Source organism: Microcaecilia unicolor, chromosome 2 (assembly GCF_901765095.1).
Source record: "Microcaecilia unicolor chromosome 2, aMicUni1.1, whole genome shotgun sequence".
NCBI lineage: Eukaryota > Metazoa > Chordata > Amphibia > Gymnophiona > Siphonopidae > Microcaecilia > Microcaecilia unicolor.
Window position 1 is genome coordinate 223,637,623 of NC_044032.1, and position 72,089 is coordinate 223,709,711.

The following is a 72,089-nucleotide window of genomic DNA, read 5'->3' on the forward strand; positions in this document are numbered from 1 at the left end:
CTGCATTGATTTATCGAATTTGATAACACGGCGTGGCCAGCCACAACAGGGCTCGAAGGTACATTGCCTTATAGTGTGTAACTGTCGGCCAAGTATTATTAGCCGGCCATCACTGCATCTTAACATGTGGTGTGCCACTGAGGCAGGAGAAGAGCAAAAATGACGTACCATTAAAGGTGTTTTCGTCTCCCTGAGATCATTTGCGTTTAGGTTCAGTGCTGTGCACAAGGTCTTCCGAGTCGTGCCTCAGTGCCGTGCTATGCACTAGGTCTGCCGGATCAACCGAAATGGGCCTAGACATGTGTGCCTGTAGAACAATCAATGGCCATAACGGGTTTTAAGGTCCGTCGCCGTATTGGCATGGACGGCTTATAACGCATTAATTTTTCGAATTAGATAACACGGCGTGCGGTGTGCTGCTGAGGCAATGACGTACCATTAAAGGTGTTTTCATCTCCCTGAGATCGTTTGCGCCTCTGTTCAGTGCAGTGGCGTAGCCAGAAGTCAATTTTTGGGTGGGCCAACAGGTTGGATGGGTGGGCACTAGACAGTGGTTTGCTGGTAAATGTTTAACAACAGGCTCTCTCCCCGGTCCACCTCTGCGCCCCCCCACCTCCCCTCAAATTTGCAGAGCTGGCTATAGCCGGGGAGAGAGCCTTGGGGGGGGGGGGGGGGAGCCAATGCATTACTCTTGCCAGGAAAAATAAAATTAAATGATCCCAGGTTCCAATCTAATTCATGTTTAATGTGGGATAAAATGCCATAAATAAGTAAATAAATAAATATAAACTTTTAATGTTGAGCACCTGATTCTCAAAGTGGACATATTCCAAACACTATAATGAAAATAAAATGATTTTTTTCTACCTTTGTTGTCTGGTGACTTTGTTTTTCTTATCATGCTGGCCCAGTATCTGATTCTGCTGCTATCTGTCCTCTTAACTCCGTTTCCAGGGCTTCCTTTCCATTTATTTCTTTACTTTCCTCCTTTCTTCTTCATTTCTTGCTCTACATCCGTAAGTAAAAGCTGGGTCCTCCGCAGACTTGACTGTCCAGTGGATCCAGCTTCTGCCTATTTTCTCCATCCATGTACATTTTTTCCTTTCTCTTCCTTTTCCCTCATATCATCTCCTTTCTCTCTCTTCCCTCCCCTCCATCCATGTCAGCATTTCTTCTTTCTCCCTTCCCCGCCATCCATGTGCATCTCCTTCCTGTCTTCCCTTCCTTCACCTCCATCCATGTCCAACAATTCTTTCCCTGCCCTTCCCTCCATCCACCCATGTCCAGCAACCCTCCTCTCTCCACTGCCATCCCCTCCATCCACGTCCAGCAACTCTCCTCTCCCCTGCCATCCCCTCTATCCACCCATGTCCAGCAACTCCCCTGCCCTCCCTCCATCCATCTATCCATCCATGCCCAGCAATTTCTCCTCTCTCCCCTTTGACCATCTCCCTCTCATTCCCTCTCCAGCACTCCCATTCCCCCCTCTGTCTCTCCCTTACCCAGTCTCCTAAATTCCTCCCCCATCTTTCACCCACTTCATTTGTCCCCCATTCCCCATGCTCTGTACTCACCATCCCTCCCAGACCCATCCTTCCCTCTGCTCACCAACCCTCCCAGTCCCATCCTTCCCTCTGCTTACCAACAATAAAGAACGACAACGTGGATGCAGGCAGCAGCTCGGGTTGCTTGCTGTGTTTTGAGTAAACGGCGACGGCTGCGCAGGGGAGTAGAAACAGAGATTTTGTAAATGGCTTCCTTCCTTCTCTACTCGCAGCGGCGAACTGTCAGCGGCAGCAGTAAAAGCATAAAGCAGCCAGACTCCTCGACTCCGTCCTTCGCTTCCCTGACCTGCCCCTTTCAGCGGCCCGCCGGAAAGGAAATGACATCAGAGGAAGGTGGGCCGCTGAGAGGGCAGGGCAGGGAAGCGAAGGACGGAGTCGAGGAGCCTGGCTGCTTTATGCTTTTACTGCCGCCGCCGCCAGTTCGCCGCTGCGAGTCTGGAGAGATCATCATCAGCTGAGCCAGAGCGGGTGCCGTTTCTGCCCTGGACCCGTGGTCGCTAAGCTGCTGCAGTGTGTGTGCGCTTTGGTGGGCGGGCCTGAGGTGAAATTGGGTGGGCCTGGGCCCACCCAGGCCACCCGTAGCTACGCCCCTGGTTCAGTGCTGTGCACAAGGTCTTCCAAGTCGTGCCTCAGTGCTGTGCTATGCACTGCGGATTGTGAGCACTGCATGGCCAGCCAAAAATGGCAACCGCGCTGTGGCAAACCCATCTGCCATGCGCCATGGGCGGCGTATGTGGGACTCTAGCCTAGTGCGCGTAATCCCGTGAGATAGGCGGCTAACCCGAGATGGCCAGCCATCCTGGAAAAGCTAAACGGGGGTCGGCAGGAGAAAGCAAAAATGCCTTGCAGCCACTCAAAATTTTAAATGTCTACATACCGTAAAAATTGTTCTCAATTCGCTGGAATATCGTGCTCTGCTGTAAGAGCTTCTTTGGCTGTACTCTGCACGAGCTCTGCCCAGGGCAGACACAAAACATGTACCTGTAAAAATTTCAGGAGCTGCTGCCCAGGGTTGCTCTTCTCCTGCTTCCAAATTCAAAAGGACTTCCTGTGCAGTTCAAATTCCTCTCTCCTCCTCCCTTGCTCCTCCCCTTCTTTCCTGCCCCCTCCCCTTGCTACCCCTTGTTTCCCTCCCACTACTACCTCTGCTCTCTAGCTGGCCCTCCCTGTACCCTCCCCCACACTTCTGTCTTCGCTGGCCTTCAGCCCGGTTGTGGTCGGCCCCCCTTTAATGGATGTGCCTGGTTCTTTCTGGTGCCTATCTTTGGGTGCCATTTACTGAATCCAGCCCTTATCGCCTTGGAAGCAGTAAGTGCACCCACATACTGAATACACTTAACCTACCAAATAAAAAAAGGGGGTATCACAGAAATGTGGTTTTTTTTCAGTTTTGGTTTCACTTAACTATATTTGTTTATTGTTTTTAGGGTCCATTTTGCCCCTTTTGTCGTCATTTGCTATACTGCCCTGACCCTCATCAGGTCACCTAGTTTCTATGAAACTCCTGAAACAGGCATAGCACTAAAACATGTCAACCACCTGATACAAGTGGAAACAATTACATTGAACTGACAGTGGGACAGTGATAGTACTGTTCTTGTTCTTTAGCAATCCATTGTTTTGCATCATTTAAAATATTTATATTTTTATAAAATGTATTTGATATTATTAAAGACTATTAAAAAAATTTTTTTCCAGATTGCTCTGAATATTGTATATACACAACTTCTCTGGGCCTTAACTATGTGGGAACAGCTGGGAACACCCCTAATAGTTAGCACACAGGCTTTGCACTTACCACATGAAACTTCTGCATCTAAATTTATTTATTTATTGGGATTTATTAACCGTTTTTATGAAGAGATTCACTTAATGCATGGTAAGTGCAAAACTTAGGGCCCTTTTTTTTTTTTTTTTTTTTTTACAAAGGTGCACTAAACATTAACATGCGCTAAACACGAAGGTGCCCATTATATTCCTGTGGGTGTCTTAGCGTTTAGCGCACACAAAGCTTCAGTGCCTGCTAAAAATGCTAGCATGCCTTTGTAAAAGACCTCCTTAATATCACGGATAACACTCTCCTCTATAAATTATTATCTAATTTATACCCCACATTTTCCCAACTGCGTCAGGCTCAATGTGGCTTACATCGCACCGCAGAGGCGGACGCCAATGCAGTAAATTAAGCTAATACAGCATTAAACCTACATAAGAAATAATGGAGAGGATGGGGAAGGGACGAAAAGAACAGGGAAACCAGGGGAGAGGGGGGGGGGGAAGGGTGGATGTGTCCAAAATTGTCATCAGATTGATGTGTATCAAGCAGTGGAGACACATGCTGAGTCCTTGGGGTAGGCTTTTCCAAATAACATAGTCTTTAGAGATTTCCTGAAATTTAGATGGTTGTGGATGGTTTTTATAGCTTTTGGCAAAAAATTCCATAGTTGTGAGCTGATGAAGGAGAAGGTTGAAGCATATGTGAATTTATACTTAAGCCTGTTGCAGTTTGGGGAATGAAGGTTTAGATATGAACGGGATAGTCTTAATCCATTCCTGGGTGGTAGGATGATTAGATTAATCATATAACCAGGGACTTCACCACAGAGAATTTTGTGTACTAGGGAGCAGATTTTAAAGGTGATACGATCCTTGACAGGAAGCCAATGCAATTTCTCTCGGAGGGGTTTTGCACTTTAAAATTTGTGTCAGTTTCTACCTTTGGCAGGCTCAGTAATGCCCATTTACTAAGCCACGCTAGTGGCTGTCACACGGCAATGCTGACAGACCATCAATGTTACACTTATGAAGCAAATCAATGTGTAAAAAAGATGGCATTTCAGATTGTGTGGTGAAGAAAGGGTGCCATTGAAATATTCAGAAGAAAAACACGAAAAATAAAATGCAACGGGACAAGGTATTTGAGCAACCACAAAAGTTTAACTTTCTAATCACATCCCTACTTTGAACCCAAATAAAAACTGGCTGCTGAAACATTTTCATTTTCTGAAAAGGAAGGTTAGAAGAAAAAAAAAATCCAGCAAATACAGTTTTAAAAAATAAAAAAATAAATAAAGTTTTTAGGTAAAGAGAATTGTTTTATAACTGAACCAGGGTTTCAAGTACAGTGTGTGTAGGCACAGTCCTAATTAATGTAAATACAAAATATTATGGAAAATAGTCTCAAGCAAAAATAAATGGGAGAATGAGGAACAAGACCACCAGAGGGAGAAAGAGAACCAAGGAACGGGACAAGCTGATATTTTGAAAGAAACATCTAATACAGCAGCTTTTATTACATTTGCTGTAGATAAGCCTTCTTGGGGTTTTAATCACTTGAAAGTTGCTGGAGTTGTGCAAATTCATTTCAGACCCAGAGTAGAAATTATTGCAAGGCACAACGTGCAATACATCCCATTATTTTGACAGATCAGGAAAAGGTAATGTAATGACTCCTTTTGTTTTGATCTAATACTTTTGGTGTAGGAACCCAAATTTCACAAGCTTGAGAGACCTTGCAATCTGCTTAAGACGACCTTTAGTGCACAAAACGATGTCTCTTGAAATGAGGAACAAATTGAATCTAGTAAGAATGCCTGGAAGAGCTGCAAATGTTCTGAGCAATCATTTTGAACAATTTGCATCAATCCTGTCTTGAAAGGTTTTCCCACATTCCAGGCAAAAGCTTTTATTTACATGCATCTCTTTACAGTAAATAGCTTCCCAACAGCAAAGGCAACCTCTGAGCTAGTCAGTGGCATCCCACAGAAGAGACTGATCAGAGTTCCTTGGGAAAAGGCGCGAGATAAATGCATATATATAAATAAATAAAATGCTGTGATAACTAGTGCTATTACTGGTAAGTTTCAGATTTGTGCTAAATTCAACTATGTTTCTCTCAGGGCCAAATGTCTCCAAATAGGTTAGTTTTGCACATACCATTGTTGTATGATCTCTGTCTCACAAATTTACTGTGAACACTCGCCATAGTGCTTGCATTATGCCACAGAGAATCTCTCTCTCTAGGGTTCCTGAGATGTAATATGTAACCGGGTGTGCTTGGAAATACTTTAAACTTATCCAGTCAGATATCTTATACTGGCATCAGTTGAAAATTGCAGCTTTTCCTTCGTTACTTTACCTCTTTCCTCCATTTTTCAGTGAGCTCTCTTTCTTTCTGAAACCTCTGTAATCAAATACAGGGTTTATAGCAAAATAGCCATAGTATATTATCTCCAGTTTATCATCAGGAGTCTGTCTAACAGTTTTTTGTCCTTTCAGCTTTTTCCATTAGTTCTGTAGTTTAACCAGGTAAAACTGAATATCACCACTAACCCTGCATTCCCTAAGGGCAGTCTGGGTGGAGGTCCGCCCGCCCCACCCAGCGGTGGCACAGTAGCAATCTGGCTGGTGGGGATCCCCAAGCCCTGCCTACTTGAAGACTCCCAGCATCTCTCCCTCCCTCCCTCCAGGAGATCGGGGGGGGGGGGGGGGAGGTCACTTAATGCCACTCCCTTGATCTCCCCCCTCCCTGGTACCTTTATATTTTTTAGCTCTTCACTGGCAGTGAGCAGCAACACATTCCCCCTGCTCACACTGGCCCAAGTCTTCCCTCTGACAAAAATTCCTTTTGTTGGACCAGGAAATTGTGTAAGAGAGAAGACAGAGAGGAAGGAGTTGATGCTTGCTGCTGGTGAAAACCTAAAGAATTTCAAGAAACCCCCAGGGGGGGGGGATGTGGGGGTGGTATTAAGTGACCCCAAATGCCAGGGAGGAGAAGAAATGCTGGGGGGGAGGGCAGTATGAGCTGGGGTTGTCGTGCCCACCCACTTTGGGCTCAGGCCCGCCAAATTTAGGTGTCTGGCTACACCCCTGGGCTAAGCAAGCACATAAAGTTAGGACAGCATAAATCTATCCTGACTTTATGTGCTGAGTTAACTGAGCACCAGTCTGAATATCAGATGGTGCCCAATTAACTTCCAGGTGACTGCACATACCCAGATATTCAATGCCGCGAGACTTACATGCCCAGCACTTAGTTCAGCCCACTTACAAGCCACCCACGTACCAATGAGCCCAACATGATCAATTGAAAAATCAAGTCTAATCATTACCAATTGAAACTAGAGAGGACCTCAATATTAAATCTAAGATCTGCTTAACTCTTCCATGCATATGTTATCCACAATAATAAATCATCAGTAGATCAACTAGTAGTGTATTCCACAATAAAGGACAGGCCACAGAAAGCATTTGTTCATGAGATTCTGGTAAGTGAACTAATCACATAGATGGTACAGCTAATATAAACCACCCTTCTGCACTCTAGGCAGAAAATAAAATCCAGAATCTCAACCCATCAATGGGCCAGCACCCCAAGGCTGGACCTCCCATCACTCCAGAATAAGCGATACTATTTTGGAGAGCTGTTTTTCTTCCTTCTCAGTGAAGCTCACAAGAACCCTCTTGCTGGCAGCACTCACCAATAAAAATGTTCTGATTGCTGCTAGTGAAGATCAGAACCCTCCAGAACTCACTCAGGAAGGCTAGAAAGGAGATTGGGAGACTGAGGTGGGTCCCACCTATGTAAAGTCATCCTGTGTTTGAAGAGGGCCCTTGAGAAGTTTCAGGTGGGTGCTGTTTGGCATTATTGGGAGCAAGTGGCCTTAAAGAGGGCATTGGATGGAGATGAATGCCTCCTACTAACTAGCCTTTCAATCCATGCTAGTCAGTAAGGGGAATTTCATGAATAGAATGTGTGCACTGAAGGAACATATTTTGTTTTGTTTTTGTTACATTTGTACCCCATGCTTTCCCACTCATGGCAGGCTCAATGCAGCTTACATGGGGCAATGGAGGGTTAAGTGACTTGCCCAGAGACACAAGGAGCTGCCTGTGCCTGAAATGGGAATCGAACTCAGTTCCTCAGGACCAAAGTCCACCACCCTAACCACTAGGCCACTCCTCCAGGTTTGAGTTAAAGTTTACTACATCCCCTATTAAAAGCAGCAATTTAGCTTGCACGTTAAAATTTTCACTTATGAGAGTTAAAAATGTTAGCACAAACTTCAGTGTATATAGATCACTTTATCACACCAGCTTTGTCTTAGTTGTAGAATCAAGAGAGAATCAAAATGTCATGCAGTATGCTTCAGGCAAACTAAAATGTCAAACTCTTGGAGTAGCTATATTCACTTAGTAGTGCTTTCCAAACACTATGATGATTAGAAGACACAAAGATTATACTGTTTTGTATTTTGAACATCTACCTCTAATAATGATATCTGCTGGCTACTCAATGTATTAAAAAAAAAAAACAACAACAGCATTGCAGTTGTACTTATTTTTGATTACAAAAAAATCTTTTGGAAGAAAATAAAAAAAAAGTGAGAAGACCATACTGCTTGTACAATTTGGGACTACGTTTTCAAAAGTAACTACAAAGTTTGTGGGTATTTTTGCCTACAAGCTTTACATCAATTTTCTAGAGAGAAAGTTATGATTATACTTTTCCTTTGAAAATTGTGTCATGAGGTAGCAGCTGAAACATTTGTGGCAGCTGTTTTTGTTTTATTTTTGCTAATTGTTTTTCTGAGGAAAATCGTGACATTTTGAAAATGCAATATTTTGTACATGGCTCTCAACAAATAATAACCACATACTAGAAAATCATAACTGGGAAGAAGTGATATGGTCAGACCATAACAAACTCACATTCACTCTCCAATGGAAAGAAAACGGTAAGAAGAGGGAACAAAGGACACCACACAACTTCATAACCAGAGGGAAGGTGGGTAACAGTAATTTCTGGCTAACAGCACAGAATGAACAAACAGACATAATACTAAATACCATTCACTTCATGAGAAACTGGGATGAATTATGCAAAAACACACTGAACAGAATAGCACCACTCAAGGCCGGTGCAAGGGGCTCTGGCGTCCTCTGCAAACTATCAGTCGATGCCCCCCCCCCCCCCCCCCCCGCCAGCAACCCCTTTCTCTCTTCTCCCTCCCGGCTTCTCCCACCTCGTCTCCTTTTTCAGACCAGTGACTTAAAAGTTTGAGAAAAAAGGATTTTGTCTTGTTTTTTTATTTATTTGACATCTTTTTCATTTATTTGAAAGCTTCCCATATGTGCAGGTATAAATATCATGCTCAATTTGAAAAGGAAGTTGTGTACACGTCTCAATATTTTCATGGGGTTATTAGGTGGTTTAGGTATATTGATGTTATACTATTGATATGGGGGGGGGGGGGGGGTACTGATGAACATCTTCAGCACTTTATACAATATCTTAACTCCGTTAGTTTGCATATTAAATTTGTACATCATGTTGGTCATCATCAGGTAACTTTTTTAGATGTTAATGTAGCATGGATAAATGGTAAGTTCAGCACCAAGCTGTTTTGTAAAGAGACGGACCATAATACAGTGTTGCATTATCGTAGCCACCATCCCAATTTGCTGAAAAACAGCATTCCAGCCAGACAGCTACTTCGCATTCGTCGATTGTGTAGTTCCAAAGATGAACACTGTGTGCAAGTTGATAGTATGATAACTAGATTCCAACAGAGGGGCTATCCGTTTACTATATTAAAGAGGGCCGCTAAACGAGCCTTTAATTTTCATCGGGGGTGGCAACCAGGTGAAAGATATAATAAGAACATCGATCAACCTCTTACCTGCATGTTACCTTACACACGGTCGTCTCATAAGATTATACAGATATTACAACGATATTGGCCGATACTCACCATACATGACGCATTTAAATTTACACCCCGTTTTGCTTTTACTTGTGGTATTAATCTAGGTGAACATTTAGGAGGATTAGGGTACGTCATGATTCAGCCAGTGAGTCCGGCCATTATAGATGCAATCATTGCATTTACTGTCAGTATTCGTTAGAAGTTCATGAAGTCCCTATTCCTCATACAGATAAGAAGTACCGTTTAAAACATATACTGACTGTGACACCATGGGATTTGTGTATGGGGTGAGATGCCCGTGCAGACTGTGGTATATTGGGTTAACTACACGTAAAATCAAATGTCGCATAGCCCAGCATTTAAGTAATATTCGCACACAACGCACGGAAGCCCCCCTCATTTCCCATTGGCTTGCAGCTAATCACTTAGTACAAGATCTTAGATTTGTTGTATCATGTACAGTTAGAAAGAGGCGGTAATCTTCCTTTGATGTTATTAAGGAAGGAACAACTGTTGATTTTTCTATGGAAAACAGTTGCCCCAGGTGGGCTGAATAAAGAGATCGATTGGCTGAGCATTTAGGAGTACATTTAAACCCCTGAGAGTCCCGACCAGCCAGTGCGCATGTGTGGGCATCCTTTTTGACGGTTCCACCGGCTGCTTGTTGGTGCGAATTACTGACTACTGTTAGTAGCTAGTAAGTAATTTTAATGGTATGTTTGGTTCAAGTTTGTCTAATTTCTAATTTAGGGTGGATTAGATATGTTGGTTATTTATACACTGTGTCTCTATCTAGAGTGAAAGACCCTTGAAGACGCTTCAGTTATCGAAACATGATCATGTCGGGTTCTTCCAAAACATCATGATCAGTTAACTCAAGTTGAAATTATACTGGAGGCTACAATTTAAGAAGAGTGCTTTCAAGCTCATTTTGCACTACTTTAAAAGTTTGCAGCCATCCCATTGTTTGACCTGCGCTGGCTCTGTGATTGTCCTTTACTAGAGACTGCTGATTCTTCAACATTGGATAAAGACTGATGAGCAGGTTAAGATCGGACACACTGATATTTTGATGGACTAAGATCATTGAATTGAATAGAATTCAGTGAATATGCAGTGGTGAGCTCACAACAGACTTGACAAGTTGAGCATACCGGCTTTGCATATTATGAGGAAAGTGCTGTATAATTTTGTATAGTAGTTTTATAGCGTTAATATATATATATTGTTTATATGATTTATGTAGAGTGATTTCATGTAGTGTAGATGTGGGATGAATGTGAGTATGTGATAGGATGATAGAGTGTATTGTAATATGATTAAGATATTTAATAAAGATTCATGAGTTTGCTAATATTTAAACGGTTGCTTAATAATTTACATTACATTAAATAAAATTGAATATCACTAAAGCTGCTTAAAAATTATTATAGCTGGTAAAAACAACACTAATAAAGTCTGTATTTTGTGCTCATTTTTCTACACTGTTCTATACAATACAGTAATACATGGCCAAATTTCAGTGAGGATATCCTGTTTACTGATGGGTTAATCTTAACTGTTGTAATCTGCCTTGACAAAGGAATATACTGTGAAATTAAATTCAATTAAAATTAAACTCTCCTTTCACTGGGCACATGGAATCACATCTTCACCTAATCTCTTTTGTACAAATGGATTATTCTGTTTTGAGCATGTTTCAGGGACAAGTTTTTCATAAGTCAAAATAATAAAAATAAATATGTCCTCTGGGACGACCTATTGCATCAACAAATAATTCAATTTTGGAAGCTCTGTCATTTTTGTTAGATCAATATTTGAAACCAAAGGTGAAAGAGGTGAAGTTGTATCTGCAAGATACAACACAGATGTTACAGTTTTTACGGGATACGGCAGGAATGGATGATAACATCATTATGGCTACCCTTGATATGGTGGCTCTATATACTAATATACCAGAAAAAGCTGCTCTGGACATTATTGAAATGGTTTTAAATGAGAGACACACACCCAGGATTCCCATAGAGATACTGACGGAGATGGCGGCATTAGTTATTCAACAATTATTTTTGGTTTGAGGGAGAATACTATGAACAGGTCCAAGGCATTGCTATGGGAGCTACTTTGACACCATCTGTTGCTACCTTATATATGGTGAAAATTGAGGCGGAAAAACTATATAAGACAGTATATTTTCATAAAGCAGCAATGTGGAAAAGATATCTGGATGATATTTTCTTTTTGTGGACTGACAAAGAGCAATTGGTATGATTTGTGGGACGGCTCAACCAATTAGATCCAAATGTAAAGTTTGAGTTACATTACAATAAGAGAATGACTAATTTTTTGGATCTCAAGATTATCTCAAAATTATTAAAAATAATGGTCATTTCATAACATTATACAGGAAATAAGTAGATCGAAGTAACTATCTAAAATTTCATAGTTTGCATCCTTACAGACTCAAAACGAGCCTCCCGGCGAGTCATAAGTACATAAGTACATAAGTAGTGCCATACTGGGAAAGACCAAAGGTCCATCTAGCCCAGCATCCTGTCACCGACAGTGGCCAATCCAGGTCAAGGGCACCTGGCACGCTCCCCAAACGTAAAAACATTCCAGACAAGTTGTACCTAAAATGAGGAATTTTTCCAGTCCATTTAATAGCGGTCTATGGACTTGTCCTTTAGGAATCTATCTAACCCCTTTTTAAACTCCGTCAAGCTAACCGCCCGTACCACGTTCTCCGGCAATGAATTCCAGAGTCTAATTACACGTTGGGTGAAGAAAAATTTTCTCCGATTCGTTTTAAATTTACCACACTGTAGCTTCAACTCATGCCCTCTAGTCCTAGTATTTTTGGATAGCGTGAACAGTCGCTTCACATCCACCCGATCCATTCCACTCATTATTTTATACACTTCTATCATATCTCCCCTCAGCCGTCTCTTCTCCAAGCTGAAAAGCCCTAGCCTTCTCAGCCTCTCTTCATAGGAAAGTCGTCCCATCCCCACTATCATTTTCGTCGCCCTTCGCTGTACCTTTTCCAATTCTACTATATCTTTTTTGAGATACGGAGACCAGTACTGAACACAATACTCCAGGTGCGGTCGCACCATGGAGCGATACAACGGCATTATAACATCCGCACACCTGGACTCCATACCCTTCTTAATAACACCCAACATTCTATTCGCTTTCCTAGCCGCAGCAGCACACTGAGCAGAAGGTTTCAGCGTATCATCGACGACGACACCCAGATCCCTTTCTTGATCCGTAACTCCTAACGCGGAACCTTGCAAGACGTAGCTATAATTCGGGTTCCTCTTACCCACATGCATCACTTTGCACTTGTCAACATTGAACTTCATCTGCCACTTGCACGCCCATTCTCCCAGTCTCGCAAGGTCCTCCTGTAATCGTTCACATTCCTCCTGCGACTTGACGACCCTGAATAATTTTGTGTCATCGGCGAAATTCTAAGATTACGTCAAATTTGCACCAACAAAGATGATTTTAAAAGACAGGTGCAAGACTTGAAGATGCATTTTGCACAATGTGGATATCCAGAAAGAGTAATTAGAAATGCATTATTTAAGGGCATGTTATGCTCAAAGGTCCTTGTTACTGCAATATCAAAGGATGAATGAGGAAGAAAAATTAATGTATTATCATACTCACAAATATCTGGTTTCTTAGCTCAGTCCATTCATAAACATTGACATATTTTGCAGTTGCATTCTTATTTTCAGAATCATCCCATAGTGGCCCTAAGACAGGTGAGAACTATAAGAGAGAAGATTTGACACCGTACAAGTGGCCACTGATAATCATTGTAATTCAAGTCAATGGTGTGCTACTACACTTGAAGGACCGGAGTGGATTGATCTTCAGACTAATATAAAAATAATAGTAGAAGTTGTGTAATTTATATGATACAATGTCAATATATATCAGTCGTAGTAGCAGGCCGGTGAAAATTTGACCTAATGAACATAACTCAAAGTTAACAACAAGGATGGAAGAAGCACTGCGAATCACACCATCACAAATATACAATGGAGAATTATTGATTCTGGGGTCCTTATACTAAAGCTGCAGGAAAAAGAGCCCTGAAGTAGTGGCAGGGGCCATTTTTCCCCGCACGCCAGGGCCCTTTCTTCCGCAGCCAGAAAAAGCCCCCCCCCCCAAAAAAATGGCTATGCAGCGAAAGAACTCAACATGTGGCCATGCGGCGGGGAGTCCTTACCGCCACCCACTGAGGTGGCAATAAGGCCTCCCGCACTAACCCAGCAGAAAACGGAAATGGCACATGCTTGGGGGCGGGACTACCACCTTGGATTGGTGGAGATAGATCACATCACCGCATGACTGTTATAAGAGAGAAAAGACGCCATGGCCATGTTGATTAAGGGGAAGCAGATGATCTGTAGTTGGATGACAACTAAACAGCCTCTTATCAAGCCGCACCAGCGGTTCCTGCGCAACAATGCCAACGAAACCCATTCAAAGTTAATGGACTTTATTGGCATTACCGCACCGGGAACCGGTAGCGTGGTTTGATAAAAGAGGCCCAAAGGTATCTGGAACTGAAGAGGTTGATTTTATCATGACTGTACAAGAATAATATCATTTCACTTGATTTCAGGGGAGCAGCCTTGAAACAGCATGAGGCAAGACACGTGTCAGCACAGAGTCCCCTTAAATATAAATGAAGGGAATCCGTGGCACCACAGATGGTGTTATCAACTATATGCTAAACAGTGAGTATTTCCCCGACCAAACTACAAGCAGCGCGATCTTCACAGCTTGCACTTTCTGGAATTTTAAATCTAAACAGGAGATAAGTGAAAAAATTGTGTGTACATCATTGGACTGGGGTGTTTTCTTTAAAGATTTTGATGTACATAATATTTGGATGTGGAGCAGAAATGTTAGAAATGTTCAAGATTGAGGTTTGACGTAGGTTTATAGGTATGAGGGATTTTTGAGTTGTTCCGAGTTTATTTCCGGTATGGTGGTTTTGAGGTAAGGAGAAGTGGAGTTTTTTATACCATTCGGTTTTCTCATATACTTATGAGTTTTTTCATATGTTTTTTTTTCTCTCTTCTCCTCACTGGAACCTATGATATTATTCTACTCCTTAATATAATAGTGGATCTAACAATATTTGCAGTGTTTTCCCTATTTGGAGCGTTTGAGGTTCCTTGTTTGTTAAATATAATGACAAGGATCGTATATGTTTGATCCTGGAGGTACAAGGTGTGACTTCTGAAAAACCTTATTTTCAAACCTTTTTCAAGATTTGGAATTAAATTAATTGTTTATGCCATTATTTGCCAACTATGATATGTGAATGCCAACTTTGTATTGGGAATCTAAGGTGGAAAAGGGACCTCAAGTTGGGCTGTAAAACATATTGTTCAAAAGGCTCACCAAACACAGAGCCTTGTACGTGCAGGACGTGCAGAATGATTCTGTTTCTGAGTCTGACGTCCTGCACGTACAACGTGCAGCGACGTAAGACTCAGAAGAAACTTTCGGCACCAGCTTTGCAGATTGCAGTGGAAGAAATGAAAGGACCTCGGCTTGGCTGGCGGGGGTTGGGGTCCCCCGCCAGCGAAGGTAGGCGACAGCAATGGCGGGGGAGGGTTGGCGGCGGTAGGGGGGTCCAGGGCGAAATCTGCGAGGGCCCAGGCCCCTGTGGCCCCACGCAGATATGCCCCTGCTATCTAGAAAATACTGTAAGTCACATGTTAAAATACATTTCCGCACTCACACTTGCCTTTTGCTTGGTATAAGCGACAGCACCTAAAATGCTGGCACCCAAATGCGAACTTGCGCTCTATTCTATAACACAGTCTGGGTGCCCAGATGCCATTACAGAATTTGCACTGAGCGCCAGGGCTGTGGAGACAGTACACCAAACCTTTGGTGCCTCTATTTCTCTACTGTCCAACTCAGACTCCAGCGCCAACTCTGACTTATATTTGCCAGTATTTTATATCCAGGACAAAGATACTATAAACTTTACCCTATACTGTAACGTTGTAAATTTTTGTTTTCAAGTATGGAGTCAGAGTCAGCACATTGTTACTGACTTTGATTTCACGCACAACTGCTTCCAAATCTGCCTCACACTCCACAGCCCTGCTCAGCACTCAGTATTTTGCTGCCCACATTGGTCGACCTTTACAGAGTTGACCACACTGTCTCTGTGGGAAAAAAGCACAGGGCCCGTTTTACCAAGATGCAGCAAAAGGGGGCCCGCACTGGCATCAGTGTGTTTTTTAACACGTGCTGAGGCCCCCTTTTACCACAGCGGGTAAAAGGTAGGCCTTTCTTATTTTCAGGAAATTGGTGGGAGCACCTACAACCACCCACTGAGGTGGCAGTAAGGGCTCCTGCACTAACCCAGAGGTAACCAGGCAGTGATTACTGCCGGGTACACACTGAAGCTACAAAAAAAAATTTTAGTAGTGCCGGATATGATGCTCACTGGGCGTAGGAACTACCACCGGGCTGCTGCAGTAGCCCAGCAGTACTTCCTTTTTAGTGCGCAGTAAGCCCTTAGTAAATAAGATCCTTACATTTCTCGCTATTAGATATTGTGCAACTAATGAAGGAGAGACAGTGGGTGTGAAAACAGCACAGAGAGTTTTGTTCACCACTTACAGGCTGTTTGCTTTTGCTTATATCTATTGTGCGAGGTAAAGATCTTGAGGACTTCTGCAAGACTGTTACCAAAAGGAGCATGAGTTAAATCCAAAAATCCACAAGAAAAATAGGAAATGCTATAACAGAGCACAACCCCCTTCCCTGGGACATCCCCCTCCCCCATCACCTCATTCTACTTAGATAGAGCTTTGGGAGTTTCATAGCACCTCAAGCTGAAGGTTTGTGAAAAAGTTAACCTTTCGTTTCACAAAACACTTTTGCAAATATTCTGCAGCAGGGCTGGCCTTAAGCAAGAGCAACAGGGGCGGTGGCAAGGGCTCCACGCTTAACTGAGTCAGCTTTGCAACTGGTGGCTGACCAAAATTTAAAGCTTCTTTTCCCTTTCCATCTCCCTCTTGTTCTGCTTCTCTCCCCCTCCCCCTTGGTAATCACGCTCTTCAGCATTGACACTGTGTTACTGCCACCACACTGCTGGCCAACCTTTACTTCTCCTTTCTCTTCAACCCCCCCCCCCCCCCCCCCAATCCTTTGGTTTTGGGCCTTTCAGATGGAGACAGCCATTTTACTGTCTTTTATCCTGAACTTGTAAACCACTAAAATTACAATAGCAGTCGGCAATTAAATAATTCTGTTTAAATAAATAAATCCCTGACACCTCATTTGAAATCTTAAGTCCTGGGCAAGAGGCCCCACCAAACCAGCCCACACAGGGCCCCACAATTGCTAAAGCTGGTCCTGTTCTGCAGTGCTCACAGATTTGCAATACTATTAACCATTGACGCTAATGGGAAAATAATGCAGTAGTGAAGGTGGAAAAGGATGAGATTTATCAATTCTGCTGTATAGTGCTAGCGTAAAAAGAAAGGGAAAAAAAAGGAATGTTTGGGGAGAAAGAAAGGAAAAAAGCTTTGCTACTTTTGCCTGTCTCCACTAAAACATCTTCAAATTAATTTTCCAGCAAAAAAAAAAAATTAGCAAAAGTAACATTTTTAAAACAATGTTTTTCCCATTTTCATGTTTATGCCAAAAAGTTCTGCTGCCAAGGACTGAACACTCATTTTAATGAGTGGGGAATACAAATTTCTCTACATGCAGATATTCTGTAATACAAGTCAAGGATTTAAATAACAACTTTGTAACTTATCATATCCACAGTACTTCTACTAATTATTCAAAGTTTCTCCATTTCTTGTTCATGCAATGCATGGTACAGCCCTATCTGCCATTTACACCCAAATTCTACATAGGGTGCCCAACATTGTGTGCCAGAATTGGCATTCGGATCTGAGATCTGTGTGCAACTTACTGGGGAAGCAGGCACCAATTGGCCACTTAATTAGTGCTTGATTAAGTTGTGAACAGATCTTCCCTGTGCGCTATTGTATAACTTGGCATAGGAGCCAGCTCTGTGAGTGTTTGAGCAAACTTATTGACTGTGTCCAGGGAAGGGTAATTTCCATTGTGTTTAGCAGCCCCCTCAATTATTTTGATGTTGGCTCCTATGTAATTTGGCGCCTAACTTTTCACACACACAAACCAAAAGGCGACATGGCCATGGGAGTTCCCGAAAATTAGGAGCAAAGTTATAGAATCGCGTCTATCCTCTCCTAACTTTGGGAACTGGACTTATACCTGTTTCTATCAGGGGTAAGTCCAACACCCAAAGTTAGGTGCGACCTTTTGGCACCATATATAGAATTGCCCCTTACCCCTTAATTCAGTGGTTCCAAACCTGATCCTGGAGGCACCCCAGCCAGCCAGCCAGCCAGCCAGGTTTTCAGAATACCCACAATAAATATTCACGAGAGAGATTTGCATGCATTGCCTCCACTGATTGCAAATCCCTCTCACGAATATTCATTGTGGGTATCCTGAAAACCTTACTGGTTGGGGTACATCCAGGATCAGGATTCACTACCCTATTTCTTAAAAGTCACCAAAAACTGCATGTGCAATTTGACTGAATGAGCTAATTAACACCAATAATTGGCTTAACAAGCCATTATTGGCATTAATTACATTTAATTGGGACTTACACACCTCAATTTTATGTACAAGTGAAAAAAAAGAGGTGCAGAAATGGGAGTGTCATGGGCAGAACGGAGGCATTTCTAACTTTTGCGCTCATTGTTATAGAATAGAGAGGATATGCGTCTAATTTAGGCGCATACATTTGCATCAAGTTCGTTGGTACTAATGGCTGCACCAAATGTTAGGCACAAGTCCTGGGCATAAGCGCTATTCTGTAAACTGCGCCTAACTTTAAGCATGGCTAAGAGAATAGCGCTATTTTTGGCACCATATATAGATTTCACCCCTTATTGTGCTAATTACAAACATGATAATTTTTTTTAACTGCTTCCATTTGACCATTTGAAGAAATTTCTTTTGTATCCTACATATGAGTTGTAAAACAGTCCATATCCTATAATGTTTCTGTATTTCTTAGTAACTCCACATCATTTTGCTATACACACGTCCAGAATCCAATGAACCCCATTTGGTTTATACTATCACATTTTTCTTGGCCCACATATTCTTAGTGGGAAAAGTGACAATAACGTCAGTGAAACCCTTAAACACTTTCACAAACTATTCTCAACACCAATAAAACAGATTTCATGTATTATATAATGCAGCAACCTCAGCGAAGCACTTTTTTACATGAGTCACACATACAGTTTGCAGAAATCTCTGAAAATGTTTAGATCCTGGAGCTTACCATATATTCCCTCGCAGTTAACAAATTTGTCAAAATTACTTTACAACTCAAGAGGTCCTTTTGTTTCCAAGTCAAACACTTTTACCACTAAAATCTGCTTTCCAAGGCTTTAAAACATCTTACAGAATAACTGTTTAATCCTGCCTGGATACAGCGTGCAACATTTATAATGCACTGAGATATAATAAAATGAGAGGAGTGGCCTAATAATTAGTGCAGCGAGTTGAAAACCCAGGGAACTGGGTTCAATTCCCACTGCAGCTGCCTGTGACCCTGGGCTAAGACTGCCAATTGGATTCAGATTCGTAGGACAGGGTTGATCCCAGGGGCGTAGTCAGACTTCGGTGGGAGGGGTGTCCAGAGTCCGAGGTGAGGAGGAACATTTTAGCCCTCTCGGAGCCGGCGACCCCCGCCACTTTTGACCCCCCCCAGCTCCGCCACCCTCCCCATCCCTTTTGACCCCCCTTCCACTGCTGCCAACCCTCCCCCACCACTGCCAGGTACCTTTGCTGGCAGGGGTCCCCAACCCCCGCCATCCGAAGTCCCCTTCAGCGCCAGTCTCAGAGTCCGGCATGTTCGCTGATCTGGATTCTGTTTCTATGACTCCTGACGTCCTGCCAGCAAAGGTACCTGACTGTGGCGGCGGGGGAGGGTTGGCAGCGGCAGGAGGGCGGGGTTCAAATGTGGCGGGGTAGGGTCAGCGGCAGCGGGGGGAGTGAAAGCAGGGGGAACAGGGCTAAATCTGCGGGGGTCCATGCCCCCGTGGCCCCACCTAGCTACGCCCCCGGTTGATCCAGTCCTGGGTTTACCCTATTACATGCAGAGACTTGTAGTTCTGATTTCCTCATTGAGGAGGGGTCTTTTACAAAGGCGCACTAGTGTTTTTATCACACGTTAATGAATTGCATGCACTAAACATTAGAGAGAGCCATAAGAATATATGGGCATCTCTATCATTTAGCGAATGCATATTTAATGCACGCGCTAAAAATGCTAGCACGCCTTTGTAAAAGGACCCCTATATTCCCTAAGAAAGGCAAGACTACAAGTACTAGCATGAATTGTGGTAAATCTAAGATTGGATCAGCTCTGCCCTGTGAATCTGGATCCAGTTGGCAGCCTTAAACAGGGCAAGTCACCTAATTCCCCATGGTCTCAACTTTGATAGTGAGCACACTAGGGACAGAGAAAGTGCCTGAATGCAATATGTAAACCACTTTGATTGTACCAAAGAAAGGCAGTATAAAAAAAAAGAAAAAAAAAACCTAATACTACTAAATAAGGCAGTTAGTTATCAAGGTGCAGTAAAAGATCACCACATATCCCAACCATGGTATCTCAGCCCCAGTGGGTTGCTGAATCCTGTGTAGAAAAAGAATAACACTGCTTGTGCGTCACCTCGCAAGTGGCATTTTTCCAGTGACCCAGGAGAATCAGGCCACAAAATCATGGTCCAATGCTCCTGGGCTGGCAAAGCAAGGTCCCCCTTTCAGCTTATGACCCTCCCCACCTGGTCCAAGCTCCTATTCCCCACACCTCTAAGACAGTCCTTGATCCCCCCTCCAAGGGCTACCTTTTCAGCATTGGTGGTCCAGGGGGGGTCTTCAGACAAGAAAAATACTCAGATGTGGATGTGGTTCTTGTATTCCGCTAACTTCCACTTATTAGTAGTTCAAAGCAGGTAGCAAAATAAAATATAACTTAAAAAAAGAAAAATAATTAAGGCACAAATCTTTTAAACAATTAAGTCTTTAAATTCTTTCAATATGAAAAATAACTGAAAGAGCTTCGAAGTTCAAGAGGAAGTGAGAGCCAAAATTGGAGGAGCCCGAAAACAAAAGGACATCTCCAAAATCGTTTTGTACCTAATATGGGTAAAATCAGGCGAAACAGATCTTTAACTTTCGAGACACCACAAACAAGAGAAAAATAAAACTAAAGAAATAATCTGGCGAAATACCATCGGACATTTTATAGACTATACAAGCTAACACTCTCAAATGAATGGGAAGCCAATGCAGGGAGACAAGAGCAGCGGTAGAACTATCAGACTTTTTAAGACCAAGGATAAGTTTGGCGACCATGTTCTGTAACAACTGTAATTTATAATGTAGTTTTACAGTAAGGGATGAATAAAGAGCATTACAATAATCTAAATTACTCAAAATGCAAAACTGAACTAGAATGGTGAAAAGTGGTCCATCAAAACAGCAGCGTCACTCCAAAGAAGCATAAGACTACCATTGTGGGTGCCATTTTGCTGCCCATGACAGACTGGACAGGAGTGACTTGGCTCCTGCCCAAAGACCCTCCTGGATTACCAATGCTGAAAAGATAGCCCTTTGAGAGGGTTGAGGGCTAGCTTGGAAGTGGGAGGGGGGGGGGGAGGCTGTAAAGACACAAAGAGCAGGACTCGAGCCCTGGCTCCCCCAAACTCTCAGCCCAGTACTCTAATCACTACACTGCTCCTCCGTTCATCCTTTCAAGGTGTTACAGGTGTGTTGCTACTTCATGAATTATTACTTGGAATTATATCAAAACATGTCTTAGTTAAAACAGAAACACACAGACAATAACTGTCAAAAGAAAAAGGACCATTTGATTCAACCAGTGTGCTCACTTGTGCCTGTTTTCTGTATGGTCACAGGTTTTGCACGATCTCTGGTCTTCTCCCTCCCTCTACTGCTGGGGCCCCATAGTGTCTGTCTCATAACCTATGAATGCAGCACAGCTTTCACTGGTAACACTGCTATTTTTGGGACACTTTGACATATTCATTCTACATGTCAAGAACTGTCACCCTTTGCTTATGTTGTCAAGTTTGGAATAAAATACAAAATCTGGATGAATGGTATCAGATATTCTGTTCTTAACCTAAAGATGCTTTGCATTAGATCTCTTGAATATTTTTCAGTCACCAAACAACAGCCTCCCAATATATCTTGCAAGATTTCTGATGGGGAATTTTATTATTCTGGCTGTAATGTTTGCAAACAAAGTGCCAGTATGATTTCCAGACAGCTGTAATTTTATGAGTGTGGGCAGATGCCCAGAACACAATGCAATAAAAAAAATGAGTATTAATGGAGAATTGGTAGAGATGCACTTCTCAGCTGGTATGCAAATATTATACTGAAAATCTTTAGTGAGAATTTGGAGTGGAGAAAACAGAAGCTCATCTGCTCATGCTGGTTTTTTTGTTTCTTGTTTTTTTCTTTTTACTTGAGGGATTGAATACTTCCATAAGGACCACAGATCTATAATGGAAGGTTACACATAAAACTAAGGTAATAGAACATAATAAAGCAATAATGATGTCACTTAGAAAAGTTTCAGTGGCCTAGCATGTGATGTATGTTCTATGAAAATTCAGGGGTGAAAAGGAAAGTTTATAGAGAAGACAGAAGGGTGGAGAGAAGTGCTGATCCAGTGATTTAAACTGATCACTAGATCTGGAGGTTGAGGAAGGAAGTTATTTCTACTGTGGAGCAGAACCAAGTACAGATACAAAGTAAGGATTTCATTTCAGAATTATATTCCTCATTATCTGGATTACTTCATAGAAATAGCTAGCAAGCAATTACAAAAGGGATTGGATTGTTGGACCTACGACTTTCAAATCTAACCAACTACATTAAAAAAAAACTAACAATGTTTTATTAGATCAAAGATTCAAACAATGTATGGTTGTAACAAATCGATTACATCATAGAAAATAGTAAAGACGAAAGGGTTTCAAATATACTACACTGAGAAACATAATATCCTATTTTGTAATTTTACTCACACAGCAACAGAAAACAAAAGGTAACTGATGTCTCTTGAATTAATCTACAGTTCGTCCTGTAAAAATCTTGAAGTGGTAATTCTCTAATATTTGGTATCTGATGATTTTATTATTTAGTTATTGCATTTGTATCCCACATTTTCCCACCTATTTGCAGACTCAATGTGGCTTACAATAATACATCATGGCAAGCGCCATTCAAGAGTAGATAAACAATTGGTTGTATACAAAAAAACAAGTGTAGCATAATGGATATAAACAATTCAGTAAATCAGAAACAGTCAGACTATCAAGTAATGATGCATTGGAACTCCTATTATTGATTATTATGGTAAGTCTTGTTAAAAAGGAAAGTCTTTAGTGATTTTCGAAAGTTGATTAGGTCGTGAATATTTTTCAGATCAAGTGGTAATGCATTCCACAACTGTGTGCCAATGCAGGAACAGCAGGATGCATGTACTAGTTTGTATTTTAGACCTTTACAACTAGGGAAATGAAGTCCCAGGAATGTGCGTGATGATCTTTTAGCGTTTTGAATTTAGCTCATGCTTCCCAACCACCCCCCTCCCCAATTGTAGTTTAAGGCAAGTTACATTCAGGTATTAATAGGTATCTTCCTGTCCTGGAGGGCTTACAATCTAAGGAGCCCTTTTACTAAGCTGCACTGAAAGGGGCCATGTGGTCTGATTAGCATGTGGGTTTCCCCCATGCGCCGAGACCACTTTAAGTGCAGCTGTAAAATGGCTACTTTTCCATTTTTCCCATTAATGGCCAGGTGCTAGTTTCCAAATTAGCATGTTAGCCCTTACCGACACCTGCTTAGTAGATTGAAAGGGCTCACGCACTAACCATGTGCTAATTGGTCAGCATGCGGCAATGTAGCTGCACTAACCAATTAGCGCTGGGTATGCTAACTCTCTGCCCCCCCAAATACGGCAGGGAAGTGTGTGCAGATGCCTAAACCACCACAGGTTGTGTGCAGATGCCTAAACCACCACAGGTGCCTGCGCACATCCTCCGGTAGGAGGGGTAGTCTAGTGTTAGTACTCTGGACTGACAAGCAGGGAAGCCCAGTTCAAATCCCACTGCTGCTCCTTGTCACTTTGGGCAAATCACTTAATTCTCCATTACCTAATCTCTACATTTAGATTGTCAGCCCTCCTGGGATAGAAAAATAACCAGTGAGTTACCAATGAAAAGGGTGTAAACTAAATTCAAAATTAATAAATGGAGGGTTAAGTGATTTGCCCAAGATCACAAGGAGCTGCATTGGGATTTGAACAGGGTTTCCCAGGTTCTCAGCCCATAACCATTAGACTACACCTAAACACCACAGAAAAGATATACAGTATTCAAGCAATATTTGGTTACGTTTTGAGGACATTTTCTGTATGCATAATTGTTAGCATGCTTCTACATTTCAAAAACACACAAATTCTGAATATCTTTACACTGCAGTTCCTCCTATCTTTGCCTAGTCATATTTGAAATATCCAATGATACCATATAGTTACCTATCTATTTGGATTTATTTAACCATCTCTATGAAGAGATTCACCCGAACAGTACATAGTGACTTTAAACACTCGAACAATGATTGGTGGGGGTGGGGGGGGGGGGGGTGAAGAGAGTATTCTCATGTGTGTGTCTTGACAGTTTTGCTTTTTACACACACAAAAGTATAGTGTATATTCCAAAACCTTTAGCATTTGAAACCGTTATTAAAAAAATGTCCTTATTTCCTGCAGTTTATGCTGGTATGAATCCCAAACAACCTGAGGGCACAATCAAAATTTTAAATGTTACCCCTCCATCTTTAATGTTCTAGTGGAGTCAGTTTGACTCCTCTTAAATTGGGACTGTGTGGGACTGCCAGGGATCTGATGGTTTAAATGCTTAGCCCTAAAAGCAAGTCTTGACATCCACTTTGCAAACAGATCTGTGTTTGAAGGGAACACGTCCAAAGTTTCTTCTTATATTTACTGTTGAAAACGTATTTTTGTGCTGCTGCATTTCTTCATAAATCGATTTTTTCAGTTTAAAACTGACAGATCTGCAAATGATCACAAACCCATCAGGAATTGGAACTCACAAGATCTGTCCAATGGGGAAAGGGAAGGTTGGGGAAGTTTCACTTAACACATACTGTATCTTCCGGTGAAAATTATAGACTTGCAGCTTCTGACTAGACGACAAAGATCTAGCTCCCCCAGAATTGCAAATGATTTCCAGGAGTTTGCAAGCCAATGTATTAAAAAAAAAAAAAAGACTATCCAACCTACTATCATGTGACACGTTTCCCTTTCCATTCCCCCTTACCACCATCAACTCTCCATTCAAAATATTTCAAGGAGGTCCGCTCGACTTTGATATCTGAGAAACTGCCCATGAATAATTTTAGAAAACAATGGAAATAGTATCACACAATTCAACGCGCCAATAAATAAACAATATTTGATGTTGGATCAGAACCAAAATATTACTATAATGTAAGCTTTATTTTTTTATTTTATTATAATGTAAACTGCTTGGAAAATCTGATTAAATGAGCTACCTTTAGTTCAAAGCTTTTGATACAAATCAACATAATAGAACAAAAATATTTGGATTGAATACTAGCAAATTAAATAAGAATGACAAAATGGCAGAAATCTTGATCCCTGAGCTCTTTTCCTCGAGTCTTGATTACACCTACTACTGAAGATGCAAAAGAGGCTCGGAGGCTCTTAACATCCAATCATTTATCCTATTTCCTGCTCCTATTGTGTTACTGAACATAGCTACTGAATGAGGGATTCCACAGTTTTGAGGGGTGCTTTCATTCTGAGATGTCTATCAGTGGAGCCATAAGTGTCAGCTCTGCGGGTGCTTGAGCACCCCTAATATTGAACAGATGCCTTCACTTTGTCCAAAGAGGGGGTCATTTCTGATGGATTTAGCACCCTCAATCATTCTGAAAAGTTTGGCTCCTATGAGTGCAGTATATCCAGAAAAGCCAAATCCAGAAGTACATAGGCATACCACTCTTCAGTCATTCAAACAGGCGGCCACATGAAAGGCACACTCTACTGTACCTAATGTTTACAATATTCATCTGCAAGGTCCACCCAAACACAGATACAACAGCCTAGCCACCACTTGGGTACATTTCCGACACAACCACCATGCTTGCTCAACCTCCCTGGCACTATCATCACCCTGTTCCCCAGTGCCATTACAATCATTCCTGTGAGCGTCAACAGACGCCCAGTATTACAATTATACTGAGCGCCTCTATCTTTCTCACTATGGTGGCAGGAATAGAAGCCACCACAGCCCATACCATCACCAGTATCTGTCCGCCGATCACCGACCACAAATACAAAGCCCCACAGCTAACTTCCTCTTCTGCCAGTTCAGTTACAACTACCTTAAACTAAACTACCTGGGAATCTACCCAGACTGTTGCACACCCTTCCTTTGTTTCCTCCCATAGGGGAAGCAGGGAGTAGCAGTAGCAGTTTGGTGTATGTGAGTGGTTAAAGTGGTGAGTGGTACATAGGGATGGGCACCCAGAAAATTTTCCTATGTTTAGAATTTTTTTTTTTTTGTTTCCAAGGAATGTTGTTAATAGTGTACTCTCTTCTTAAACAGTGTACACAACGCGCCGTCTTGCCCAATAGGTGCACGTATGCAATGGTTCATACATGCATGTTAGATTGAGCATACGCCCTAAGGGAAAAAAAAGAGTGTACACAATGGGTTAGATTCTATATATGGCACCTGAAAATTATGTGTGGGAAAAAATATACCTGTAAAGTACACCTAAATTTTGGCTTAAATTTCAATGCAGTATATAGAATAACGCTGAACGCCTCTCCATGTAAACAACTGTAGTGGTGGCCATTTATACTATGTTTTACTTGGTGTTAATCCAGATGCACGGTGTATTCTATAACAAACTGCACAGATTTTAGACATGCCCATGTCCTGCCCATGGCCACGTCCCCTTTTCAACTACGTGAGTTAGAATTTAGGCGCACCAGGTTACAGAATTTACTTAGTGAATTGTGCGCGTAAATCTTAATTAATGCCAATTACTGCTAATTGCTTAACATACAATTAACAGTGCTGATTAGCTAGTTAACCAATTAAGTTGTGCGCATTGTTTTGGAATATGCTTTGATTTCCGTGCGGAAATGAAGGCGCCATATCTAGAATCCCAAGGTTTGTTCAAAAAAGAATGTGCTATTACAGGTGGACAACATTAATTTCAAACCACAGCCCCATCCCTAGTAGTAAACGGCAGTGGTATGAGCAGAAGGGTGGACTGGCAACCGAAGCACGGGGGGGGGGGGGGGGAGCGGAATAGCAAATGGGGATGAGTCATGAACAGAGAGACAGCTTTGCCAGCAGATAAGGATGGGATTTGTGACCACTACTGACAACTTGGAAAGAGGGCAGGGAGCAGTGCTCAGCTAAGTGGGCCCAAGCACCCATATGCTCTCTACCGTCACATCAGTACCAATGTCTGCCAACTCCTTTAAGTGCAACCCCAAGGAAACTGATGAATGATTATACTTTATAAATGAGGGGAAAGGAGAAGGGGAGGGGGAAAGGAAGTCTTCCAAATCTCAACACACTCCGATATCTAGCACCAGGTTCGCCTACCTAATTCCTACACCCTACCTCGTTTTTAACGTTTCCAGCTCCTACGGCTCAGCTTGTCTCTCGAACTAAACCCCCTCCCCCTCCTCTCAGCCCCTAAAAGTTACACGCCGAACTTCGCCCGAGGACTGATGTATGCGTGCGTGTCCTGCCACTCAGTCAGAACACGGCCATCAACCTGCAAAAGAGGGGCTGTGGGGGAGGGGGTTGCACTTCACCGGGGAAACCCACTGTAAGAAGCAGGGGGGGTCCCCATAACAGTCACCTCACCTGTTCACCAGCGCACAGAGGTAAAGTCAACTTCCATAACTGGCTGTGGGAGGCTCTCCTTCATTTCCCCACAACAGCTTTTACAAAAGTACACCAAAGTAAAACCGTATTTCCATGAGGTAACCCACCCCTGAAAAAAAAAAGCCAAAATATCCCGCAACAACTTGAGGCAAAAAGCTGCTGCCCCCTTACCTCTCATGGTTGAGCTCAGGCTCCGTCCGCAGCGCAGTCCTGCTGCAGCTCCCGGCTCGGACCGGGCGCCTCCAAAATCCCTCCTCAGGAAGCACGAGTGCGGCCGGAGGAGAGCGGCACTGGTGGGTGAATCATTCCACTTCCCCACAGCGCTTCTCACTGCCTTGTCTCCAGTCCGTGCCACCGGTGGAGCCGGCAAGCTGGAAAGGGGAGTGTCCGCTCCTGCTCCTTAGAAGCACAGCTACTTTTTTTTTCTTACTAAGCTTTTCTTTTGACACAGTTCAGAATTTCCTTCCGATCACTTGCAGCGCAGATGGAGACGGAATGATGTAGCAAAGATAGAAAGAAGAAAAGCAAAAAAACAAAATAAGAAGTGGGGAAGGAGGAGGGCACTGCGTGAATGGTGGAGCATGACTTCTCTCTGCCTGGTTTCACCATTTAGCCACACCGGGGCTCAGCCTCAGACGAGAGGGAGAGAAAGCTGCAAAGAAGCTTATAGCACGAGTGGGAGGGGAGACGGGCGGCAGGGCTGAGCAGTGTCTGCTCCCGCTGTCAGAGCTGCAGCCAATCGCAAGCTCTTGATGGGCAAAGCAACAGAGATATTACACAGTCGGGCTTTAAAGTGGCACATAGACGGGAGAGCAGGAGCAAATGACAAAGAGGGAAGACACGACAGGAGAGGTGATTTTTTTTTTAAACATATTTTTGGTTGGCGCAAGACATCCCCAACTTGCTTATTCCAGTTTTCAGGAACCAAAATGTGCATATGCTGAGTTTCCAGTGCAGGCACAATTATTCCAGGCATATTCTTTGTGAATATCCTAAAAAAAGAAAAAAACGACCGGCTGTGAGGTTCTCCATAAGTTATCTGGGAAGCCCTAGTATGGAACTTTTAAACTGGATGCTTTGATCATAGCTCTCAGAGATGCAAATAGAATACACATGCCTATTAGAAAAAGGCTTCAGTGGAAGGACATTCCTCTTTAGCAGCAGAAGCTTCAGTTACCATTGTTTCTACTATTCACACACACCACTGCTACTGTTTTTACTCATACCTCTGTGCTCCTGCCCACTATTGCATTGACAGGGCAATTCCGTAAACTAGGGGCTAACATTTACATGTGTGTTATGCACTTTAACATGGAAACCATGACTTCCCTTCCACATATACAAACGTTTTCAATAGCCCTACAAAGCCCTTTTATAACCAGTAAATGCAAAGCTTAACTAAATGCAATAAAAACACAATAATGAAATTAAGACTCCTCAGTTTGGTTTATTGTAAAACACACTTTGCAAATGTTATAAGCAAAAACACCTGATCTATAAATAGAATTTGCTGGAATAACTGAAAAGGAACTTGAACTTGAAAAACTAGCCATTTTAGCTAGGGCTTATGTAACCGGCAAGGCACTCCTTGCCATGCCACCAGGTCACCTGACCCACCATGCATAATTTCCAGCACCGGGTGAAAACCATGAGAATCAACTTATATCCTGCCCAAAGGGCCCAAATCTACTGCCCCCCCCCCCCCCGCCAACACACACACACACACACACACACATATATATACAAGTAAGAAAGCTGTTGGCCAAATGGAAAATAATTGGCATACAGACTCTATAAACTCTTGAAAATATACAGCTAGAAGTCAAGCCCAATGTCAGATAACTGGACCCTGTCATGATCAAAAAGACCAGTACAAGTGAACTGCAGTCCGGTGTCCAGCCCAACACATGAAAGAGTGGCCAATAATCCATACAAAAAAACTGGAGCAACCACATCTGCAATAGAGTAGAATGTACTGTAGACCAACAACAATGAACAGAAAGCAAAACTAGAGACCCAGGGAGCCCAGGAAAGCCACACTGCATGGACTCAAGGCTTCCTGATATACCTTCAATGTGCTGTGGATGACTATCTGCCAATGCTCTTGAGCACTGATTCACATAAGCTTGCGACATCTGCACTTGTAGCCAGTGCAATTAAGTTGTGTGCATTGTTTTGGAATATGCTTTGATTTCCGTGCGGAAATGAAGGCGCCATATCTAGAATCCCAAGGTTTGTTCAAAAACGAAAATGTGCTATTACAGGTGGACAACATTAATTTCAAACCACAGCCCCATCCCTAGTAGTAAACGGCAGTGGTATGAGCAGAAGGGTGGACTGGCAACCGAAGCACGGGGGGGGGGGGGGGGGGGGGGGGCCGCGGAATAGCAAATGGGGATGAGAGTCATGAACAGAGAGACAGCTTTGCCAGCAGATAAGGATGGGATTTGTGACCAGTACTGACAACTTGGAAAGAGGGCAGGGAGCAGTGCTCAACTAAGTGGGCCCAAGCACCCATATGCTCTCTACCGTCACATCAGTACCAATGTCTGCCAACTCCTTTAAGCGCAACCCCAAGGAAACTGATGAATGATTATACTTTATAAATGAGGGGAAAGGAGAAGGGGAGGGGGGAAAGGAAGTCTTCCAAATCTCAACACACTCCGATATCTAGCACCAGGTTCGCCTACCTAATTCCTACACCCTACCTCGTTTTTAACGTTTCCAGCTCCTACGGCTCAGCTTGCCTCTCGAACTAAACCCCCTCCCCCTCCTCTCAGCCCCTAAAAGTTACACGCCGAACTTCGCCCGAGGACTGATGTATGCGCGCGCGTCCTGCCACTCAGTCAGAACACGGCCATCAACCTGCAAAAGAGGGGCTGTGGGGGAGGGGGTTGCACTTCACCAGAGAAACCCACTGTAAGAAGCAGGGGGGGTCCCCATAATGGTCACCTCACCTGTGCACCAGCGCACAGAGGTAAAGTCAACTTCCACAACTGGCTGTGGGAGGCTCTCCTTCATTTCCCCACAACAGCTTTTACAAAAGTACACCAAAGTAAAACCGTATTTCCATGAGGTAACCCACCCCTGAAAAAAAAAAGCCAAAATATCCCGCAACAACTTGAGGCAAAAAGCTGCTGCCCCCTTACCTCTCATGGTTGAGCTCAGGCTCCGTCCGCAGCGCAGTCCTGCTGCAGCTCCCGGCTCGGACCGGGCGCTTCCAAAATCCCTCCTCAGGAAGCACGAGTGCGGCCGGAGGAGAGCGGCACTGGCAGGTGAATCATTCCACTTCCCCACAGCACTTCTCACTGCCTTGTCTCCAGTCCGTGCCACCGGTAGAGCCGGCAAGCTGGAAAGGGGAGTGTCCGCTCCTGCTCCTTAGAAGCACAGCTACTTTTTTTTTTCTTACTAAGCTTTTCTTTTGACACAGTTCAGAATTTCCTTCCGATCACTTGCAGCGCAGATGGAGACGGAATGATGTAGCAAAGATAGAAAGAAGAAAAGCAAAAAAACAAAATAAGAAGTGGGGAAGGAGGAGGGCACTGCGTGAATGGCGGAGCATGACTTCTCTCTGCCTGGTTTCACCGTTTAGCCACACCGGGGCTCAGCCTCAGACGAGAGGGAGAGAAAGCTGCAAAGAAGCTTATAGCATGAGTGGGAGGGGAGACGGGCAGCAGGGCTGAGCAGTGTCTGCTCCTGCTGTCAGAGCTGCAGCCAATCGCAAGCTCTTGATGGGCAAAGCAACAGAGATATTACACAGTCGGGCTTTAAAGTGGCACATAGACGGGAGAGCAGGAGCAAATGACAAAGAGGGAAGACAGGACAGGAGAGGTGATTTTTTTTTTTTTTTACATATTTTTGGTTGGCGCAAGACATCCCCAACTTGCTTATTCCAGTTTTCAGGAAGTCCACACAACGCATATGCATTAAAAGAAATGTGCATATGCTGAGTTTCCAGTGCAGGCACAATTATTCCAGGCATATTCTTTGTGAATATCCTAAAAAAAGAAAAAAACAACTGGCTGTGAGGTTCTCTATAAGTTATCTGGGAAGCCCTAGTATGGAACTTTTAAACTGGATGCTTTGATCATAGCTCTCAGAGATGCAAATAGAATACACATGCCTATTAGAAAAAGGCTTCAGTGGAAGGACATTCCTCTTTAGCAGCAGAAGCTTCAGTTACCATTGTTTCTACTATTCACACACACCACTGCTACTGTTTTTACTCATACCTCTGTGCTCCTGCCCACTATTGCATTGACAGGGCAATTCCGTAAACTAGGGGCTAACATTTACATGTGTGTATCAAGCAGTGGAGACACATACTGAGTCCTTGGGGTAGGCTTTTCCAAATAACATAGTTTTAAGAGATTTCCTGAAATTTAGATGGTTGTGGATGGTTTTTATAGCTTTTGGCAAAAAATTCCATAGTTGTGAGCTGATGAAGGAGAAGGTTGAAGCATATGTGAATTTATACTTAAGCCTGTTGCAGTTTGGGGAATGAAGGTTTAGGTATGAACGGGATAGTCTTAATCCATTCCTGGGTGGTAGGATGATTAGATTAATCATATAACCAGGGACTTCACCACAGAGAATTTTGTGTACTAGGGAGCAGATTTTAAAGGTGATACGATCCTTGACAGGAAGCCAATGCAATTTCTCTCGGAGGGGTTTTGCACTTTAAAATTTGTGTCAGTTTCTACCTTTGGCAGGCTCAGTAATGCCCATTTACTAAGCCACGCTAGTGGCTGTCACACGGCAATGCTGACAGACCATCAGTGTTACACTTATGAAGCAAATCAATGTGTAAAAAAGATGGCATTTCAGATTGTGTGGTGAAGAAAGGGTGCCATTGAAATATTCAGAAGAAAAACACGAAAAATAAAATGCAACGGGACAAGGTATTTGAGCAACCACAAAAGTTTAACTTTCTAATCACATCCCTACTTTGAACCCAAATAAAAACTGGCTGCTGAAACATTTTCATTTTCTGAAAAGGAAGGTTAGAAGAAAAAAAAAATCCAGCAAATACAGTTTTACAAAATAAAAAAAAAAATAAAGTTTTTAGGTAAAGAGAATTGTGCAACTAATGAAGGAGAGACAGTGGGTGTGAAAACAGCACAGAGAGTTTTGTTCACCACTTACAGGCTGTTTGCTTTTGCTTATATCTATTGCGCGAGGTAAAGATCTTGAGGACTTCTGCAAGACTGTTACCAAAAGGAGCATGAGTTAAATCCAAAAATCCACAAGAAAAATAGGAAATGCTATAAAAGAGCACAACCCCCTTCCCTGGGACATCCCCCTCCCCCATCACCTCATTCTACTTAGATAGAGCTTTGGGAGTTTCATAGCACCTCAAGCTGAAGGTTTGTGAAAAAGTTAACCTTTCGTTTCACAAAACACTTTTGCAAATATTCTGCAGCAGGGCTGGCCTTAAGCAAGAGCAACAGGGGCGGTGGCAAGGGCTCCACGCTTAACTGAGTCAGCTTTGCAACTGGTGGCTGACCAAAATTTAAAGCTTCTTTTCCCTTTCCATCTCCCTCTTGTTCTGCTTCTCTCCCCCTCCCCCTTGGTAATCACGCTCTTCAGCATTGACACTGTGTTACTGCCACCACACTGCTGGCCAACCCTTACTTCTCCTTTCTCTTCAACCACCCCCCCCCCCCCCCAATCCTTTGGTTTTGGGCCTTTCAGATGGAGACAGCCATTTTATTGTCTTTTATCCTGAACTTGTAAACCACTAAAATTACAATAGCAGTCGGCAATTAAATAATTCTGTTTAAATAAATAAATCCCTGACACCTCATTTGAAATCTTAAGTCCTGGGCAAGAGGCTTCACCAAACCGGCCCACACAGGGCCCCACAATTGCTAAAGCTGGTCCTGTTCTGCAGTGCTCACAGATTTGCAATACTATTAACCATTGACGCTAATGGGAAATAATGCAGTAGTGAAGGTGGAAAAGGATGAGATTTATCAATTCTGCTGTATAGTGCTAGCGTAAAAAGAAAGGGAAAAAAAAGGAAGACGAGGTGTACTAAGGAGGAATGGGGATGGGTTAATGGCAGGAAGGAAGTGTTGAAGGTTAAGAGCTAGGAAGGAGGCGGGGGACAGGAGGGATGGTGAGGTGGTGGGGGGTGAGGGTGAATAGGGTATTGCCGTGGCGGGCAGGGCGGGAGAGCAGCGAGTTCTAGTGGTAGACAGCGGGAGAGGGGGGGAGAGGAGATTAGGAAGGGACAGGGCAAGGAAGAGAACGTGGACAGGGGCCATAAGTAGTGACTGATGTGTGACAGGTGACTGTAGTGACTGAGGTGATAGGCAGTTAACAGGTGTTAACAGGTGGTTATGTGGTGACTGAGGTGTTAAGTAGATAGATGGAGCTGGAAAGCTGGGTTTGGACTGGCGAGTAGGTGAGTCAATGGCTGACAAGCTAGCAGGCAGGTAGGTAAGTCAATGGCTGAGAGGCTTGCGAGCAGGCAGGTAGGTTACTCGATGTGTTAACAGGCAGGCGGGTAGCAGCTGGAACAAGCGGTCAGGAACAAGGTAGATGGACAGGAGCAAGCTGGAACAAGTTGGAACAGGTCGTAGCAAGCCGGAACAAGATGGACTGGAGCAAGCTGGACCAAGTTGGAACAAGCCGGAACAAGCAGGAACAAGCTGGGACAAAGGGACTGGCACAGCAAGTCATGCAGGAACGGATGGATCAAGCTGGAACAAGCTGGAACAAGTCGTAGCAAGCCGGAACAGCAGGAACAAGATGGACAGGAGCGAGCTGGAATGAGCTGGAACAAGTCGTAACAAGCTGGAACAAACGGACTGGCACAAGCGGGTCATGCAGGAACGGATGGAACAAGCTGGGTAGGCTGGGATGGACGGACTGGAACCGGGAGTAAGTTGGATCGGCGGACTGGAACAGGCTGGGATCGGGAGGACTGAAACGAGCTGGAAGACGCTGGAGCAGATGGATTGGAGCAAGCAAGGAGAATCTGGATCTGGATCAAGCAGATTGGAACGGGGACTGGAACAAACTGGAGCACACTGGAACACACTGGAGTCGAAGGACTGGAACACACAGGGGGAAAGCTGGGTCTGCGGACTGGACCACACTGGAGTCGATGGACTGGAGCACATGGACTGGAACACGCAGGAGGAAGGCTCCAGAGGACACCGGAGGGCTCGGGTTCAGTGGTCTTCGCCCGGATTCCCTCCTCTCGGGCTCAGCAGACTCGGCGCTTGGGTAGTGTGAGGCCAACCCGTGTCTCTGGCTTAACTGGGGGGATTACACCGCAGTGAGAGCACTGGAGAATCGATCCTCCGACCGGTTCCCAGCGGAACTCCTTGCAGTGTGTCCCACCAGTCGGCCAGCCATTTTTGTTCACACCGCGAACTCATGCTGGCTTCCCTCGTGTTGCTTCTGTTTCTCTGGTTAAGCACTTTGGCTGCAGCCCTTTTTGTCTGTTACCTCCTGCAGGGGATTATCATGGCTTCTTTGCTTCCTCCTCTCCCTAATCCAGTTCTCCACCTCTGTTGGCTTCCTCGTGGCCCTCCGCTGCTGCTATTCTCCGGGGGGGGGGGGGCGTATCTCTCGTCTCCCCTGCCTCGGTTGGACCAACGGGCGGCCCCAGCCACATATGGTCAGTCGGGCGGGAGGCGTTGTTCATCATCGGGCAGGCCCCGTGAGACCTCGGGCCAACGGGTGGTCTCAGCTGCAGGTAGCCAGTCGGGTGGGAGGCAGAGTTGGGCTGTGACCGCCGTCGGGTAGGTCTCTCAAGATCCTCTGAGGGGAGCGGCTCATCTGCTTCTTCCCACTCCGGAAATGCGGCAGTGCGGTACGGCGGTGTCCCGGATGAATCCTCTGGCCTCCGTCGGACAGGAGTTCACCGATCGCCCCTCGCCGCTGGGTAGGCCCTGAATGGCTCACCGAGGGGAGAGGCTCGCCTGCCTCCCCTTGCTCTGGAAGTGCGGTGGTGCGGTTCGGTGGTGTTCCAATAATTCCACCGGTCTCCGCCGGTCAGGATCTCGTCGAACGCCCTTTCGCCGCTTGCCACGCGGTCTCTCCCACCCGGTCAGAGCTCGAGGCCCGGAGCTCACATCGATGCAACTGGTCCGGTCGCCATCTTACCTCTTGTAAGCCGATGGTCCTCCACCCAATGCCATGACTGCTGAATGCCGAACCATGACCACCGCCAAACAAACGAACATGTCCTCCAAGGAGCAGGAGCCTGGCCTGCTGCCCAAGGCACTGCTTATAAGTTGCTCTTGACCTCTAGCTCCTTTTCCAACAGTGTCTAATCAACAGTACCAGATTGCACCTCAGAGGATTCAGAAATAAACCCCTATAACATCCACATGCCAGAGTCCCTGCCATGCCCAGCCACATATCCACCACCCTTAGCTTTCCTCCCTTTTTCCTTAAAATTTACCTTGAACATTACCCTTCTGAAGACAACACAGTGAACGACTGCAGATGGATTTAAGAAACGTTACAGTTTTATTTGTAAACCTCAAACCCACATATCCAAACCAAAAATATATTTTTCAAAAACTCATTGTGGATAAGCCTAAGTCATATTCACTTTAAAATAAAATCTTTAAAAACAAAAAATGACCATCAGAAGCAGAACATAAAGGTGCTAACAGACCATTGCAAAAATGTGCTTTAAACCACTATATTCTTCATTGGTCATTTCTTATTTACTTATTTTCTTTTTTTAATACATATTCTTCAGATCTCTCATATCTCATCCTTAAACTTGTTTTCTTTTCTGTTAATAATAGCAATTTCTGTATCACAATATGTAGAATTCCTATGTGCAGACTAAGCACTTATCTTTGAAAGATGAACAGACCAAAGCCGATGTGCATGTTTTGCTGCAATCTGCATCAGGGCTGGTCTGCTGAAAAGATACAGCAATATTTGAAATTTGTGCCGCAGAAAGAAAAATATATCACATCCATTAAACATATTCACTAGCATACCATTGTCTATAGAATCAACCTCCAAGATGGCTGCTATACCTTTTATGCAAACACTCTCTGCATTCACTATGCCAGTACTTCTGATTGGACCATTCAAATTAATGACATCCAGTCTAATTCAGAGTTCAATCCCTTGGGTTCCAAAGTATCCAATTTAAAATTACAACGTTGTTCCTTATAGTTAAGCAGTGTATCTAAATTACCTCCCCCCACCCCCGCTTCAATGCAGTTCAAAACTCTCCATTTAATATCTTAAATTAAATGTTGCTTGCATTTCCAGTGTGCTAGTAAAGGTGCAGGTGGCACATGATTTTTCAAACATTATTTGTGCTCAGTATGTCTTACTTTTATAGCCCGTGGCGATCTACCAGTGTATAAAAGATTACAGGGGAATATAATAGCATAGATCACATTTTTGGAATCACATGTAGACTTAGCTCTAGCTGTAATTCTACAGCCTGACATAGGCTCAGTCCAGGCCATCCCTTCAATGGTTGATGCACACCATTGACAGGTGCCACGTTTCACGTCCAAACCATTGAATATTATCAAAAGAATATTCTAATTGTTTGTAAGTCAGTATCTCACCAAGTGTTTTGCCCTGACAATATGCAAAGATAGAGGGCTTCTCAAATTCTAAATCTAAATAATGCCTTACAATGCACTTGAAAACGGATTTTTAAATAAACAGTCTGTCCTACATCAACATAAACCACATACACATATGGAAACTTTGGAAACACATTTTAAAATAAAGTTGCATTATCCCATAATTTAAACGTTGCCATTATAATAGACTCGAGTCTGGTCAACTTCTCAACACACATCACAGTATCCTGGAAAATAATTACTGCAGTGACACATATCCTTCAACTTTGCTTTAAAACAAATATAAAATGCCTTATTAAGCTGTATTAATAAAATAAGTAAATACCTTTGAAGCTTTTATACTGCTTTCTCTCCTTTCTGAGGCTAATATTAAGTTCAAGTCCCTGGCGTTCTTTACAGTGTTTACCCCTTCTCCTTTCGAAGGAGCAGTCAAATAAAGGATTGTCGTAGATACCAGTGATGGCGAACCTTTTAGAGACCGAGTGCCCAAACAGCAACCCAAAATCGAATTATTTATCGCAAAGTGCCAGTACTCATTATGGGTGGGGTCACCACATATGACTCCACCCCTATGATAGCCACACTCCTTACACCAGCCATGGCGCATATAAACAGACATCATTGAAAATATTATACTAGTATAGGAGAAAAAAATAACATGATTTTCTTCAATTAAAAATCATTTCTGTAAGCTGTTACAGCTCCAGTATACCCAGTGCAAAATAAGACAGCAGATGTAAATTCTCCAATTCGACATATTCCAAACACTAAAATGAAAATAAAATGATTTTTCCTACCTTTGTTGTCTGGTGATTTTGTTTTTCTATCCATATTGGTTCTAGTCGCTGATTCTGCTGCTCTCTATCTGTTCTCTTAACTCCATTTCCAGGGCTTCCTTTCCATTGATTTCTTTACTTTTCTCCTTTCTTCTTAATTTCTTGCCCTCCATCCATGTCCAGCAACCATCCTCTCCCCTCCAGCCACAGATGTCCAGCAACCCTCCTCTCCCCTCCAGCCACAAATGTCCAGCCACCCTCCTCTCCCCCCTGCCCTCCCTCCCAGCACCTGGCAGCACCCAGCACCAGGCCTCCCTCCAACCCAGCACCCACCATCAGGCAGGCCTCCCTCCCACCCAGCACCCACCATCAGGCCTCCCTCCCCCCAGCACCCACCATCAGGCTTCCCTCCCACCCAGCACTCACCATCAGGCCTCCCTCCCACCCAGCACCCACCAACAGGCCTCCCTCCCACCCAGCACCCAACACCAGGCCTCCCTCCCACCCAGCACCCACCATCAGGCCTCCCTCCCACCCAGCACCTACCATCAGGTCTCCCTCCCTCCCAGCACGCAGCAGCAGCAGGCCTCCCTCCCACCCAGCAGCACACAGACAGCACCAGGCTGGCCTCCCGCCCTCCCTCACTCCAACCCAACGAGCAACAGGCTGCCCTCCCTCCATCCCTCCCAGCACCAGGAACCTCCCTCCTCCTAAAATTTAAAAAGCGTACCTCCTCGGAGTCAGGGTTAAGGCGGCGTGTGTCGGTAGCGGCAGCAAAGCGCGTGTGCTTCGCTCGACGCGCCTTCGGCCTTCCCTGTCTCTCAAGCTCTGGTCCCCCAACCCCAGGGCCAGCATGTGTCCCTCTCTCTTCCCTTCCTCCTGCCCCCTCTCTGAGGTTCAGCAGCCCTCTGTCTCTCCTCCTTTCTGCCTCATCTCTCCAAGAATCCAGCAAGTATAACTCTCGCTTCTCTGTCTCCTCCACTTTCTCTCATCTTTTATCTCCTCCATCCCTGACCCTCATCTTGAAGATCTTTTCTGTCCCTCCTCACTATTCCCTCTTTTCCACTCTCCATTATATCATAGTAGAAGGAAAAATAAATAATTACCATGCAGCTGCAATGTTGAGACAGGAAGAAGTAAGAAGCAGCTGATGTGATGCTGTGGGCGAAAATGGAGCATGGTCATGGGACCTGTAAGTGCTTGCATGCACAGGAGCTTTCAAGGCTGGTGTGAGAGAGAGCAGGTTTGTCTTAGGGCAGAATTGGGCTCCAGGGATAGAGTTGGGGTGCTGCAAGCTCAAGACAAATATTCTCCTGAATCCAGCATTCTCTCACTCTCTTCATTCTGCCACCCCCCCCCCCCCCCAATCAATCAAATCCTATCCCCTTTCCCTAGTAAACATGTCCATACACATTCAAATCTGGAATAATGGAAGGATGCCCCTTATCAGCAATACTGCAAAACTACCAATAGAGGACAGAGGTGCATTTTGGATCCTGGTGCAGTACTACTAGGTGGGCGTGGAAAGGGACTGTTCTTGCCTTGGGGCTGCTGGACCAGCAATGTGACCCTTGGGTAGGCTCGGGGGGGGGGGGGGCATGAGGTGGGGAGAGGGTTGGACTCTGGGGGGGTGGGGCTTGTCAGGGGAAGACCTGAAGGACGGATTTGTGTTGGGGGAAGATTATTATTATTATTATTATTATTATTATTATTTATTGTATTTATTGCATTATCCCACCTTTTTGCAGGCTCAATGTGGCTTACAGAGTATGGTTATGATAAAGTCAGTACATGATTTAAATACAGTTGATCATAAGCAGAGGTAAAAGAGGATTTGGATGGGCGGATGTTGGGTAGGTTGTGTGAGAAGTGTTTTAGGTGTCTTTTGTAAGCTTTGTTAAAGAGGTGTGTTTTCAGAGCTTTGCAGAAGCTGGTTAGATTGTTCATGGATTTCAGGGCCTTGGGTAACACATTCCAAAACTGTGTGCTTTTGTATGCAAAGGTTGTAGCATAAGCCTGTTTGTATTTCATTCCTTTGCAGCTGTTCTCACTCATACAACTCTTAAAACACTTTTAAAAGGGATTTTTCTGCCACTGCTGCTCCCAGACTCAAAACACATGTCTGTCCAGCTCCCAGCTGACCAGCAAGCGGTTGCCAAGGCAACCAGGTCTCAGCTTGCTCAGCTGTTCTCCCAGAGTGATGATGTCACTTTAGAACCTTTAGTTTTTCCCTCTGGAGGAGCCCAGTCAAGATTATTTGAACCCCCTATGGGTTACACATGCATGAACTTAGGTGTACAAAGAGATTGATGTCAACCCTTTGATAACCTGAAAGCACACCCAAATTCCCATATATGGTCACCAAGAAAAGGCAGCCACAGCACAATGGGTTGATGTCAAATTGGCTGGCAGCTATATAGGTCGGGCTCAGTGGACCTGACTCAGAAGCACCTGGATGGGAGCCCAGGTAGACAGCAGGAGGAAGAGCCAGAGCAGCAGTCAGGTACAGTATACTGTACTTGCACATATAGTCTTACTATACTTACTACAGGGAATTAGGGAGGGGGGAGGGGAAGGATTTGGAGTGCAGGGCTGCACACGGAGGGGGAGGGAAATGATTGGAAATGCAGAGGGTCTGCAGAGGGAGGGGGGGGAGGAAGTACTAAGTATTGTAATACTATATATGCAAACCAAATGTTTTCTATTTCCAGCAGTGAGAAACCTGGAACAGCACGGAGAGGAAGCCAGGAACACTACAGAAAATCCAGGAGCTGCAGCCAGGATGTCCTAACAGCTGGCAGACTTATCAAGGAGAACCACTTACCTGCGAGGAAAAATACAAAATAAAAACATTATTATACCTCATCCTTGGAACCTGTGTTTTATTTGTCATACTTGTGACATAACATTAAAGAATGTCTATTTCTAAGTTGGGGGGGGGGGGGGGGGTTGAGCATACCTTTGCTTAGCGCAGTAATGGCCCGGCTCTGCACCCTCCGCTCGCACCACCGTGTTCTCCTTCTGGCTGTTGCCCTTTACTATTCTGGCTCTGAGCCGGAGAACCATTCCAGCAGCACGAAAAGGATCAAGGAGGACCAGGCGGCACAGAGCCCAAGCCTTAAACAAAAGGCCACACACACTGATCAAAATTCAGCATATTATTCAGATTTGTTCTGTAAGCTAAAAATTGGAAGGGGGGATGAGTTTGAGGGAATTGTGAACAGGATATGTCAGAGGGATTGTCGATGCGTATGTATGGGGGGGGTGCTCCCCAAAACTGTTCTTATTTCATTGTTTATTTATTTGGTTGAACCTACACTGTGTCACTTGGGAGATTTCACACTGCAACTGCATGTACAATGGTGCCTATGTGATGAGAGCTGCCCTTTGCATTAAATGCAGGGCAGATGCCAGGCATATCCCCTGCATTACCCCACAGGCTTTGCACTTCCCATAAGCTAAGTTTTGTGACTAATGAGTGAAGGGCAAAGCCTTATCACATTTTATCAAAAGGACCCCTATGAATTTACAGAAAATGTGTGGAAAAAGTGGCTTCATAAGCTGTTTTTCACACAAACACAAAAGATAACTACACTGTGTGAAGTTTAATATGAACATTTTTTGTGGAGTTCATTTGCATAGAAAGCAAACTTTTGTACAAAACTGCTAGTCTGGCATGAGAAATCTCACAGCTTAGCACATGAGGATATCCATTAATTCAAACATTTTTTTTCCCTTTGTAAAAAAGTGATAATTGATTTTATTATTTTGTAGACCAGGCAACTGCAATTTAAAATCAAAACAAAACAACAACAACAAGAACAAAACAAAGCAGAGCATAACAACAGCATCTTGAAGTTGTTTATATGTGCTTAAGGACCCATAAATAAACATAAAAATACATAAAATAAATAAAACGGAACCTTGAATTACATGTGTAGTAATAGAACAGAACATGCCTAATTTTCAAATTTGAAAATCTTAACAATAGGCAACCTGACCAACTTTTTAAAGTTGACTATGGAGTAGCTTTATATGTAATTCTTGTTTATTAATGCTTAATACATGATCTGTAACATAGGGGCAGTGCTTTAGACCTGGCATAATTAAGAGAAAAACCCAAGAAGCTGCCATAGTACCACAGGAGAAACGACAACAGGGACAAGGACTCCTGCGGAGAGGTTAGGACTACCATTATATCATCGGCATACACCAAAGCCTTAATGGGGTATCCATTCAGATCAAGATGTAGGATAGAAAGAGAGTCATTAAGAACCCTGAAAAGTGGGTCTAAAGAAATAACAGAAAGAAGAGGTGACAAAGAACATCCCTGATGTGTACTTTATGGAGAATGCCGGAGAATGTCCCCCATTTATCAACAGGCTTGCTTGGGGGCATGGTAGAGTGCCCATACTGCCTGGAGCTACCAGTCTCCAATTACTACCTTATCAAACACCTGGAAAAGGTACTGCCAATGGACCTGATCAAAGGTTTTGGTAGCATCCAGGCTCACTAACAAGGCAGGGATATCTTGAGCGTGACAGTGTGACATAGCCAAAAGTACCCGCTGGGTATTAAGAACTGACTGCCTGGTCAATACAAAGCCTACTTGAGCTGTGCTAATGAGATATGGTATGAAATGTGAGAGACAAGTCTGCTTCCACCTGCGACTTACCTGGTTTTGGAAGTAAAGTGATTAATGCAGTATTTTCATGCAGTGGAAAAGCTTTCATATCCACCACTGATCGATGATAAGCCAATAAAGGGCCAAGAAGTTGATGTTGCAAGATTTTATAATATTCCCCCATGAACCCATCCGCACCTGGGGCTGAAAAAGGTTTCAATTTTTGAATTGCTTGCTGAAGCTCCTTAGCCTACAAGGAAGCATTCAAAATTTCTTTGGCTGAGTCTGGTAACTGGAGGAGTCTAGCCCTGTCCAGAAAATCTTCTATAATGGATGGATCTGCAGAAGGGCATTCTACATAGAGAGCTTGAAAATGGTCCAACAATATTTGGACTATCATATCTGGCCTATTGACTGTTTGTCCCATACTATCCTGAAGTGCCCCTATTGTACGAGATCCCTTCCCCAGGATTTTACTATCTGAGCCAACATCTTACCGGGTTTACTACCAAAGGCATGAAAACAATATTTTTGGTAAATCATACTTTGCTGCATCTGCTCATGGATGAGTGAATTTAAGGCTATCTGAGTGTTTTGGGAGAAGGGGCCTGCAAATATGCCTTCTATGCTCATTGAAGCTGACTCTCTAGTTGTTGAATACTGGCAGCTGTCTTTTTACACTGAACTGCTATTTATTCTCCCGCGTAGTACTGCTTTAGCAGTACTCTAAAATAATTGAGATTGGCACTTATGAGTGAGAAATTCTTCCCAACGGGAAATCAGGTGAGTTGAAAATCTTTATGTTTTGCTAAATAACATGGAAATCGTCATCCTAGAGAAGTATGAAATTGTGGATGTGCTTCTAGGTCGATCCAGACCACAGAATGGTCTGAAATGAATTCTGGTCCAGTAACTGCCTCCTTGATTGACGGAAACAGGGTGGAAGAGGCTAAGATGTAATCTAAGTTGGATAAGGTATCATGTGCCCTAGATCTATGGGTATAATCTACCTCTTCTAGGTGCAGCAAATGTCATGTGTCTACTAAAGTTAATGAAGTAAAAAAAGAAGTGAAAACCCCTTGCCCAGGCCTCGCCAAATGAGTCTGCTGATATACGGTATTACTGTCCAGACTAGGATCTGCTAATATATTCAAATCTCCCAGCATTAACAGAGCTTTATCTTGATAGGGCAATAAGTGGGCCATGAGAGATGGGTAGAATGCTTTATCAAAAGGCATGGGCCCATAAAGTGTGAGCAAATATAACTTCCTTCCCTGCATCCATATCTTGAGCAGTAAATACCTGCCCTTATCATCTTTCAGGAGGACTTCTGATTACAAGTTAGAGATTTATGAATAAGTATTGCTACTCCCCCCTCATAATTTCAGAGGAGGCAAAATGCACCTCATCCACATCCTCCAAAGCTTCAAGTGCTCGCTATCAGTGAGGCGAGTCTCCTGAATACAAGCAATATCAGCTCCCTGCCTCCTTAATGTGGTCAATATTTTCTTGCGCTTAATAGGGGAAGTTATACCTCCCACAGTCTATGTAACTATTCTACTGCAGGAAGGCAAAGCCACAGATGTTCATGGAAAATGACAAAACAAAAGGTCAGGTACCTTATTAACAGAGCTGAGGTGCCCAGCCCTCACCACAGCTCAGGTAAAGAAAGCCACAATAAAAGCCACAATCAATAAGTACATGGGGGAGCCACCCCTCTCAAGAACCAGAACCCTTCATCCCATGTTTCTATCCCCTCCAGGTCCCATTTCCACCAAATCTTCCTATAACCAATCCCCCCGCTTCCAACCCCCCTACCCCCCAAACAACCCATGACATCTGTCGCACTCAAGAGCAGGACAAAAGGAAATCACTGCAGATGCTAAGGGTCCTACAACCCTCTGCCCTTCCTTGCACATTACTTATTAGAACCCATGTGCCCTTAGAGCAATAAGGCCAGTAGCAATTCAAAGTGAGTGACCAATAGCTCATAAATATAGATTAGAACAGTCTCTGACAATTTTAATTACATTCAGTCCACCCGCTGGGAATCTGGTGATGACAACTTATTAAGACATTCTTGTCAAGGTACTCATTGTTCCAAATCTCCTGTACACCTGGTTGTGTCTGTGAACAAGGTCTCTAAATGAGCCAGTTGAGCAGATAGTTGCTGAAACCATGGCTCCATAGCTTTGGCCATTGCTGCTATGAGTTGAGTAAGCTGGTTCTCCGTGAAGGCGGAAGTCCACTGCTGCCATCTTGTCTTCTCCGCTCTGCACCTGGGATGCCTCTTTTATTTTTTCTCCACCATCTCACTCCTGATTTTAAGAAGAAACTTGTCCATGTACCATCTGCTTATTGTTACGGGAGAAAAAAGGACAGCGGGCTGCTCAGTGAATGCTGATAATCGGGCTGGTTAGGCGTGGGATCCAGGAGAGGGACTGAGAAACGTCTGTCCCTGTCAATGCATCATGTGATCTCTTCATGGAGTAGCTTTATAATAAAGGTATTTATTTTACACCATAAGTGATGTTTCTGTTGAAACCGAAACTCTTTCACTTAACAATACCCCATAGGTTGGACATTTTTAGAAAGAGGGATAATTGGGTATACAAATTCAGCAGGATGAAAAGACACGGCAATACACAAAGGCTGACAAGGGACAACCCGGAGAGATGCACACTCACCTACCACATTATTAAGGCAGCAGTGAAGAAAAAGAAGATTCTGTGCAAGATAAACTTTGCTTCATGCAGTGCAGTGTTTTTTAGGCTCAGGATTTGACATGACTTTGTTAGCCTCATTAAGTAGAAGAAGCAGAGACCTCACATAAAAATTCTGTAAATTGACATTAAACACTTTGGGGATTATGGGTGAGTGATGCATTCAGCTGTTTCTGTCTAGATCAAAGGGTCACATTATAGGTCTGTGTGTGCATTACTAAAGGAGAAGAGCAAAAATCATAACAAGGAAGCAAGCTGCAATGTCTCACTGTAAGATCCAAGATGGTTTCAAAACTGGCGAAGGTGGTCATTCCCAGATTAGGAGACATTTGTCTCTAATCACAGTAGTAATGCTTATTTAAAAGTTAAGGATCAGTAGCTTTCTTTTATATTGGCAGAATTTAGGGAGTGATTAATTTCTGCATTGAGCTAGTGGTAAATATTTACCTATTCAAAGGGCCAGAAAAATATGCTTAAGTGGTGGGGGTCTGTCTATTGATGAGCAGTTATGACTACTACTACTGATAATTTCTATAGTGCTATTAGACACATGCAGTGCTGTACACATTATATAGAGGTACTTTCTCTGTCCCTAGGGGGCTCACAATCTAAGCTTTTTGTATCTGGGGCAATGGAGGGTTAGGTGATTTGTCTAAGGTCGCAAGGAGCTGCACTGGGAATTAAACCCAGGTTGCCAGGATCAAAGGCTACTGCACTAACCATTAGGCTACTCCTCCACTCACTTGACTGCTAGCAAATACATAGCTGGCAGTCAAGTAGGTAGGCTGTAGGGAAGTTCAAGTACTGGCCTACACCCACTGAAAAACTCAGTAGTTAACATAAGCACAGGAGGACAGACTGGAAGGCTGCATGCAGTAAATCTATCAGCCCATGCAGGTAAGCAGCAAAAGACAGAGCAGCAATAGGACAGGGTATTAGAGAGACTGGTGCTGTTGCAAGCTGAGAAAATGAATACCAGAATCAACCATGGAAGGGAGGACATACAGAGTCCAATTATAAAGAAGGCTTTCACAAAGTGGAAATCATTGTCTGTTGTTGTTCTAACAATTTTTTCATCTGATAGCAAACTCTTCAGTCTTAAGACCAGATAAACAGACTTCCTTTTTCAAGACTAGCAATCCAATGGACAATCATCCCAATGTAAAATTTTCCATGGGATAACCAGCAGTCCATTGTAGTAGAGACATATGTTTGTTCACTAAGAATTGCTAAAAGCTTCAGCTTCATCTCCACTTTAAAGTGACCCAACTACTCAACACTGTTTGTTTGACTGCAGACCAGTAACCAATTAAACAAACACAAGCAACTCCACAGTTCTAATAGGCTGTGTTCCCTGAACAGTAAAATTTAAGTTGAGATAATCCACTATTTGTGTGATGAAGCTTGCAATAGCAAAATCCTGTTCCTGGTTTTGCTATTTCATTTGGTTTACTATGGAATCATAATTTACATCTTGCAGAGCAACATTGACCTTCTGAAGCTTTGGTGTCTTCCAGAAAGAAGTAGAAGCGAAGAGTGATATATTATAATCAGAGGGAAGAACTGGTTGCTGAATGAAAACCCCTGACTATAAAATCTTGACTCACTGTTAAAACCCTCTCTTAGGTTCCTGACCCTCCATGGCCTAGTCATAAGGGGAGTCTTCAAGCCTAAGCCTTTGAATCTTGACTCACTGTTAAAACCCTCTCTTAGGTTCCTGACCCTCCAAGGCCTAGTCATAAGGGGAGAGTCTTCAAGCCTAAGCCTTTGCCTTCTAGCCCAGACATTATCCTTCTAATTCAATAAAGCTGCATGCCACTTACATGCAAATTTGCACACACAATATATAGAAGAGGGCCAGCTGTGTGCTTAAATTAATTTAATAATTAAATACTAATTGGATTTAACAAATTATTGGCTATAATTGGTGTTAATTTGCACTAATTGGTAGTTATATGTATAATTGCCTTTAGTTGGTTTTCTATAAGTTGAGTGCACAAATTCCAGCGTGCATAACTCCAAGGGAGTATGGACCTGGGAGGGGGATGGGTAGGCTAGGAGTGTGTCAGGCAGTAAGGTGCATGGGTTACACACCTAGGTTTGCAAGATGGGGCAATTACACATAGAAATCACCACTTTCATGTGCAAATGCCAAAACTTCCACATGGAAGCTGCTGAGTCCTTGTCATTCATTTTTTTCAACATGCGTCTTTGTAAAATGGCTGCTGCCATTGCACATGCCAGCAAGTACATGTGCGTGCCTACATGTATTTTAGAAAAAGCTGTACGTGGGCAGATACTTTTCTCAAATACCACTGGAACTAAGCACATCCCAATCTAGATGTCTCAATTCTGATCTCTACATTCTAGATAAAATAGGACTTCACATTTATCAAGAGTTTTTGCCCAATTTATCTGTATTCCCAGGGGCAATGGAAAATCTTTTTGGTTAAAAGAACCAAACAAACCAATCTCTAAACCTCCCCTCCAAACTCTTTAGTTGCTGATATTGTGTTGGGCAAAATATTGGTTGAGCAATGGCCCCAGTGGCCTACCCTATTCCGCTGCCTGAGTGTAGCCCTCTGTGAATAGATTTCTGAGTGGCACAGTCTGTGAAATGTGTATTTAAGCATTCCTTTAGGATGCTCACTAGGCCCATATACTCCTGCAGCAGAACCATACCACGTTATGTTTATATTAGGAGGTATAAATTGATGTCCTACACCTACTGCATTCTCTTCTGGACTTGACTTTCTGTATTGGTTCCCATCTGTGCCCCTAGGTGGCACTGTGGTCTTTGGATTATCTGTGAGGCATTGATATCATTGGTGCACTGTGAAGTACACCTATGTTTGTTTTTGTTTGGGGCAGGGGGTATAAAAATAAATGTCTCCATTGGGGGTATTTTATATGAGGTTTTTTGTTTTGTTGTGTTATAATCAAAAAGTAGAAACCCCAATTAAAGTTACCTTTTAGGTGCCAATTGAAGGCTGGCTGCTCATATGTAAAGAAAGTCATAATGGTGTAGGAAATGCCATCCTGGTCCTCTGTACAAACTCCTTGTGATAACACAGCTCAAACAAGCACTGAAAAATCCAGTTCAGAATTTGTTTTATTCTACAAAGCCGTCACACGTTGTTCTCTTGTGAGCACAGTTCTCTTTCAAGGTGATAAATTCCATAATAGTTTGCCCCAAATAAACTCTAGAATCAGAAGGATTCGGTTTTTCTCATTCAGCCTATAGTTGTTATCTCATAAACCCTGGTTGAGTCTTAATTTGTATCTTTTGGTAAATTCTGTGCATGAATAGAAAGACTTTTACTTACCCCTCTGAGCTGATGACAATGCAAGGAGTAAACTGTGGACTTGTGGAGATTATAGCCTGCACTACAAATAGAGGAATGTAAGAGAATGAGAGTCTCTATACTTTGCTAACATAAAAAGAGAGGTACAGTTTGATGAAAACTTCATGAGTTGTGTATGTACTGAAGAGGATCCTGGTTCGGAGGGGGAAGTCCCCTGCAAAAATAAATTTAGAGTTCCAGTTCAGGGGACCATGGATCAGAAACAGGGGTGAAGAAGTGGAGTACTGTAGTAAACAGTGGCGTAGCCAGACAACCAATTTTGGGTGGGTCTAAGCACAAAGTGGGTGGGCACAAAATTTTCTCTCTCCCCCCTCTCCCCAACTTTAGCTGATGAGGATCCCCAATCTCCATCAGCTGGGGACCTCCACCAGAGATGACCAGAACTCCTCCCCGCCAAGCCTAGCAGGCAGTAGCAACTCCTCGAGCCACTGATGCCAGCACCCCATACATGCTTAGTTGTCAGTGGCTCCAGGATGCTGCCCCCATCTGCCAAGCTCAGCGGAAAGCAGCCCTGGAAGAGATCCCCAGCTGGCAGGGCTTGGGGATCCCCACAAGCCACAGCAAGGGTAAGGGCTGCTGTTAACCATGCTGGTGACTGGGGCAGAAAATAAAGAAGCCCCTCCCCCAATTCCAACTCCTCTCCAATCTCTTCATCTGCCATTACAGTCACACTGACAGACCCTCACAAATTACAGAAGGGATCACAAATTAGAAATAAAAATATGTAGACAAAATTGAACTGGGAACCTCAGCATGCACTTCAATACTGGAGAAAAAACAAAAGCGCATTTCCTTTTCTACTTAACACAATAAAAAGACATCCACTATGCACATTTCCCAAAGCTAACATATTCCATTTAAAACATTCAAAATAAAATTATTTTTCTACCTTTATTGTCTGGACATTTTATTTTTCCATCATGTTGGCTCCAATTTCTCTTTCCCGCTTTCCTGTCTGTCTTCTGCTAATTCTTCAAGCGGCTGTCCATTTATCTTTTTTCGCCTGTCATTTAATTTCCTCACTACACCTGCCTCTGAAATATTGATCTTTCCATTCTAGCTCTTCTCTTTCTTTCTTTTTTCTTTGCTGCCTCTGTACACTCAAATTTCATCCTCTTTCTAAATCTTTTCCTTCTTTTTACTTTTCAGATATCTATCACATTTCCATTTCCTTTCACCCACTAGCTCTCCCATTCCCCATGTCTCTCCTTCCCAGCCTATCGTTCCTTTTCATCTTCAATCTACGCACCATTACCATATTTCTACCCCTGTAATCACTGTTCTCTCATTTATTTCCTTGCCATCTCCACTCCCTGGGCCTCTCCCCCATGCTTTCCACCATTCTCAGTGTCTCCCTCCCTCCACCGTTCCAGCCCAGCATCTGTTCCCTCTTTTTCCCATCCTCACCCTCTAGCCTGATATCTCCCTATCCCTTTTACCTGCCACCACCAGCATCTTCCTGCCCCATCTCTCTCCCCTCCCCCATTGTTCAGCATTTTTCCCTTTCTCTTCCCTACCATCCATTGTCCATCTTCTCTCCCTGGATCCATCTTCCCTCTTTCTCCCCTCCCCCGCTTATGCATCTCTCCTTTCCTCTCCTCTCTTCCACTTTCATGTCCAACTTTTCTCCCTCCCTGCCTTGAGCTCCTGGTCTAACATCTCACTCTCCTCCCCCCCCCCCCCCATGCCACACCACACCATGCCACAAAGCATCTCTTCATCCTTCCTTCATCCGCTCACCTCAACATTTCCCCTCTCATCTCTCCCTCCTTTCCTTCCACTTCCATATTCAACACTTTTTTTTTTCTCTCTGGTCCTTTACCATTCCTATGCAGCCTTTCCCTCCCTCTCCCCACCCCACCCACCCCACCCATATCCAACAATTCTCCATCTCTTTCCCCTTGCACCATCTCTCCATCCCTCCCCCCACATCGAACAATTATTCCTCCACCCCACCTAGCACTACCCTGTCTCACTCCCTCATCCCAATAGTGCCCCTGTCTCTCCCTCTCTCTCTGACCCCTCAAGCCACCTAATAGCATGCTGCACCTTTTTCCCCTCTCCCCGCCACCCCCACCGCCATGCTGCACCTTTTTCCCTTGCCCCCGCCATGCTGCAAGCACCTTTTTCCCCTCTCTCGCCAGCCAGCCAGTCAGTCCAGCTCTTCTGCATATCTACTCTGCTACAGCGCCGCGTCCGTCAGCAGCACGCTGCTACATGATGACTGCTTCCTTCCGGCTGGCCTCACCTCCGATACTCTTTCTGAAGAGGCGGGACCAGCGCAGAGGAAGCACTCGTAGCGGACGGCGACGTGCGGCTTGAGCTAGCTAGCACCGCTGCTGGAGTCTGGACGGGGATGACAGGGGAGGAATGAGGGAGCAGGGAGGGAACAAAACTTGCGGTGCACCGGCGATTTGGGTGTCTAGGTGCACCTTTGCTGGGTGGGCCCGAGCCCAAAGTGGGTGGGCCCAGGCCCACCCGTGGCTACGCCCCTGGTAGTAAAAGAAGAGGCAGTGTTGAATCAGTTCTATACAGTGTGTTTTTCTAGTGAAAAAGGTGCCAGTACTCAAATGCAAGGCCACCCTTCAAGAGTGGGGTGATCACTGAGGGACCCACCCCACAATAGCCAGGCCCCCTGCAACCAGTCACAGAACCTATGACAAGGCAGAATTTGTGTATAGAGCCTAAGCTTTTTCATTAAAACTTGGGGACCATGGGCCAATTTTAGCAGACAATAGAAAGGTGCCGGTACTCAGTACCCCCTCAAAAAAGCCCTGGTTCTATACAGTTATGGACAGAAGCCTATCTAAAAGTGATCAACTAATTTTGGACAAGTTTGGAGTAAATCTTAATTGGATCACTTCATAAAGACTGCGAGGGGTTAAGAGAATAATGCATATTTTTCATTAATGTTAAATAGTAAAATTGTGTTATTTGCCCTTAACACACATTTTTTAGCAGAACACAGATGAAGTAATAATGAGCTGCAAAGCACGCAAATGCATGCAGAATAGCTTATTATTATTATTATACAAAATTAATAGCACAACTTGTGTTTGACCTTGTGAGCTGTGTTATTCATTGAAAGATAATGCAAGCTTTGAGATGATGCTATCTTTGCTACCCAGGATGCTCCCAGGACTCTTTTAAAGAGAGAAGTGGCATAAGCAAAATCCCTCCCACCCCGATTTCCTCTTTCCAACAACAAACACTGGACAATCCCTCCAAAGGAGAGTCCCACCCCTGATTCCTCCCACCCCCCGCAACAGGACGTTTTCCCAAACATAAACCCTCCCACACCCCTGACTCCTCCAACAAGAACTCTTCTATTCTCTAAACCATACCCCCAGGACCTACTCATGCTCGATTTTAAAGATAAATTACATATTACTAACTATTGTTAGTAATATGTAATTTATCTTTAAAATTGAGTATGATACCGGAAGATTGGAGGGTGGCCAATGTAATGCCGATTTTTAAAAAAGGTTCCAGAGGAGATCCGGGAAATTATGGACCAGCGAACCTAACGTCGGTGCTGGGCAAAATGGTAGAGACTATTATAAAGAACAAAATTACAGAGCATATTCAAAAGCATGGATTAATGAGACAAAGCCAACATGGATTTAGTGAAGGGAAATCTTGCCTCACCAATCTATTACATTTCTTTGAAGGGGTAAACAAACAAGTGGATAAAGGTTAGCAGGTTGATATTGTGTATCTGGATTTTCAAAAGGCATTTGACAAAGTACCTCATGAAAGACCCCAGAGGAAATTGGAGAGTCATGGGATAGGAGGTAGTGTTCTATTGTGGATTAAAAACTGGTTAAAAGATACAAAACAGAGGGTAGGGTTAAATGGTCAGTATTCTCAATGGAGAAGGGTAGTTAGTGGGGTTCCTCAGAGGTCTGTGCTGGAACCGCTGCTTTTTAACATATTTATAAATGACCTAGAAATGGGAGTAACTAGTGAGTTAATTAAATTTGCTGACGACACAAAGTTATTCAAAGTTGTTAAATCATGAGAGGATTGTGAAAAATTACAAGGGGACCTTCCGAGACTGAGAGACTGGGTGTCTAAATGGCAGATGATGTTTAATGTGAGCAAGTGCAAAGCGATTCATGTGGGAAAGAGGAACCCAAATTATAGCTACGTAATGCAAGGTTCCACATTAGGAGTCACCGACCAAGAAAAGGATCTAGGTGGTGTCGTTGATGATACATTGAAACCTTCTGCTCCCAGCGGCTAAGAAAGCAAATAGAATGTTAGGTATTATTATGAAAGGAATAGAAAACAAAAATGAGGACGTTATAATGCCTTTGTATCGCTCCATGGTGCAACCGCACCTTGAATATTGTGTTCAATTCTGGTCACCGCATCTCAAAAAAGATATAGTGGAATTAGAAAAGGTGCAGAGAAGGGTGACAAAAATGATAAAGGGGATGGGATGACTTTCCTATAAGGAAAGGCTAAAGTGTCTAGGGCTCTTCAGCTTGGAGAAAAGATCACTGAGGGGAGATTTGATAGCGGTCTATAAAATAATGAGTGGAGTGAAAACGGTAGATGTGAAGCGTCTGCTGACTCTTTCCAAAAATACTAGGACTAGGGGACATTCAATGAAGTTACAAAGTTCATTTAAAATGAATCAGAGAAAACTTTTCTTCACTCAATGTGTAATTAAACTCTGGAATTCGTTGCCAGAGAATGTGGTAAAGGTGGTTAGCTTAGCGGGGTTTGAAAAAGGTTTGGCCGGCTTCCTAAAGGAAAAGTCCATAGACCATTATTAAAATGGACTTGGGGAAACTCCACTGCTTATTTCTGGGATAAGCAGCATATAATGTTTTGTACTTTTTGGGAATCTTTCCAGGTACTTGTGACCTGGATTGGCCACTGTTGGAAATAGGATGCTGGGCTTGATGGACCATTGGCCTGTCCCAGTATGGCAATACTTTTGTACTTATGTAAATCCTTGGGGAGGGAATTCCAAAGGAATGGTGCCAAATAGGAAAAAAGCTGAGGATTAAGTGGACTCAAGATGTGCTGAGGAAACAGAAGGGAGGCAGTGGCAATGATCATCAAGTGACCGTAAAGTGCAGACTGGAGTATAGGGTATAATGTGAGATGAGAGGTATAGAGGGGAACCAGATTGGAGAGTCTTGTGAACCAGAGGGAGAATCTTGAACTTTATCAATTCCTGGAAACAACCAGTAACTAGTGGTATTGCTTTAATAGCGGGGAAACATGAGCAAAGCAATCAGCGCAACAGAGAATCCAAATCCTAAAAGCTGTGTTCCGAACTGATTGTAGTCTTCGCAAAAGAGATTGGAAGAGACCAGCATAAATGACATTACAATAAATGAGACGAGAGATTACCAGTGAAAGCAGAAGCACAAGCTGAGATGACTGATCAGGAAATGAGCGGACTGCACAGAATTGCCGAAAGGTGAAGAAACAGGATTTCACTACAGAGTTCACCTGTGCCTCAGAGGTTAACTGGTTCTCAAGTATTATCCCGAGATATTTGAAATGACGGACTAATGCAAGAGGAGTACCAGAAAGGCACGGGGATAGATCTGAGACAGGAAAATTACCTGTTATCTAACAACCAACTGTTTTGGAATGGTTAAGTATTACGTAATTTTCAGAAAGCCAGTTTTGAAATCTGGAATAATGATGATTCAAGAGCAGAGACATCAGGAGCCAAGGGGTCAGTGATTAAACTAGGAAAATGTCATTTGCATAGAAATAAGCAGAGCGCCCTAATGAAGCACTAAAGGAAAAGTAAACTTTGTAGTATAATTAAGAATGTATTACATGGAAATGCCAGCTGAGTTATTTAGGGAACCCCTGGTACAATACTGGTTGACTGGGAGGAGTTTGCTATAATGAATTGGAAGTCTGTCCTACCTACACAAATAAATGACAGGTGGAAAATATTTTAACTGAAGAGTATTTTCCACCAGGGAGTCCATTGGCATTTGTGTGGCGTATTTAATGATCACTTTCCTGATTCAGACATTATTCAGGAATCTTTTCACATTCTTCAAGAGATCTGAGCTGTGTTTGCCAATGTTGTGGCATATTACAAGGCATGGTTAGGCAGCACAGTATGCAGGATAATACATCGGCTATAGGTCTGGCATGTTTGCTATGTAGAATCTCCCAGCTGCCAAAACAAGACAGTGCTCTTATTCTGAGTAAAAAAAAAAAAAAAAAATCAGCCAGTTTCTCGGTACTTTGCAGGATCCAGCTATGATTACATTCCTCATGCATTATTTAAATACAATTGGAGTAGGTGACATTGTGCAATGTTTATACTGTAGACATCGGTTTAATAAAATATCACTTCTTTCTGTATCATTTGTATAAAAATATGTGCCAATAGGAAAAACTCCTCAAATATGCAGTGTGCAACATGCAATAATAAATTTGGTAAGAATGTCTGTTTCACTTTAGTTCTTTTATTACATAAAAGAGAGAATCTCATATTGTTTGCATATATTCAAGTGTTTTAAATCTGAATCACGTAATTTTAATTTGCTTTTAATAAACTGCATACTGTTACTTTTAAACTAAAAAGAAAAGTATAACTCTTATAAAGGAAACAAGACATTTTGCTCCATTGTTCCCTGTCTATCTTGACAGGAACAATAGTAAAAGTCTCTCAAGGCACTAGGCTTGCAAAATGTCCTTTTGCACTTCCCTGTTGAAATCAACGCATTGCCAAGTAGGGTGTTGCTCTAAAAAAAAAAAAATCATTTCATTGGTGTACTTCATGCAATTGAATGAGTTGACATACACGTATACTGCTCTTATTCTGCTACATTTCATTAGCAAATTAAAAGGCAAACCAAAAGTCCCCACAACAATCAGGAAACTTGCATATATGACATTTCTTCACAAACCACTTCCCCACCTAAGCATTTTAGAGGCAGTTCCTCCCCAGGGCCACACCTTCTTGGTACATGGTTCCCAGTGCAGGACCTCTAATTCCACAGATGACTGGTAAACCTCTGATGAACAAAGCTGACCCTTACCGACTTTTTAGGCAAGTGATAACTCAATAGCAGTGTTCTACAACTGACAGTCTATCCACTGACTCCAGTAAGAACTCCATGTTAAACAAATCTTTCCATACAGATGAGGCGAATGGTGCTACTGCCCTTCATTCCTAAAGATCATCCTTTGCTCCTTCCAGATTTCAGCAGTTTTTGCACAGGATCCCAATAATTCTTCCTAGATCTGAAGGTCCAGAGTGCCTTGGTCCCAACAAGGATGTTAGATTGAGACAGCATACAGCATGACATCAAAAAGCTGAAAACCTTCCCTCTCCCTCACACAGCCGTCATCCCCTTACACCCAAAACAAAGCAAACAAAATTATGAGCTGCTACATTCATGCTGTCGTTCTTTATTGATGTGCCGCATATGGATGTACACAGAGGAAGTATCAGTTTCATCAGTTAGAGTAGTAATTAGTCCTAAATCATAGTCATTGTGTCATTTGGAGGGGCTGGTTAGAGGGATTCCCTGTATTCGTGCAGAGACATTTTCACCTAGTAAAGGGCCACCAAAGCAGACATGTTATGAGAATCAGGTGCTCGTCAATCAGAGTTACTATTTATAAGTACAAAGTTTTTTTAAGCATTAATTAGGTTGAAACCTGGGTGCTTGTAACATTTTTTTTCATGTGTGTACATCAAAAGAAAAAAATGGTATGTGGGAACTTGCTCCTGGAATGCAGTGGTATATTATAAAAATGCACTTGCTTTTTTTTAATTACTACTATTTCACAGAGAGGTATTGAATAATGAGGGAAGAGCTTCCTTCATGCAGCAGTTCTGTTTAAAGTCAGTCTAAGTGCCAACATTGTCCAGTTCAGCATGCTATTAGCCGCCAAGTTCATACAAAGTTAATTATGTTCAATGGAAAATAAATCTGTTGGCTCCTGCTACGTAAATATCCTATCACTTTTTCATTATTGCTATCAAGTATTGCATACTATGGGTACTTGCTTTAAATGTTGATTGTTTGAATTCATTTATCCAGGCCTTACATGCATATGGTATTGCTTTGTAGACCTAAAGGTGAATCCGAAGAGTGGTTAAACAATTAGTCTAAAACAAGTTAAAACTGTGTTGTTACTTGCTTTAGACTGCTTTGGGTCCTACTGATCTGTACATCTGCTGTCTAGAATTTTGGAAAACGGAAATAAAAATTAAGTTTTGGATGTACTCTGTAGAAGTTGTTGTTTACTTTTGCAATGTGTTTTTGGATGCCTGTGTGCAAGTGATAACTGTCTATACTTAAGGCTACGATTTCTGAATATGTAGCATCATTACAGGACAGACTTTTAAATGCCCAGTTGGGTATATATGCTAATCTCAACTTTGTTAAATGTTTCAGACATCTACTTGCTCCCATGTTGTAACTGAATTCTATTATAATGTTATTACACTGTATTTTCAAATGTAAGCCACATTGAACCCGAGTTTCCTTGGGATATTGTGGGATGTAATTTATATAAATGTATCCTTTATCCTCCACCTTTTAAGGCACTGTCTATCCAGTTGGATAGTGATGGAACAAGGAAAGCAAGTTTGGTCCAGTGAAGACTAACTCAAAAAAACCAGTTATATAGCTGGGCTGTAGTATTACCATATTTAAAATGTGATCATACCATGCCTTTGTGGTTATATTCTACTAGTAAGTTAAATGATTAACTGGCTTGCTCAAAAGGATTATGGGGCTCATTTTCAAAGCACTTAGACTTTCAAAGTTACTTTGAGGTTCATTTTCAAAGCATGTAGATTTACACAGTTCCATAGTTTACTATGAAACTTTATATGCTTTGAAAATACATCCCTATATTACCTTTGGATGCATGACTAGGGACACAAACATACACTTATTTATTCACTATCACAATTCCTCATGCACAGCCACAAAACTACCTTTTAGGGTGGATAGTGAGCTCCTTTTATTATTGACCAGATAGAAGATAAGAGTTTTGAGTTTTGGCACAGTGTAATTCATCACAAGAACAAAATAAAAGAAAACCAATGGATTGCATTAGAGGCTTATAGCCCATTTAGTTATGTTTAAATAAAAGAGATCTGCATGAAACAAAATATTTATTGTTAATATTTTGACTTATACAACCACTTGTCCCTGAAACATGCTCAAAACAGAATAATCCATTTGTGTATCTAAAATGTAAACGTCTACAAAAGAAATAAGGTGAAGATGTGATTCCGTGTGCCCCAATGAAAGGAAAGTTTAATTTTACTTCCATTTTGTTACAATATATTCCAGCCCTTGACAGAACCTTATATGGGAAAATGACCCTTAATGATAGTACTGTGAAACTACTCCAAGGGATTGTTGATGCCATTTTGAATGATGACTAGGGATCACTCCTGCCTAGACCACTAGTGACATGGATTTTATAAAGGTAGGCCAAAGGGGCCTTCTAGAGAGTGGAGGGGAGGAGGCTTTGGGGGAGGGAGTTTCTAGAATAAGGGGTGCCCTTCTATTGGGGGGGATCCTGATTGAGAGTGCACTATTTGGTGGTAGTGGTGGGGGGTTACTTGGAGGGCTGCTGGTGGGGGAGTTGTGCTTGGGGGTGGAGCTCTGCCCTCACCTATTTCCTAAGTTTGCCAGTCCCTTTAAGATGTGGCCTGGGAACATCAGTCTGTGCCTTGGTGGTCCAGTGCTCCCAGGCTAATGGAATGATGTTGTTTATGAGGTGGCTCATAAGCAGCATTTTTCTTTTTACACAGGACTCATCACTCTGTGGTACTGAGATACTGCAGGTCGATGACTAGCGTGGTAAATTAAGATGTAGTAGAAGCCTGCCTTTTACCACACCTTGATAACTACCACCCCTAAGTACTTACTCCCCCCCTCCCCCAGCTTTCTCTGGAAACTTCATTTTGCCTCCCCTGCTTGAGAGCTGTTTTCATAGAACTTATTTTTTTCCTATTGCTTATTTCTTTGTAACTTTATTGGAAAGTACTTCTGCTTTCTTTCAATGATTAGTTCATAATAAAAAAATAGGTGCTATCAACATGCTGACCTTTTAAAGCTTGTACACTGCTGCACAATTTTACAATAGCCATTTTCCATGCATGAAAGATACCTTACATGGAGAAAAATCTTCATAAAATGAGTGCACCCTTAGTCAAGTCATTATAAAATGCATGATTGCTGCTCAAACCAGTCATTTCAGTTTGTAACAATTTTCTGGAAACTGGTCAAAATTAAGAGTGGATCTGTTGACATGCTAACTGTTCTTAGCTGTCTTCAGGCCTGTAAATAATATTTTTTTTTAAATCATGAGTGAATTCGTGATAAGTTGTCAAAAAAGCAGCAGTGCTATGTAGATTGCTCAACATGCCAGCTCATCTGTTTATCTCATTATTTCCTTTTTTTCTCTCAAATTCTAGAAGTGTCTTTCTACTTGCTGTAATCTACTTCAGTCTTCTTCAATGGTTTCTTCTTTTTAATTCTGTCTGTTTGCGCTCTACCTGGATGAAAAGTATGAATTGTGACTCCCCTTGCAAACTTGTTTTAAGTATGGCATTAAGTCTACCAATGAGCCTCCCTACTGATTTGTCTAGGAGTTCATATTAGAATAGTTCCACGTCTACATTTATAAATACATGCAAATGCCATAAATGTGTAAATGCTGATGTACAAACAGAAGAACAAAAACCCTTGCAGGCTTCCAAATGCATAGGAAACAATGAAGGTGACTCAAAAAGGAAGGCTGGACAATGCTCTCAAATTCAAGGTTTATTGTACCATATAACAGACTCAACACAGCTGTGTTTCAGCTAACAGGCCTGCCTCAGGAGTCTCTCAATGTTATCTGCAAAGTACACGCTAATATTGCAAGAGCCTCAGCTCAGGAGAAAACTGTGGAATCCGACTAAAATTATTTAGCTATTCACAGTACTGGCGCTCAGAGTGTCTCCGATCCAGAAAATGAAAACTATTTAAACATGAAAGTACTGCAAGATGCCCAGATTCTAAGGGGCTGAATTTGGGCTTTTGCACCTCCTCTGAGGCACACAAGTGTTTGTAAACCCACTCTTTATAGCCAAAGATTTAGAAGCGTAAGCATGATTGATGGGACAATTGTCCTGAACCCTCTAGCATTTAAAATGTTCTTTAAAAATGTAAATATTGTCTTTAAGAATTTGACTCCATAATTGGCTGCTCGTATATCTGAAATCTTGGAACTTATATGTGTAAGCCTTTTTGGACATCTATTGCCTGCACGTTTACTATCGGCTGTGTACTGTCCCTATGCCATCATGCAGGCTCACTTCTCCTCCACTGCTAACTCCAGACTTCGTTCCTTTTCCCTCGCGGCACCTTATGCCTGGAATAGACTTCCTGAGCCTGTACGTCTAGCTCCATCTCTACCTGTTTTCAAATCTATGCTGAAAACCTACCTTTTCACCACTGCTTTTGGCTCCTAGCTACTACTCATTTGCCTCCCCTTGTTCCTTCTCACCCAGTACTTCCCTCGCCCTTGTCTTGTCTTAATTGACTTAATTCTCTTACTTGACTTAATTGTCTTATCTTAATTGACATCGCCCTTGTCTTGTCTGTCTGTATTACCTTTAGATTGTAAGCTCTATTGAGCAGGGACTGTCTCTCTATGTCAAGTGTTCAGCGCTGCATGCGTCTGGTAGCGCTATTCAAATGTTAATAATAATAATAATAATAGTTGCTATGAACTCTAGGGCAGTTCAGTGCTAAGCTCTGCCACAATTGTAACAACATTAGCAAGCACAAAGAATTTAAAATTGCACCTGACCTGAGGCATGTCGCATAAGGCCTGCTGCTGAAGGGGCATGTCTCTCCCCTTGGTGAGTCCCTTTGTGGCACTAAAAATTGCGTATGTAAATTTGGTCATGTGCCCAATTTTCATGCATAATTTAATGGAATAATGAGCCAATTAGTGCTGATAATTGGGCCCTAACAATCAATTATCAGTGCTAGTTGGCATTAATTAAAATTTACATGCGTAAATTTTACACATGGATCCAAAAAGGGGATTTTGGTATAAATGATTGCACCTAAAAGTAGCCACTGTTTCCTGCACAAAACGCTATTCTATAAACGGTGCCTAACTTTGAGCGTAGATCCTGTGCCTATATTTACATGTGTAAATTTTAATTAAATCCCAATTAGCACCAATAATTGCTTGTTTAAAAACTGAATTATCTGCGCTAATTGGCTTGTTATTGAATGAAATTGCACAGATCAATTGGGCGCAGGTCCAAATTTGTGCACACAAGTTTTAGCAACTTTTATAGAATTTTGGGAAAAAAAAATCATTGCTAAGCACTATTCTGTACAGGCTGCTCCAAGATGAGCGTTCTTTAGAGAATAGAGCTTAGAGCCTATTCTTGTGTCTAAAGTTCAGCACCGGTATTTACAACAGCTAAAACCTGGTGTAATTGCCACTGCTCAACTCTTTAAAAAAACCCAGATAGGAGGACAGTTCTTAGACAGCAGGAAAACACTTCAAACATATACTCAAATCCCAGCCAATAAATTTATCAAGAAATAACAAGCGTCATTTATGTTTCCTTTAAATTTTTTAGGGATCCTCAGAACACTGGCATATTTAAGCATATATGTACTTTTCAATGCAAAAATAGCCACTTCCTCATAGGTCCCAATTTTATATCAAATTGTTCTTTTGCAATAAACCTTTAAATTGTCAAACTTTCCACACTTTTCAGTTTCCAATATGAACCAAATCTCAAATGTTTCATCATATCTCTTCAAATATCTTACCATAGTACTTAACTTTATAACATGCTGCTCAGCTGGCTGTTGAAATCAGACCTGCTGCCTTCATGGCCAGGTTTTGCTTAAAAAAAAATCCACTGTTCAGCAGAGAACTCGAACGCCCCACGGGAGAACACAGGCATGGAAGAAAGTGGGATGTTTGACCACGGAAATACAAGACCTGGAGAGATGGATCTTAAAAATACTTGTTTATTGATGAATAATAGACTCGACACAACTGTTATGTTTTAGCCGTTAGGCCTGCATCAGGAGTTTCACTCGACGGTGTTCGGTATAGTGGGTCTCAGACGTTGGAAGTCAGCTGATGCGTGCGTTGGGAGACACTTGATATGATAATCTATGAAGTGGGTCTTTAAAAAGACCTTTATGAAAGAACTTACGCGTAAACAAACGAAATGTCCGCGTGAAGCACTTCATAGATTATCACATCAAGTGTCTCCCAACGCATGCATCAGCTGACTTCCGATGTCTGAGACCCACTATACAGAACACCGTCGAGCGAGACTCCTGATGCAGGCCTAACGGCCAAAACACAACGGTTGTGTCGAGTCTTTTATTCAACAATAAACAAGTATTTTTAAGATCCATCTCTCCAGGTCTTATATTTCCATGGTCAAACATCCCACTTTCTTCCATACCAACAGGCTTCGCTTCCTTCATCAGGATAGCAGTCCGAGCATCATCGGCAACTACTTGATGTCAACTACTTCGTGTCAGCAGTCAAACTCATGGAAGTTTGGTACATAATTGCCCCTTACCTGCCCATGCCTCTCTCCTGGCCACACCTCCTTTTGCATTGCATGCTATAGAATTTAGGTGCTCGGGGTTAAACAATAGCGCATAAGCAGATGTGTACACAAATCCAAATTAGTCCCACTTAGGTGCAATTATTGATTGTTAAGACCCATTAATTCATACTTGACAGCTCGTTAACTAATTTAATTGTGCTTGTATCTAGGATCCATACCACAATTTTGGCACCTTTATAGATCATGATATTTTACTACATAGACTGCATGCAATAGGAATTATGGGAATGGTATGGATATGGTTTTCTTTGTTGAAACAAATAAATCTTTCCTATAGAGTAGAAATAGAGAAATTTCAAGAGCTTGGACCCTTTTGGTGCTTCCCAAAGTTCTCCCTATTTTATTCAATGCCTTTCTTAGTTCTCTTGGGAGGGATATTCAAGCAATGGGATAATCTTACATTATTTATACTAATGATGTATAGATTAGAATTTTGGTTCAAACCTCAATAGCTGAGACTTACAATTGTTTGATTAGATGTTTTAATAACATTTTGATATGGACGAATGATCATGCTTTTAAATTATAATTTGAAAAAACTATGGGCTTCTTATCAGGCTGCACTAGCGGGTCCCATGCAGCAATGCTGATGAAGCCCATTCAAAGTGAATGGGCTTTGTCGGCACTACTGTACTGAGGACCACTACCATGGTTTGATAAAAGAGGCCCTATGTTGTTATGGGTAGGGGATAAAAACTTATATCCCAGAGAATGATCCTGAAATTGGTGGTATTCTTCTTCTTCCTATAAATATATCAGTATGAAGTCTTGGGGTAATTATTGATTCCAATTTGGACATGAGTCTTCTGATTACACAGTAAAAACTATTTTTTGTAAGATACATATACTGCGTAAGATCCAATATGATTTTTTATTATACAATTTACAAAAAATAGTGCAGGCTATTATTTTGTCTTGCCTGGATTATTGTAACAATTTATATCAGGCATTGCCTAAGAAAACATTGGCTGCTCCTGAGCTTTGAAAAAAAAACAAACACCTAAGAGTATGGATTACCTGAGATTTTGTAGGTTTTAAAACACATGGCTGTTCACTAAATATTTAGGAAGAATTTTTAAATCTTTTTTCTTAACTGTACTTCTAGTTTTATTCATTTGTGATTATGAATTCTACAAATAGCACTAAATGATGGAGTCACGCCTGCCGCACTATCGCTTACCACACCGGGGGGGGGGGGGGGGGCTACGATCCAGCTGCATAGCCACCCTGGATGATGCTGGTTGTCACTGTCCTCGCAGCAGCAGGGGCCATGCATCTCCGAACTCTCTCAGCAGAAAGGGCCTTAGGTGTGCGCACGTCTTTCTGCATGTCGGGCAGGGCACCACCAGATGATGTCAGGTAGCGAAGGAAGGGAGATTTAAACCCACTGGTTCAGTATCTCCTTGCCTTCGCAACTCCCTACACTCTTTTAGAGTGCTAGCCTCCTGCTGTTCCAGCTGATTCCTGCTTTGTGGTTCCTGTCTCAGCCCAGCCGAAGCTCATCTTGGGATAAGGCTGCTTCAAGTGTTTGTCCGTCTCTGCTCAGGCGAAGCCTGACTTGGGATAAGGCTGTTGCAAGGGCTCCAGCTAGTTCCTGCTTCAGCAGTTTAGCTTGTACCTGCCTCAGCCCAGACAAAGTCTGAATTCTCTATAAACCTCGAGGATGTAATTTGAAGAGTAGAAAATTGCCTGGACTGGATGGTATTCATCCCAGAGTACTGATAGAATTGAAAAATGAGCTTGCAGAACTATTGTTAGTAGTATGTAATTTATCTTTAAAATCAAGCATGGTACCAGAAGATTTGATTGTGGCCAATGTAACACCAACTTTTAAAAAATGTTCCAGAGGTGATCCGGGAAATTATAGACCAGTGAGCCTGACGTCGGTGCTGGTCAAAATGGTAGAAACTATTGTAAAGAACAAAATTACAGAGCATATTCAAATGCATAGATTAATGAGACAAATCTTGTCTCACTAATCTATTACATTTCTCCAGCAACTTCCAGGGTGGTTCAGGAACTGACCCAACGTATGGACAATCTGCAAAACCTGGGCGCATTCCAGGCGGGAACAGGAGCTGTCTTGTCTGTGGTCCTTCCAGCTGTGCTCACCATGCCTGGCAGCTCAGGTCTCTGACTTGCCTCTCTTCCCTGGTTTGATGGGAATCTGAAGTCTTGCCGAAGGTTTTTGAATTAGTGACAGTGTTTGAACTGCAAGACCGAGACTTTGTGTCATATAGAGCCAAGCTAGCCTACCTTCTTCTCGCTCCTCACTGGTATTGTGCTTGCCTAGGAGTCCCAATTGTGGGAACGCAATGACCTGCTGCTAAACGACCTGGCAGGCTTTCTAAGCTTCTTTAGACAAATCTTTAAGAACCCGGGAATGCCTCCTCTGCAGCTTCTGAGTTGCTGAATCTTCGACAGGGGACCCAGATTCTCGGTGGCTATGCCATCTGGTTTCAGGTGCTGGCGGCCGAGCTCGAATGGAATGAGAGTCCTATCACTGTATTTTGGCAGGGATTATCTTCACATATTAAGGATGAACTGTCCAGATGGGATCTCCCACCGGTTTTTGATGATTTGATTTCATTATGCACTCGTGTGGACATCGTTTCTGTGAATGGACCCTGGAGCACCAAGGTACCCATAGATTCTCCTGACAGGCCTCCAACCCTCAGCACAAAGTTACCCCTGCTTCTCTGAGGGTCCCATCATCTCCCGAGAAGGGGGAGGCCATACAAGTTAACTGCATGGGTCTCTCAGATCAAGAGAAACAATGGAGGTGGTCCCAGGATCTCTGCCTGTATTGCGGGGAGAAGGGTCACTATCCAGCTCATTTTCGAAAGAGAAGGGCGCCCATCTTCCGACTCAAATCGGGAGATGGGCGTTCTTCTCTCAGGGCCAGCCAAATCAGCATAATCGAAAGCCAATTTTGGGCGTCCCCAACTGCTTTCTGTCGCAGGGACGACCAAAGTTCAAGGGGGCATGTCGGCAGTGTACTGAAGGCGGGACGGGGCGTGGTTAAGGGATGGCAGTCCTCGGTTGATAATGGAAAAAAGAAGGGCGGCCCTGACGAGCATTTGGCCGACTTTACTTGGTCCCTTTTTGTTCATGATCAAGCCTCGAAAAGGTGCCCAAACTGACCAGATGACCATTGGAGGGAATCGGGGATCACCTCCCCTTACTCCTTCCAGTGGTCACCAACCCCCTCCCACCCTACAACACAAATTAAAAAATATTTTTTTTCCAGCCTCAAATGTCATACCCAGCTCCATCATAGCAGTATGCAGGTCCCTGGAGCAGTTTTTAGTGGGTACTGCAGTGCACTTCAGGCAGGCGGACCCAGGCCCACCCCCCCTACCTGTTACACTTGTGGTGGTAAATGGGAGCCCTCCAAAACCCACGCAAAACCCACTGTACCCACATCTAGGTGCTCCCCGTTACCCTTTAAGGGCTATGGTAGTGTTGTACAGTTGTGGGTAGTGGGTTTTTTTTTGGGGGGGGGGGTTGGGGGGGGGGCTCAGCACCCAAGGTAAGGGAGCTATGCACCTGGGAGCAATTTGTGAAGTGCACTGCAGTGCCCCCTAGGGTGCCTGGTTGGTGTCCTGGCATGTTAGAGGGGACCAGTGCACTACAAATGCTGGCTCCTCCCATGACCAAATGGCTTGGATTTGGCCGTTTTTGAGATGGCTGTCCTCGGTTTCCATTATCGGTGAAAACCAAGGTCGGTCATCTCTAAGGCCGGCGATCTCAACATTTAGGTTGACCATCTCTTAGGTCGACCTAAATGTTGAGATTTGGCTGTCCCCGACCGTATTATTGAAACAAAAGATGGATGCCCATCTTGTTTCGATAATACGGGTTTCCCCGCCTCTTCGCTGGGCCATCCTTACAGATGGGCACCCTTAGAGATGGGTGTCCCCGTTTGATTATGCCCCTGCATGCCTGCCAATGCCCATGAAAGTTGGAAAATCACTCAACCTAGTTCTAGCCAGGAAAGCAGGACTAAGCGTTTCCAGACAAGTTCCCCGATCACAACTACTTGTCCCTGTTACTCTTGAGTTAAGTCCTGAGGTTGTTACTGAGGCATTCATTGATTCTGGGGCTGGAGGTAGTTTCATTGATGAAGTTCTGGTCCACCACTACTGAATCCCTACATTGGAATTACCTCAACCCATCTCTGTGTCTTCCATCCACTATCTGCCCTTTCTCTCTGCCCCTTTAATCCACCATTTGCCCTCTCTCTCCCATCCATCTAGGTCTGCCCTCCTCTCACTCCCCCTTCCATCCAGAGTCTGCCCTCCCTCTCGCTCCCCCTTTCCCATCCAGGGTCTGGCCCCTCTCTCTCTCTGCCCACTCTTTTTGGCCCTCAGTTATAGCCCCATTATCCCACCTGCCCCTAGTTCCAGCCCCAGCCCACATCCCCACTGCCCCCCTTTTCAGCCCCCGTTTCAGCCCCCACTATCCATCAGTCCCCAGTTCAGCCCAGCCCTTTTCTCCCACCAGTTCCAAGCTTCAGCCCCAGCCACTTTCCCTGTCCCCCTTTTTAGCCCCCAGTCCCCATATCAGTCCCCAGTTTCAGCCCCAGCCCTTTTCTCCCACCAGTGCCGAGCTTCAGCCCCACCCACTTTTCCCTGTCCCCTTTTCAGTCCTTAGTTCCAGTACTGGCCCCCTTATCCCACATACCCTCCTTTTCAGCCCCCAGTTCCTGTCCCCTTCATCCACATGCCTTGCATTAGGGCCCCCCTTTTCAGTCTCAGAACCATTCTCCCTCCTGCCCCCTTCTAAGACCCCAGTTCCAGCCTCATTCTCCCATCTGAGCTCCCCTCCCTGACCCAGTCCCCTTCTCCCATCTGAGCCCTCCCCTTCTCCCATCTGAGACCCCCTCCCCGACCCAGTCCCCACCTGCCTACCAGCTCCGTCAACAGACGACCCTCTTCTCCTGCCACCCGGCACCTGACCCAGCCTTTAAAAAAATCTGTGAAGCAGCGGCACAGCACAGCGCCTCGTGTCTGTCTGCTCTGCGTGTAAAGGAAGAAAAATCGCCTCGTCAGCTGGCCTCCCCTCACTGTGTCCCGCCCTCTGATGTAACTTCCTATTTCCGCGAGGGCGGGACACAGTGAGGGAAGGCCGGCCGACGAGGCGATTTTTCTTCCTTTACACGCACAGCAGACGTGAGGCGCTGTGCCACCACTTCACAGATTTTTTAAAAAGGCGGGGCCAGGTGCTGGGTGGCAGGAGAAGAGGGTCATCTGTCGATGGAGCTGGTAGGCAGGTGGGGACTGGGGTGCCAGCGGAACACTCCCCCACCTGCTGAAACAAGGGGTGGACCGCCTCCACTGCCCTGCCATTGGTGCGCCACTGGTGGGAGGGGTCCAGAGCCCAAGGTGGGGAGGCACATTTTGGTCGCTGCCTCGCCGCCACCCCCCTCTGCTGCCTCATCGACCTCCTCCATTGCCCACCACCACTGCAAATACCTTGGCTGGTGGGGGTTCCCAACTCCCGCCAGCTGAAGACTTCGTCCAGGACTGGTATCTGGCGCTGCCGCATTGCCTGCCCTGCTCTCTCTTCCCTTCATGTCCGGCATATTCCTTTTACTGAAACTGAGCATGCTCAATTTCACTAAAAGGAGCATGCCCAACATAAGGAGAAGAGACAGCAGGGCAGGCAATGTGGCGGCACCACTGCAAACCAGTGTTAGATGAAGTCTTCAGCTGGTGGGGGTTGGGGACCCCCGCCAGACAACCAGGGGCCCAGAGCAAATTTGGGGGACTCAGGCCCCCGTGGCCCCACCTAGCTATGCAACTGATTTGAGCAATTCTGGCTTTTTATATTTAATTGGCCAACCTATTTTTTTATAATCTGTTGGCATCTCTCTGGCATGGAGTGCACCAGCTTTGTTCCTGAGTGGTGACAGGGCTCCCTTTTGTTCACTGGCTGTTTCAGTTCTAATAAAAAAATACATTTATGAAGTTAATAAATCAAGAGACATGTTAAACATTACTATCAAGAAATCCTATGCAGGTACATAAGTACATAAGTATTGCCATACTGGGAAAGACCAAAGGTCCATCAAGCCCAGCATCCTGTTTCCAACAGTGGCCAATCCAGGTCACAAATACCTGGCAAGATCCAAAAAATGTACAAAACATTTTATACTGCTTATCTCAGAAATAGTGGATTTTCCCCAAGTCCATTTAATAACGGTCTATGGACTTTTCCTTAGGAGGCCGTCCAAACCTTTTTAAAACTCCGCTAAGCTAACCGCCTTTACCACATTCTCTGGCAACAAATTTCAGAGTTTAATTACAAGTTGGGTGAAGAAAACTTTTCTCCAATTCGTTTTAAATTTACTACATTGTAGCTTCATCGCATGCCCCCTAGTCCTAGTATTTTTGGAAAGCGTAAACAGACGCTTCACAACTAACCGTTCAACTCCACTCATTATTTTATAGACCTCTATCATATCTCCCCTCAGCCGCTTTTTCTCCAAGCTGAAAAGCCCTAGCCGCTTTATCCTTTCCTCATAGGTAAGTCGTCCCATCCCCTTTATCATTTTCGTCGCCCTTCTCTCCACCTTTTCTAATTCCACTATATCTTTTTTGAGATGCGGCGACCAGAATTGAACACAATATTCAAGGTGCGGTCGCACCATGGAGCGATACAAAGGCATTATAACATCCTCATTTTTGTTTTCCATTCCTTTCCTAATAATACCTAACATTCTATTTGCTTTCTTAGCCGCAGCAGCACACTGAGCAGAAGGTTTCAACGTATCTCAACGACGACACTAGATCCCTTTCTTGGTCCGTGACTCTAATGTGGAACCTTGCATGACATAGCTATAATTCGGGTTCCTCTTTCCCACATGCATCACTTGCACTGCTCACATTAAACATCATCTGCCATTTAGACACCCAGTCTCCCAGTCTCGTAAGGTCTGCTTGTAATTTTTCACAATCGTCCCGCGATTTAACGACTTTGAATAACTTTGTGTCATCAGCAAATTTAATTACCTCACTAGTTAATCCCATCTCTAGGTCATTTATAAATATGTTAAAAAGCAGCTGTCCCAGCACAGAGCCCTGGGGAACCCCACTAACTACCCTTCTTCATTGAGAATACTGACCATTTAACCCTACTCTCTGTTTTCTATCTTTTAACCGGTTTTTAATCCACAATAGAACACTACCTCCTTTCCCATGACTCTCCAATTTCCTCTGGAGTCTTTCATGAGGTACTTTGTCAAATGCCTTCTGAAATTCCAGATATGCAATATCAACTGGCTCCCATTTATCCACATGTTTGTTCATCCCCTTCAAAGCAATGTAGTAGATTGGTGAGGCAAGATTTCCCTTCACTAAATCCACATATTATTGGGTATATATGTATTTTCACATATATACCCTCCTAGGAATACATGATTTTACATTCTGCTGCATGAGGTGTGGTGTATGCATGAGTGCAGGTAATACACAAATTTACATACAAAATAGCAATTCCCGTTTATCATTTGGTCAAAGTCTCAGTAGTTTCTCTGGGAGCTTTGGCCAACTGTTGTTTGGGCCTTAACAGAAAGTTAGTTTCTCTGCATAAATTTGTAAAACCAGTTGTCCCCTCCCTTAGAATCAGTACTGTTTATTTAGAAAGCCAATGCTTTGGCTTGATATTTTATGCTTCTTGTGGAAATACTGCAACTCTCCTTCCTTTAGGTTTACCTCTAAATGTGGCTGTAAGTACATAAGTACATAAGAAATGCCATACTGGGAAAAGACCAAGGGTCCATCGAGCCAGCATCCTGTCCACGACAGCGGTCAATCCAGGCTAAGGGCACCTGGCTAGCTTCCCAAACGTACAAACATTCTATACATGTTATTCCCGGAATTGTGGATTTTTCCCAAGTCCATTTAGTAGCGGTTTATAGACTTGTCCTTTAGGAAACCGTCTAACCCCTTTTTAAACTCTGCCAAGCTAATCCCCTTCATCACGTTCTCCGGCAACGAATTCCAGAGTTTAATTACGCGTTGGGTGAAGAAACACTTTCTCCGATTTGTTTTAAATTTACTACACTGTAGTTTCATCGCATGCCCCCTAGTCCTAGTATTTTTGGAAAGCGTGAACAGACGCTTCACATCCACCTGTTCCACTCCACTCATTATTTTATATACCTCTATCATGTCTCCCCTCAGCCGTCTCTTCTCCAAGCTGAAAAGCCCTAGACTCCTTAGTCTTTCTTCATAGGGAAGTCATCCCATCCCCGCTATCATTTTAGTCGCTCTTCGCTGCACCTTTTCCAATTCCACTATATCTTTCTTGAGATGCGGCGACCAGAATTGAACACAATACTCAAGGTGCGGTCGCACCATGGAGCGATATAATGGCATTATAACATCCTCACACCTGTTTTCCATACCTTTCCTAATAATACCCAACATTCTATTCGCTTTCCTAGTCGCAGCAGCACACTGAGCAGAAGGTTTCAGTGTATTATCGACGACGTCACCTAGATCCCTTTCTTGGTCCGTAACTCCTAACGTGGAACCTTGCATGACGTAGCTATAATTCGGCTTCTTTTTTCCCACATGCATCACCTTGCACTTACTCACATTAAACGTCATCTGCCATTTATCCGCCCAGTCTCCCAGTCTCGTAAGGTCCTCCTGTAAGTTTTCACAATCCTGTTGCGAGTTAACGACTTTGAATAACTTTGTGTCATCAGCAAATTTAATTACCTCGCTAGTTACTCCCATCTCTAAATCATTTATAAATATATTAAAAAGCAGCGGTCCTAGCACAGACCCCTGAGGAACCCCACTAACTACCCTTCTCCATTGTGAATACTACCCATTTAACCCTACTCTCTGTTTCCTATCCTTCAACCAGTTTTTAATCCACAATAGGACTTTTCTTCCTATCCCATGACCCTCCAATTTCCTCTGTAGCCTTTCATGAGGTAATTTGTTGGAGGCCTACCTCGTCGAGCACGTTTTTGTGTGTTGAGCTTGGCCAGGTTCTCTTATCTTTTCTCTATTTGTGAATTGATTTTTTGTCAACATAGAAGAACTGTCCAGCCTCTCAATTTCCATGCACCTTTCCATATTCTTTTGCTGATAGTTTAAAGTCTACAGTATAAAACTTACATTTTGGTATGATGTACTCTTCTATACTACAGAAACTGCAACTTAAACTAATGATATTCTCGATTGCTACATGCTTTCCTTCATTGCAAATTTTGCTATTACTGTTTACAAAGATGTGGACTATACACAATTTTACATGTAAAACCAGTGCTTCCCCATGGGCTATATAGGGCTGTGATCTGTACTAGATTGTGGGGTATATACCAGTGGCGTAGCCAGACTGCCAATTTTGGATGGGCCTGAACCCAAAGTGGGTGGGCACAAAATTTTCTCTCTACCCCCCTCCCCCAGCAAAATTTAGTCACGCTAATCAGATGCATTTGTCACACAGGGTAAAGTGCTGCTTTTCAGTGCATCAGATTTCAGAAAATGTATTTAATAGCCTAACACCCTTTTCAATGAGCTTTCAGAGGCCAAAACCTCCTGCCTCAGGTCAATATAATGCTGTTATGGTATCCTCGCCTGACCTAAGGAAGGAAGTATTGGTCTCTGAAACTTCATTAACACAGGTACCATATTACTTTATCCTAAATTAAAAATAAAATTATTTTCTTTACCTTTCTTGTATGGCCATTTACTTTTTCTCATTGTGTCGCTCCCAGTCTCTAGATTCTGCTTTCCTTCGTTTTTGCTTAACTCTTCTGCCACGGTTTCCTGGCCATTTCTCATTTTCCTCTCCTTTTTCTTTGCTTTCTTCAATATTTTTCTGCCTCTCTCTCTCTGTCCTGATTTAATTCATTCTTACTATCCATTCTTTAATTTCCTTCATCTACTTATGGCTTTTCATCTTTTTCTCACCCTTGTTCTCCCCATGCCCCTTCCTCTTATTCTCCAGT